We start from the raw sequence: 72,089 nt of genomic DNA, 5'->3' as shown, positions 1-72,089 counted from the left end.
TTCACTGACGTCTCTCTCTCTCTCTCTTCTCCTTCCAGCTGTGCCTCTTTCCATCCATCTCTCAGACGGTTCAAATTCCCCCTTCTTTCAGCTTCTTTCTTTCAAAGCTTTTCTGCTCCATCTCACTGCAGATCTTTCTTTCCATCTCTTCTTCCACACTTGCCAGCTTGTCTTGTTCGTAGCAGATTGTTTCAGATCTTTCAGAATTAAAATCACTAAAGTCGCTCTCTTCTTTCTCTTCTTGTTCCTGTGCTTATGAAATGTTTTTGGAGATGAGTCGGCAAGACATCTGAAGATATCAGTCATCCATTATCTTCATTCTGGAACCTTCTTCTACCTAATCAGCTTTGAAACCCACCTCTGCGTCATCACCATGTTCAGCTATTTCACTCCAGACTGATTCATCACTTATCCACGTTATGTACACTGCCAGATCTTAACCCCATTGAGACTCTATGGGATGTGCTGGATAAGACTTTTCACAGTGCTCCAAATCTTCCATTATCAACACAAGATCTAAGGGGGAAAAAAATATTCAACTCTAGACATAAATAAAAGGTGCGCCACTGATGAATTAAAACCCTGACAACAGTCGACAGTCACCCGCCTTACCCTTTTTTTTACACTTGCGAACTGTGCACCCCCAGGCGTGCGTTCACCCCTGTTCGTTAAAAACACACACACATGCATGATGATTTTACATCCACAATAAACAGAATAAAGAATAAAATAACACTGCTTTTCCCTTAAATGAGCTGCTGGTGTATCTTCACAGCGTGAACACACAGGTTAAAATACAAACGCGCCAAAGTCAGAGCTCACCTGACTCTTAAAGGGAATTACAAGCAAAACACTGATTGGTTTATTTCACATTACGCCCAAAATTAAACACACCCTTTGTTAATTAAGAGAATTAGTACATACAGCACCTTTTGCATGTTTTGAACCAAGGAATATGTATTTTTTTGCCCCCTCACAATACCAAAGAAACACAGACACACCCTAAATCCAGCTGTGCCATGTGTAATTGACAGATGAGCTACAGATCAATGAAATAAGGCCCTTAGGGAGGTTCCCCGTCGGAATTTTTAACATCCCTTCTCATTCTTGGTATAAGTTTACTTACGTAGTTAGAAATTAGAACTTTTTCACACACTGGTTCGTTTTCTAGTTGCGAGATATGAGCTGTACAGGGCTAGAAGAGTACTCTTAGCTGAGGTAACTTAGCGTTAGCATTTGTTTGATTTCCAAAAGACCTTTCTACGTTTCTCTGTGTAGATTTCACTCTCATGTGATCTACTGTGCACGCCATTTAATTACATTTTTGTGACTTGCTGAGGAAGTCAAGAAGCGCCTATATGCCCTATAACAGGGATGTCCAAACTACGGCCGGCGGGCCATTTGCGGCCCGTTTCCTTTTTTGGAGCGGCCCACGAGGTATTTTAGAAATAGAATGAAAGTTGGCCCGCTGTTAAGCAGGTTTTTATAATATGAGATTCAAAGTTTGAATGCTAGGTGTCAGAAATGGGCCAAAGAGTCGGAGAGGGTGCGCATTCCTAGAGCAGAAAAACGGGGCAAAAGAGTCTAAAAGCGGAGAGAGTGCGCAATTCTAGTGCAAAAAAACGGGGCAAAGAGTCTAAAAGCGGAGAGAGTGCGCAATTCTAGTGCAAAAAAACGGGGCAAAAGAGTCTAAAAGCGGAGAGAGTGCGCAATTCTAGTGCAAAAAAACGGGGCAAAGAGTCTAAAAGCGGAGAGAGTGCGCAATTCTAGTGCAAAAAAAAGGGAAAAGAGTTTAAAAGCGGAGAGAGTGCGCATTTTTAGTGCAAAAAAACGGGCCAAAGAGTCTAAAAGCGGAGAGAGTGTACATTCCTAGAGCAGAAAAACGGGGTAAAAGAGTCTAAAAGCGGAGAGAGTGCGCATTTCTAGCGCAGAAAAACTGGCCAAAGAGTCTAAAAGCGGAGAGAGTGCGCATTTCTAGCGCAGAAAAACTGGGTAAAAGAGTCTAAAAGCGGAGAGAGTGCACATTTCTAGTGCAAAAAAACGGGCCAAAGAGTATAAAAGCGGAGAGAGTGTGCATTCCTAGAGCAGAAAAACTGTCCAAAGAGTCTAAAAGTTGCCGTAATTAAGGAGTTTAATATTAAGAAACATCATGAAATTAAACATCAGTTCGAAAAAACTTAGTTTACACAACACTGTCAAAGATAAAGAGAGTTAGTCAAGTAAAATGGTGTGTAAATGAAATAATCAGGAAAAAAAATATTATTTAAAGTGGTATATTTAATTATTTGTTTTATTACAGTGTCTTTGGCCCGTGACTTCAAATATATTTCTCCTTCTGGCCCCCAACAAAAAAAGTTTGGACACCCCTGCCCTAGAATGATTGGATGCAGTGCAGCAGGTCTGGTGTGATGGGATTTAAATATTAAGTGAATGTTTTTTACACTGTAAAACATATCTAGATTAATATAAGCTACTGTAATACCTACATAAGCTACTTGTCCTTTTTCTACTTCTTGTTAGACTATTAGATTCTTCTTATATGGTTTGCCATTACATGTCCGCTTCCTGTGGTTCTGTGGTTTTAAAATAAAAGTCTTCTGCAGAGGTTTGTTACTGAGCTTTAATGACATTTCATTACATTTGATAAAATTCTGACGCTACACAGGCACTGAGTAAAAATCATATAATGTAGTGGAAACACAGCTCTCTAATTATTTATACAAATACTTTAGTAATTATATAAATACATTTAAATATCTATCATTTTGGCTTCTTAGTTAAGAGACAGTTTATTGTTTCCTCTTTTATGTTCCTTTGCTATAAAAACTGATTCCTTTCTCTTTCCCGGCCGACAGACACATGTTTAATAATAATACACGTGCATTTCTGGACGACTAGTCTTAAAGCGTTTAACATTCTGACTCGTTTGAGATAGCAGCTCATCTTCTGTCTGTTTTCTCACTGGATTAATGGTCACATCATCCGGAATGGCCGTCCTAATGCGCTGGTTGTTATTGTGATCGCTTTTATGAGGAGGAAATCATACTTCCTCATGCCGAAAATGCCACCACAGCTTACCAGCTGACGAGGAATTATGGATGGCATTTTAACTGGTGTCATAAAGGAGGTGTTGAGCGGAAGAAGGGATTTTCATATAAACTCATATCTCTCGCTCTCTCTCCCTCTCTCTCTTTCTCCCTCTATCTCTCACTTGTTCCCACTCTCGCTCGATTATTTGTCTTCTCTCTGGTTCCCTTGCTGTACCTCTCTTTTTCTCTCTCTCCCTCTGCCTTTCTCTCTCATCATCCACACTACAGCTGCTATCACTCACTTTCTTTTAATATTGACTCTCTGAGCTGAAGACTGAACTCTCCTTCTCCCTCTCCCAATCTCTCTCTCTCCCAATCTCTCCCTCTCTCTTTCTCTCTCTCCCTCTCTCTCCCTCTCTCTCCCTCTCTCTCCCAATCTCTCCCAATCTCTCTCTCCCAATCTCTCTCCCAATCTCTCCCTCTCTCTCCCTCTCTCTCCCAATCTCTTTCTCTCTCCCAATCTCTCTCTCCCCCAATCTCTCTCTCTCATTCTCTCTCTCTCCCAATCTCTTTCTCTCTCCCAATCTCTCTCTCCCCCAATCTCTCTCTCCCCCAATCTCTCTCTCTCATTCTCTCTCTCTCATTCTCTCTCTCTCTCCCAATCTCTTTCTCTCTCCCAATCTCTCTCTCCCCCAATCTCTCTCTCTCAATCTCTCTCTCAATCTCTCTCTCTCCCAATCTCTCACTCTCTCTCCCAATCTCTCTCTCCCCCAATCTCTCTCTCCCCCAATCTCTCTCTCTCTCCCAATCTCTCACTCTCTCTCCCAATCTCTTTCTCTTTCTCTCTCTCCCAATCTCTCTCTCTCTCAATCTCTCTCTCTCAATCTCTCTCTCTCAATCTCTCACTCTCTCACTCTCTCAATCTCTCAATCTCTCACTCTCTCAATCTCTCAATCTCTCACTCTCTCAATCTCTCACTCTCTCACTCTCTCAATCTCTCACTCTCTCTCTCTCCCAATCTCTCTCTCCCTCTTCCAATCTCTCTCTTCCAATCTCTCGCTTCCAATCTCTCTCTTTTTCTTTAGTAAGGAAGTAAGCTTTATTTATAAAGCACTTTTTACACAGTTTACACTGTCCAAAGTGCTGTACATAAAGTCTAATGACTACACATAAATACATACAACCAAAACATAGATAAAATAAATAACTTAATAAATAACCAATCAAAATAATAGCCCAACATAAAACAGAAATAAAATAAATAAAAAGTGCTAAAAAACAAATAAACAACAAGAAATATAGGATAAATCGACCACTAAATTACCCCAATAACTCACTGTTCAAAACCAAGTTTGTATAGGTACATTTTTATACCTGATTTAAAAACCGAGACAGATATAAAAAGGGTTAATCTACAGCTACAATAGATACAGGAATCACTAAAGTAACCAGAAGGGTAAAAAAATTTTTTTTTCTTCTATTGCTTAATAATATCCTGCATCAGCTTCCTGTAATTGGCCTGTAAAAGTCTGAAACATCTAGAAAAGTGTTTTGGTTGGGGCTGATTCAAACCAAGACTACCTCTTTTGTTTATTTTGGTCCAGACTGAGCTTTTTAAACCAGATGGTGGTTGTTCTATTTCTATCTTTGCGGTGGGAAACACAGGTGCACCACTGACTGATTTAAACCCTGACAACAGTCAACAGTCAGCCGCCCAATCCTATCTTAACCATGGAGGCGTGAGCGCTGCACAATCTCAGCACGTGTAGACCCCAGCTTGTTATACACACACATATGGATGCAAATACAGCTTTTACACCAACAATAAACAGAATAAAGAATTTAATAACATGGCTGTTCCCTTAAATGAACGCCGTATCTTTACAGCATGAACTCACACTTCAGTATACTCGTTTTAAATGTCAGGGCTCTCCGGATTCTAGCAATGAGGTGTGGAGCTACTTTGAGCTGGATAACGGTGGAAAAGGCGATTTATCGGGGCAAATTATGCCCCGTGTCACCCAGTCTGAAGGGTGTTTGGATCTCTGAACGCTGTGGGAGAACGGGGGTGAGCTATTCATCAAAGGTAAGTACTTTTTTATCATGTTTTACTACAGCAAAAGTCCATTTTACACCAGAGTTCTCCTTTAAGACAGAAAGAGTTTCTCATAGAGCTTATTGCACCAAGACTGAGAAAAATGACGGACTAAGATCATTGGTGTGTGGTCCTCAGATCGTTCTCCAGTACATTATAGATCAGAATTAAATCAGAAAAGCGATTCACACCTCTAATCACATTCTCTCTCTCGCTCTTGCTGTCTGATCCATGCTGTCGCAGCTCCTATAGATGGGTGCTGTGAGGGTTGGCTGGGTGCTGTGTGTGTTCTGCATGATAAAAGCTCTACAGATCGGTCACCTTCACTTCTACAGCACACACACACTCAACTAACTCAGCCAAAAGATTGCGTCTACAGACCACCAGTGCACCTGTTGGAATCTGTACTGTATGTTTTTTCATAGCTACTTTCATGCTACTGTTCTAAAATTCTCACCCAAAAAGGGTCTCTTTTTGGGTAGAGTTCCCCTTGGTGAGAGATCGTTGACTGTCAGACATGCCTCTATGATGTACTCAAAGACATTTTGGGCCCAAATATTTACAAGGTCCGTCACAATGCTCATTGCTATCTTATACAGGGGGTGGAAAATGAAACTGAAACACCTGTCATTTTAGTGTGGGAGGTTTCATGGCTAAATTGGAGCAGCCTGGTGGCTGTGAGGGTTCAATTAGCAGGGTAAGAGCACAGTTTTGTTCTAAATATTGCAATGCACACAACATTACGGGGGACATACTAGAGTTCAAAAGAGGACAAATTGTTGGTGCACATCTTGCTGGAGCATCTGTGACCAAGACAGCAAGTCTTTGTGATGTATCAAGAGCCACTATATCCAGGATAATGTCAGCATACCACCAAAAAGGACCAACCACATCCAACAGGATTAACTGTGGATGCTGTAAGAGGAAGCTGTCTGAAAGGGATGTTCGGGTGCTAACCCGGATTGTATCCGAAAAACATAAAACCACGGTTGCCCAAATCACGGCAGAATTCAATGTGCACCTCAACTCTCCTGTTTCCACCAGAACTGTCCATCACCACATTAAATTATTGTGGTCTAAAACCAGGTGTTTCAGTTTCATTGTCCAACCCCTGTACCTCAGGAGCGCCACTGATTGATTTAAATCCTGACAACAGTCAACAGTCAGCCACGCATTTTCCCCCTCATTGCACACACATATAGACACAAATCCAGCTTTTACATCAACAATAAACAGAATAAAGAATAAAATAACATAGATTTTTCCTTAAATAAGCTGCTGGCATACATTTACAGTGTAAATACACAGGTCAGTATCCTCTGCTGAGACTCACAATAGCTCCACGAACGCGCCAAAGTTAAGATACGAATGCGCCAAAGTCAGAGCTCACCTGCCTCTTAAAGGGAATGACAACTGACACACTGATTGGTTTATTTCACGTTACACCCAAATTAATTAAGAGAATTAGTATATGCCTTTTGTGAACCTTTGAGCTGTACAAGGCGTATTTTTTGCACCCTTACAATACAAAAGACACAATGACACGAACTAAACGCAGCTGTGCAATCCGCAGTTGATATTATATATAACGATCTAAATGTAGGTATTGTGATATTAAACACTGAGAGGAGGGGCTATAATCTCTCATTAGAGTAAATATATATTAATAGCACTCTAAATGTAGGTATTGTGATATTAAACACTGAGAAGCAGGAGGAGCTACAGTCTCTCATTAGCGTGAATATATATTAATATTAATAACACCCTAAATGTAGGTATTGCAATATTAAACACTGGGGAGGAGGAGCTACAGCCTCTCATTAGGGTGAATATATATTTCTATTAATAACACTCTAAATGTAGGTATTGTGATATTAAACACTGAGGAGGAGGAGCTACAGTCTCTCATTAGGTTACACACAATTCAAATGACCGGTTCTGCAGCTACAGAAGAACTCATTAGTGGGCGGAGTCTTGCCTTAGAGCATTTTTCATGCGCTGCATTTCTTGCAGAAGGCTTTCAGCTCCATCCTCTTGGCCTCCATTGGTATGGAGAGTGAGTAGGTAGTCCAGGGAACGGGAGGTTGAAGGACAGAGACGGAGAGCAGCAGAACTGGAACAGGTCCTGATCGCACCCGTCGACTTCAGCCCAATTAATATGTAAAGGGCATTTCCCCAGTTTGAATGCACACACATAGGCCTACACACACACGCACACACACACACACACTCCACCCCCCCCCCCCCCCACACACACACACACACTGTGAATCAAAGGCTTTCTTCTCCTTTGGAATGTAAATGCAGGATGTTCTCGTGACAGAACAAAGGTGATGGAATTGCGGCTATTGAACTAATCCAGTCTGTGTCAAGTTGACTTGATTTTTTTTCCCCTCACTTTTTAAAGGGTAAATGAAAAAGACAATTGTGTTGCAGTTCCAGATTGAGAAAGAAAGAGAGAGAGAACGAGAGACAGTGGATATTACATCCCATGCATGACTTAAAAGGTTGAATACTCACTATTCAAAATCGTCCGGGCTAATTACACTGGGAGACCCGTGCATTGTGGTCTTTTTGAGTCCCTGTGTCTCCCCATATTCCAATTACCTTTCGATACTTTAATTAGATAAATCTCTAGTCCATTAAAGAGCACAGAACAACCTCAAAGCGCTCCCCTCCGTAATTCATTTGTTCTGATTCCACACTGCCGTGAGCACCGATGTCACACAGCTCCTTTTTGTACTTGAGGAAACTAAAGACGGAGATCGGAAACAAGGGCAAAAGAGACTAAGTGAAAAAGCTGTGGGTTACGTGGAGCTGACAATGAAGCATGGCTTTGTTTTTCTCTTAACACAATTTGGGTTTATGAATCTCTCGTTCTGCAAAGACAAAATATATCCTTGTGGAGCTGCTGGAGTTTGGCATTAAACTGAAGCTCTGGAAAGCTCTGGAAGGGCCTATGTAGAGATAACTGAAAGGGGTACAAAGCATGATGCAGCAGATTGAGTGCATGAGTTTAAGACCTGGTTTTAGACCACAATAATTTATTGTTCTGACTGACAGTTCTGGTGGAAAAAGGAGAGTTGAGGTGCACATTGAATTCTGCCATGATTTAATCAGCCGTAGTTTTATGTTTTTTGGATACAATCCGGGTTAGCACCCGAACATCTCTTTCAGACAGCTTCCTCTTACAGCATCCACAGTTAATCCTGTTGGATGTGGTTGGTCCTTCTTGGTGGTATGCTGACATTACCCTGGATACCGTGGCTCTTGATGCATCACAAAGACTTGCTGTCTTGGTCACAGATGCTCCAGCAAGATGTGCACCAACAATTTATCCTCTTTTGAACTCTGGTATGTCACCCATAATGTTGTGTGCATTGCAATATTTCGAGCAAAACTGTGCTCTTGCCCTGCTAATTAAACCTTCACACTCTGCTCTTACTGGTGCAATGTGCAATTAATGAAGATTGGCCACCAGGCTGCTCCAATTTATCCATTAAACCTCCCACACTAAAATGACAGGTGTTTCAGTTTCATTGTCCAACCCCTGTATGTCACTATGCTTGTTGCTCCGTCAACAGTACATTTTTACGCCTTGCACCTACACCATTAAAATAGCGCCAGAGTTTATGATTAAATATCTACGCAGATAGGCGTGATAGTTTGGAAGAAAAGTGTGTTCAGATACATTTCTGACACATTTCCATCTTGTTGGCAGGTAATACAGGTGTGCCACTGATTGATTAAAACCCTGACAACAGTCAGCCGCCCAATCTTATCTTAGCCATGCATGAGCACATATACACCACCATTACCCACATTACACAGACATATGGATGCAAAACCAGCTTTTTACGTCAACAACAAACAGAACAAAGAAAAAAAATAATGATTTTCTGTTCTCTTAAATTACCTACTGGTGTGTCTTCAAAGCGGGAACATGAAGGTCACTATCCTCTGCTGAGACACACAAAAGCACCAAGCTGTTAAGATATGAATGTGCCAAAGTCAGAGCTCACCTGCCTCTTAACCCTTGAATGCTAACGCTAACGGGTGATTTTTACCCACACAATTCCCTTTATGTGATTTTTATTGTGTTGCTGCTGTCTGAGTTGAATGGGACTTCCCTCCTCCCATCTAGGTTTTTTCAAGAGGCATGCGTTCAGGTGATTTTCATCCAATATTTTTGATTTTTTTTTGTTAGGACATTACCTGTTAAGAATTACCTGATTTTACAATAGTTTTTTTGCTTTTCATAGGATCATCCATGGCACCTTTTTTATTTTATGTGATGTTGTATGTTGTAAAATTAAAGAAGTGTTCCAAAACGTGCCAACGTTAGTGATGATGTTACTAATTAATTCATTAATAAATTCATTAATAAATGAGTGTTAACAAGTTCCATCCCTTTTTGCTAGACAAAGGGACAATAAATAATCTCTACCATTGGTTGGGACTCCATCAATGGTAGAAATGAAGACATCACTTGTCAGAAAAACAACCAACACAACTCTGAACTGACAGAGAAATCAACTCTCAAACGTTACGAGTGTGGTCGTAATAGTGTGCCCAGCTTCTTCCAAATAAATAAATTCTTTGAGTTATAGTGTTCGTTACGCTTCATTACACTTTACTGAACTGATCCTGAAAGATCCATACACCTCACACTACATCTCAATTCAACAACCCCCCCCCCCCCATAGCTACGCACCTTCTGATATATTCCCCTCTGAGGTGATGCCCTAGATTAGCACACTACAAGCTCCACACTACACAAATCAAAAATGGCTTTATTTTGAACATTTCCCCTCGACATAATCCAGTGGGTAAATGTGTGTGTGATGCAATTCTGTGATTACAGCTCTTATCCACTCCAGACAGGTTGAGCTGCTCTGCAGAGATCTCTCTCTCTCTCTCCGTGGGGAATCTCTGGAGCAGGTGAGGCAATGAAAGACTAAATTAAATTAGGGGAAGACACTAGTTAAAGTGGGGATGGGGAGAGCGGCCCTGTGCTCAGCGGGGGCCGAGCGCCGCTCCGCCATTCATAAATAGCAGTCCCGCAAACGGACCATTAAATTCAGACAGGCCCGAGGGCCATGTCAAATTAAAACATGGCTCCAATCCCCAGGAGCTTCAGGTGTGTCTGCAGACATGCTGCCACATGCCCCCCCTTACCGTTTCAGACTCAAATAAAACCTTACTTTTTAAATCAGCCTCTTTTTAACCATCGTTTTAAAGCATCAGAGGCTTTATAGGCTGCTTTTGTAAAGGAACTGAACCTCCATTCCCGACATTTCGCCTTCAATGATGAAAAACGTTAATTCAATTCCCTCGGATCCCTCCTACTCCGCCCAGTATGATCTACAGTGCCACGCCTCCCCCACACATGTGTTCAACACGGAAATGGCCTGGCACAGGCCCATAAGTTAACATGTCAAAGATCACTTAACCCTGAGTTGTTTATGAGTGCCTCCACAGTCAGGCTCCTGTATGATCTATTACCGAGGTCCGGGTGTGGGTAAGCTGTCAGAAGTGCACTTATTTAGTGAGAGTACAGTGGTTTACTTGGTCACCATGGCAAGATTTGCTATCATGCAGCATTTCTGCTATAAACCATGCTACATGCCCTACTTGCGGGCATTTCTTTACAGCTGACTATTAATAAAAGTGAATTTAACCGCGTTTACACTGCAAAAAATCCATTGGCAAAAACTAGACACAATATATGCAAATCTATGTATATTAAGCCAAAAAATCTGCGAATGGGGTAAGCAAAATTGTCTTAGTAGGATTTCTTACAAAAAACAGTGGTAAAGTCTCAAAATGAGTGAAGTAACACCTAAATCAAGCAAAAATGTCACTGTTTTTGGACACAAGAATCAGAATAACTTGATTGCTCCTTGATTGTGCTTATTTTGAGTTCAAATTACTTAAAATAAGGTACAAATTCTAAGTAAGAATGATTAAGATAATTATCCCTAAAATGAGCAAAATAATCTAACACTTACACAATGCTTAGTGAGACAAAAGGTCTTATCTGAGAAGAAAATAAGATTTATTGCCTTAAATTTAGAAAATTTCGTTTTTTGCAGAGTAGACTACATTAATGTTGATTCCATTAGAACTCATTTCACTTCTCCAACAAATACCATCACACTTCACCAAACACAACCATTTTCCATCAGATACATCACTATCTGCCATACATTATTCTTTACCAAACATCATTATCTATATTCCCCATTAAACACAACCAAACACAACACTTTCCCTCCAAACACCACCAATTCCAACCAAATATATTCTTCTTCACCAAACACCACCAATATCTGCTATTGATTCCATCAGACCTCATTACTCTCTACCACACATCCTTATTTACCAACAAATGCCATAACACTTTACCACACACAACCATTTTCCATCAGATACAATCACCATCTGCCATTCTTCAACATTTTTCACCAAACATCATTACCTATATTCCCCATTAAACACAACCATCCCCACTAATTACCACCATTTTTACTCACCAAACACAAAACATTCCCCCTAAACAACACCATTTCCCCAACAAATACATTATTCTTCACCAAACACCACCAATATCTGCCATTGATTCCAACAGACCTCATTACTCTCTACCACATATCCTTATTTACCAACAAATACCATAGCACTGTACCAAACACAACCATTTTCCATCAGATACAATCACCTTCTGCCATTTTTCACCATTCTTCACCAAACATCATTATCTATATTCCCCATTAAACACAACCATCCCCCACCACAAACTATTGCCCACAAACACCATTTTTACTCACCAAACACAACACCTTCCCTCTAAACACTGCCAATTCCAATATTCTCCACCAAACAAATTCTCAATACACTCAACAACACATCATTCAGTGTCCACATAACATAATGAATCACAGATTCACTCTCAACCACATAGAACCACTATACCACAAATCACACGTCACCATTATGTTATTTTTAACCCAACACATCCATTCTCCACCAAACAGATTCAGTCTCAACCACACATAATGCTCCAAACAATGTTATTCTTCACCAAGAGCCAACATTCTCCTCCAAAACCAGCCTTCTCCACAAAATAAATTAACTTTCAACCACAAATAATCTTCTAACACATAACTTCTCCTCAAACAATATTATTATTTACCAAACACCAGGGGTGCGTTTCCTGTACAACGACGGAGCCTAGCATTGAAGTAACGTGGTACGATGCATCGTTAAACTAACTAACATCTGAAGTACGACCGTTTCCCGAAACCATCGTACTTTGTTGGTACCACAGAAGTCTGAACTATGTTGGTTTGAACCACCGTGGTCTTAACTAAGGTGTTTCCAGATGTGTTCGGCCAGACTTTCCCAGCAGAAAACGTGCAAAACTCACAATCTTTAAAATATTATGCCAAAAATATGTTTCTAATGTATCATTTTGGCTATTTATATTGTAATTATCACCAGAACATAACGGACAACAATACTATTAATAAAATAACAATGAACTGCAAGTAAAATGTAGACAATAATTGCTATATATTCATTATTATTTGTAACAGACAGTGTTACTTAAAAAAAACATACACATATTTGCTATTGCAATATTTTTTTTAAAATAAAATAATCACCATTCTGAAGAAGTCTTATTAAAATGAGACATGAGAAATGTGTTACTCAGTGGTTCAGCAGAGCGCCTACGACGTGCAGCGCGCGGTGTTCTGTCGAATTGTGCAACCCATCGAGATGTGCTTCTCAACACCAGCGCCCATGCGTGGAAACATTTTTTATTTATTTATTGTTTTTTATGGTAATTCTGTTCTTTTTGGTTGCATTAAACAACCAGAAACCCCTTGCCATTATTTCTGAGTATTACAAATGCGTAAATGACAGCTGATGATAATGAAAGTAATAATAAGTTAGCAATAATAAAAAAATAAGGTTTATAATCACCCTAATAACTCTAAACTGTCTCCTGATATTTTGATTCAGGCTTTCCAAATATTCTACCGAAAGCATGTTTAAATATGGGGCTTTTTCTAGCAATTTTATATTTAAAAATTAAATATGCACTAGGATAATACGGTTTGACAGGGTAGCAAAACTCGACAGACACTAGATGGAAGCCTAGTTCGAATCCCAGTCGTGGTTTTATTCTCTTAATGTTTTTTTTTTCATAATGGCAATTAATGTTATTATTTTTTACATATATATTAATGTAGCCTACATATTTCTACGTATTTCCTGTAATATATTATTTAACAAATACTAATTGATAACATTTGTATAGGCCTAGAAACACGTTGTATTGGCTAAATAATAAATTTTCTTTATTCACACTCTGTCTGGCCCTGTTACCTCCGGAGGATAATTAGGTAATTCAAAACACCTGCTTATTGCATATCTTATTCACAGAGTGCATATAGCACAATGGGTTTAAAAAAAATAATTATTAACTATTTCATAAATGTTCACAGCACAAGTTATCTTTACTCAAGAGATGCCTGCTTGAATAATTAACATACATCTTTCCAAGACTGTAAAATACATTTTAGCTAAAGAGCACTTCTCTTTTCACTACACTGAATTCATGTTTGCCAAATAAAGCTAAATGTTAAAGACATACATTAAAAAAAGGACTGAATTTTATTATTTTACCTGGGCGCACATTGGTAAAAGTGAAGTGGCTCAATTAATGTAATTAACACAAACATTAAAAAAAATAGGTACACTTGATATCTTAAATCCTCGTGCAGCAATATTAATGTGATTTATCAGCTTTCTGAATCCTACCGTCCATCGTCTGCACTAACCACCAGGAACTAAGCTCCTAACGACAGGTCTAGAGCTGTAGTTGGAACGAAGCAGCTGAACCACGGTAGTTGCGAACATTCGCTGGAACCACGGTTCTGGGAAACACCTGGGTAGCTTAACTAAGGTTCGCACTATGCAAGTTACTAACGTGGTTACCTCCATAGTTCCAACCACGCTTTTGGGAAACACCTGCGTCGCAGCTGCATCGTCCAGACTATGTAAGTTGCTAACGTAGTTAGCAACTACGCTTTTGGGAAACGTACCCCAGATTTATCCACCTAACACAATCACTCTCCATCAAACACATTCACTCCTGACTGCACTGTAACTCAGAAGTCATATAAAAGCAAAAATATCTTTTGCTAAAACCCAAATTCATCAAACACAAACATTACAAAAATAAAAACTAATATCTACAACTCACTGATTTATAAATACACAAAACAGTCCCCAAAAAATCATTTTCTCCAGTCTTTCCTCAAAAAAGAATATGATAATTCTTACCAGTTCTGGCAGAAATAGTCCTTAGAAGTCCATAGAAATCCTTAGTAATGTAGTCAAACAGTGAAGAAATAATCCAGCTTTGTTTTGGCCATGAAGAAGCTTCAGTGAATTTGTTGTTGATGGTTAAAAGATTTGTCCATAGAAGTCCTTATGAGTAAATTGACAGAGTGCAAATAAATAATCTTAGAACAAAAAAACTTTATGTTCCTCTTCCTCTAAACCTCCATTCTTACCACATGACTTCCATTTTTGTCTGGCTTGTAATCTGGGATAAAAAAAAAGTACTGCCCCCAAAGGTCAGAGTAGGAATTACAACTACAAAACATGTGACTGCTGTTACAACACATCATTCTCTACCACATATCACTCCTCACCAAACAATTTTATTCTTAACCAAACACCATAATTCATTACCAAACACCTTCACTCTCCATCACACATCATTCCTTACCATATAATGTTATGCTCCACCAAACACATTCACTCTCAACCACACATCATCCTCTACCACACATCACTCCTCACCAAACAATGTTATTCTTCACCAAACACTATCATTTACCACCGAACACCATCATCCTCCAACATACACCATCAATCATCACCAAACTCCAACATTCTCCACCAAACATATTCATTCTCAACCACACATCATCCTTCACCAAACAAGGTTAGTCTTCTCCTAGTCTTTGCTCACAACCCCATTTCATTCTTCACCAGATACCATCATTTTCCACCAAACACATTCACTCTCAACCACACATCATTTTCCACCAAACACATCATTCTCCACCAAAAAAAACATTCTCTCTCAACCACACAATGTTCTCCACCAAACACCCTCATTCTCCACCAAACACATTCACTCACAACCCCATTTCATTCTTCACCAAACACCATCATTCTCCACCACATTCACTCACAACCCCATTTAATTCTTTACCAAACACCATCATTCTCCACCAAACACATTCACTCTCAACCACACATCATACTGTACCACACATCATCATTCACCAAACAACGTTAGTCTTCACCAAACACCAACATTTTCCACCAAACACCATCATTCTCTACCAAACACATTCAATCACAACCCCATTTCATTCTTCACCAAACACAACATTCTCCACCAAACACATTCACTCTCAACCACACATCATACTGTACCACACATCATCATTCACCAAACAACGTTAGTCTTCACCAAACACCAACATTTTCCACCAAACACCATCATTCTCTACCAAACACATTCACTCACAACCCCATTTCATTCTTCACCAAACACCATCATTCTCTACCAAACACATTCACTCACAACCCCATTTAATTCTTTACCAAACACCATAATGTTCCACTAAACACAAAATTCTCCACCAAAAACATTCACTCTTAACTACATTTCATTCTATAATAAATACCATGATTCTCTACAAAACACATACGCTCCTAACCACACATCCTTCTTTACCAAACACCATACTTTTCTATTATATATCATTCTCTATCAAACTCATTGCCTACTACACACTGCCATTTTCCCACTAAACACCATCATTCCTCACCAGTAGTCAGACAAATCTTTCTGAAGGTATTTTGCATCACACCACACACGCCACCATTCATCAACTACTCTCATTTAATAGCAAAACTTCATAAAGTTCTACACAGAACAACATCAACAACCAGCGATCAAGCAATGTTTATTTTAACACAGCCTCTAAACAGGCTTTTTAAATGCAGGCGATTTACAGATTAGCATGATATTGATAGAGATGCTGTTGTGATAATTGAGGACATGTAATCAAACGTTAAATCTTCAATAGGGCATCGAACTCAGGTAATGGAGGCCCAGAGCAAAATCAGAGTTTAGCAAATAATCTTGTTAGAAGTGTATAAACAAGCTTTTCCACTCAAGGAGAGATTAGTGATCTGCTGATGAGGAATCTGTGTGTTTAATCAGGGAAAAAACAGCAGGGCATCCTGGGACGCCCGGCTGGAACGTTAGGGAAAGTCACGTGACGGGAGGAGTCTTTAATGGTGTAGAAATTCGTAGATCATGAGGCGTGTAAAGGTCTTTACTGGAATCCTCCGTCAGCAGATATGAGAGGAATTCACCTCCATTGTGAATTCAGGGCAGAAGCTTGTTCTTCTCGTCGAGCACAAACAAGTGAATGTGTACTTTTTTTTTTTTTATCTTGTTTGTTTTTGAAGGAGCTCAGCTGGACACGATGCACATTCTTCCCGGTGTTATTTACAATTATTCCATCGTGCATATTCATTACACGCTTATTTGCACACTCATGCATATTTATGGCGGTGCGGTCCGGCGTTCGTTCGCACACGCAGAGCTTCATGTAGCCTCCTCTGGAGTACGCTGGCTCAGAGCGTGCGAGAGGCGCGCGAGAGGCGTGCAGCTTTCAAGGATTTAGCAGGGCATCGATTTCCAGAGCAAATCAAAAGTCGTATTGGATCGAAAATGCTTTACGTCTAATCAATTGCTCGTTTCGTGGAAACATTCCAGAGACTCGCTCGCTCCCATCTGCTCAAGGACCGCGCTTTGCTTATTATTCATGAAACGACTGAGAAATCAAAATCATCACACCTGTCAGAAACAAAATTAATATACTTTGGTGAAATCCATGTTCCTCAGTTTGGCAGCAGCTGCGCTCTCTTAAATCTAATGGTGCTGCAAGCGGTTCTTTGAGGGAAACCGTAAAGAAACCAGTTTTACCACTTTTGTAAAAGAGAAATGTGTGCGAGGAACATTTTTAAATGTTTAACCCTTTGAGGCATGATGTTCACTGTAAGAATTCTTAGTAACACTTTCTATGAATTAGTCTATGATTAGACTATTAGACTCTATGAACATACTCATAACCAGAGGTGGAAAAAGTACTTAAAAATTGTAATTAAGTAAAAGTACCTTTACTTTGCTAAAATGGGTAAAAGAACCCATCTAAAAATCTACTCGAGTAAAAGTAAAAAAGTACTCAATTTAAAATGTGATTTGAGTAAAAGTTACATAGTTACTTTTATTTATTTGATGTAAAAAAGTACAACAAATCATAAATTAAATAAATATTAAATTAAATAAATTGGACCTTTCATTTTGTATTTGTTCAGACCACCACATAAAACTTTTTCAAGAACAAGTGTTATAGGTTTCTATGATCCATTTTTTTCTTTACTGATAAAAAGTTAAAAAGTTATGGTCATATAGGTGACTATAAACCGTATTTTTATAGTTTTACAGTTTATTATTATTATTTTTTTACTGCTATTTACATGTTTTTTTAACATTCAAGCAGATGTTCCTAATAAAACCTTAAGGAATTATCATTAAAAACATATCGATGGGAAGCACAACTCGACAGAACACCGGTTCCCCCGAGCCCCGCTCACAGACCCCAGGCTACACAGCTGATTCACACAGCGTCTCTCCCGCTAACCGTAATAATAAACACTGCTGGGAAAAGTTAAGCTGCGCTGCCATGGAGAACAAAACTTTCCCCCAGCATTTAATTATTTACTCAGTAATAGGCAATTTTTCAATGTAGTGAAGTAAATTACTTGTGTCAAAATGTACTTGAGTAAAAGTAAAATTACCTAATTTAAAAACTACTTTAAAAATGACAAATTACTCATAAAATCTACTCAATTACAGTAATGTGAGTAAATGTAATTAGTTACTTTCCACCTCTGCTCATAACACATTATAATGTGTTCATAAAGCATTATGAACATGGGAATACATATTAACAAAAATGTATCAGACGTTAGACACTGAAAACAAAGGAAACATGTAACCTGACTGACCTAAACACAAACAACCCTGGACAGGGGAAAGCAGGTACAAGGGGACTACTTATACACATGGACAAGGACAGGAAACGGGAAACACCTGGAACCTTAACAAGGGGGCGGAGCTACAAACGAACAGGTGAGCAGCAGGTGCGGAGAAACGCTATAAACACAGAGCACGAGCAGAGGAGGGTAAATGTATAAAACATGTCATACATTAAAAATAAAATTATAGGAAGTTTATAATGCCTTTTTAATGCATTATAATGTCTCATGACTATGTTTTTTTAGCTTTACAGGCATGACATTTATAGAAAATGTGACCGAATTATCTTCCTTTGACTATCATTTTGACTGATCTGCCTTTTCTCTCTCTCTTTTTCTCTTTCTTTCTTTCTTTCTTTCTTTCTTTTTTTTCTGCCATAATCGGCTCTTCTCATATTGTATTAAATTATTTCTTAATATACTTTAGAAATAATTATACTTATAAAAAAATCTAAAAAAGAGCTAAGAAGCTGAAGAGAAAATGCAAAATTAGAAATTACTCATTCTAATTGTGATTCTGATTATATATGTATACGTATATATATATATATATATATATATATATATATATATATATATATATATATATATATATATTTACATAATAAATCAGACTTAATATTTATTATAGACTTAATATTTATAAGAAATGTTTTTTCTAATGTCTTTCTTTCTTTCTTTCTTTCTTTCTTTCTTTTTTCCTTACTTTTTTCCTCTCTTTTTTCTGCCATAAAAGATTTGTCTTATATTGTATTAAACTATTTCTTAATTTACTTTAGAAATAATTATACTTAGAAAAAAAAGCTGAGAAGCTGAACAGAAAATGCAAAATTCGAAATCACTGATTCTGATTGTGATTCTGACTTTTTAAAGAAGAAATAATTTATATGATTTTTTGACATTAAAAATGGAAGAACAGACAGCATTCTTTATTTTTCTTTCATTCTTTTTCTCTCTTTATTTTTTACTCTTCCTTTCTCTCTCTCTCTCTCTCTCTCTCTCTCTAAAACCCAAACCGCAGACCTTTGTATTTAACACACGCCAAAGCCAAACTGGATTACAGCATCTGACAGATTTTCTCCAGGCCCTCTTAGCCTTTTTCTATTACTCTCATTCCAACTGCCAGGACAAGATTAGATATTGCTTCCTGTTCTGGGGGACGTTAGTCGAATAGGACATGTCCATGTCGTATTATAAAGAAAAAAGGAAAAGGCATGCCTAGCCTTTGCTCCAAGTCACTTTCTCATCTGCCGCTCTGAGTCTCTCAGCGTGTTTTAGCTTTACTTCACATTTTCCTCACATTCCTCACGTCCATTCCAGCTGATTGCGTTCAGTTTGTATTTATCTCGTATGAACTGATGCAGTGCTGCTGTAAAGAGGCTCTTCTGGCCTTGTGTTCAATCATGTCTGAGGAGCAGAAACCTTATCATGGCACATGACCCTTTAAATAAAAAAATGGGAGTAAAAAATAGTATTCTTCACTAAAAGCATTTGATTGTACAGTATATAGAACTATTAAAATGCTTACCTGGTTCTTTTCCTCATTAAATTGCTCTCTAAATCCAAATACTACAGTGCATATAAAAATTATTCCACTCATGTTATGAGTCAACAAACAGTATTACTGTAGCTACTGTACATATGCTACTTAAAATAACGTATTCTCCACTGGAAGCTGTTTGAGGAGAATTTTTAAGCATCTCCTTTATTTAAAAAAAAATGAAAAGCTAAACAGAAAACATGTACATTTAAACATGACAAAAAATTACAGTAAAAACGGAGGGAGTATTTACCCTGTGATTAAATATGTTACTTTTTGAAGAGTTACATAAATAAAAGAAACATTGATTTTTAAAAGATACTGGGACTGTAAAACTAATGTAAAATAAAGAAAAATAAAAGTATACATTTTTATTATTTCATCCTTTCACCCGCAAGCTGTTCTCTGTGCCACTGGCTACACAGCACAACCCTCCAGATTAACAGTTGCATAGGTGCTCTTTTCTGATGAGAGCCAGTTCCATCATAACCTTTTATGTTATTTGAGACTAGACTTTGAGAAAAAAGCACTGAATTTAAGCTTTGTCCAAATTTGACTGGTACTGCATAGATTGTTGTTTTCTAGTTTTCTTATTGTGAGAAGCAGCAGTTGTTTTTTGGAAGTGACAGCTGTGTGTAAATCGAGTAGCCACTCCCATCTCAGTTATTTATACTGAGATTTCATGCCCTGTGTAAATCGATTATAAATGTAACAGATATCCTATAGTAAATACTAAAAAAATACAGTTTTCCGCTTACACTTGTAAAACTAACCTGATACAAAAAGGCTTTAAGGGCGTTTTCACACCTGTAGTTTGTTTCTCTGGTCCGAATGAGTTGATGAGTTCGTTTACTTGGAGCGTTTTCTCCCTCTGTTTAGTCTGGTTTCACTCAGGCGTGTGCATGGTGCGTGCATGGACACAGCGTTTGTTCTTAGCTGTGGTAATTAGCGTTATCTGGCTAATATATCAGTTTAGACTGCGTCTAATCAGCCGTTTAGCTCAAATAAATGGACTACATTTAATAGCTGGGTCGGATCGAGACCGGATCATGTTCTCACCAAAGCGAACCGCTCCAGAGTTCGTTTGGTACCGGACCGAGACCACCTCCACTAGCTGGTCTCGGTCCGGTTCTTTTGATCTGCACTCGAGTGTGATTACTGTTTTCACACCTGCTCAGTCGAACCGCACTAAAGTTACAAACGGACCAGAGTTCCTTTTAACCGGACCAAATAGTGCTGGTGTGAAGACGCCCTAAAACACAAAACCTAAAAACTATTTTAAAAAATACACCAATCTTGTATCAAATGTTCCCTCACTCTTGAACAAGATCCTGAGATACTGGAACTCCTCGACTTAAAACTCATAAAAACTCATTCCCAACCTGGAAAAGGGCACTCCACCCTTTTCCGACTGAGAAAACTAAACTAAACTTACTGAACTATTAATGGATATGTAGTTTTGGGTATGAAACCAGCTGAATACAGAATCAGGTTCAGCATCATTTGAGGTTCAGTCTGCAGACAAATCTCTCATATTTATCTCCTTTATTCAACTAATAAAAGGTCTAGTCTAGTCTCGTCTATTCTTTCCGTGCTCTGGTTGTGCTCTGGTTGTTTGGGTCATTCAGCATTAAAATAGCCTGTAATTTGGGTACTTTCTAAATGTTCACTAATAGTCTCTCTGTTGCTGTGAACCCTATCTCACACTCGCTGCCCGGCTGAGGAACAGCAGCTCATTGTTCATCTGTCAGGTTAATACGCTTAGAGAGAGAACACACAGATCTGTACAGGGCTATTATATCATTATAACAACAAAATAACGCTATTGGTGGATGAGAGGGCAGCCTAGTCAAGGGTGCATCATTATTCTACTTCCCAGCATCAGCATGGGAGGAAATCAAGAGGGTAGGAGATATTCAGGGAGGCAAATAAACTGGTAACATTTTTAATTCACACAGCAAAAACTAGAGAGTTGAAATTTTTAGTTTAGAGTTTTTGATTTTCACTCTCAAAGTGTCATTTTAACTCATTTATATAGATTTAAACGATGTTGAGAGTGAGGGCTCTGTGATAAACTTAAAGATATTAATTTAAATATACCTATAAATATGAAAACAATTGCATATGCATACAGGAAATGGCTTAAATAAAGTGGAAACTCTGAGATCCTGGTCTGGAGATCAATGAATTCTAAGAACTTAAGAACATAAGGATCTCTAATTACTTGATTAAAGTACACGGAACTCTTATAATTCAAGGAATTGTAATTGGAAATATACAAAAGTATATATTTTATAAATACACTACTTATTTATTTTTTATTAAACTCTTTTTTTATGTTTTACAAAGTATGATCAAAGTTTACTTTAAAATATGTGATGAAAGCATAATATTGATGTTGTAACGTGGAAGAGGAGGCAGGATGCACACGCAAGTCACATTTATTTTTCCATAATGAAAATAAACAAAACACGAGAGACAAACTAAAAAGAATAAGGTTACTTTAACAAACTCTATAAAACAGGATAAACTAAAAGACTTAAACAAACAAGCAAAATCATCAAACAAAGAAACAAACTAAAGAAAACAAACCAGAACACTGTAGACAAAAAACACAGCAGGTCTGTGGCTAAACAAAACAGATAAACAAAATCCGGACAGAGTAACAGGACAAGATCAGACAAAAAGCGCGACAAACAACAAAGGAGCACATGGGGTATTTATACACAGGCACACACTAGGGATACCTGTGGAGGTAATGAGGGGGCGGAGTAACAAATGAAACAGGAGGGGTTACATATGACAAGGCGGGGCTAAGGCGGAGACAGGACCAAAACACAACAGTAGCACATGGCTGGGAAACATGACAGGTAAACAAAACAAGAGAACAGAAGACAGGAGCAGGAAGGAACCAAAAAAGGAAAGACACTGGACAGACACAGGCTAAGGTGTAACAGATGTATTTTTAATACAGTAAGTACATAAATCTGTTAGTATATTTACAGAATATTTTTTAATACATTTCTTAATATGTTTTAAGTACAATAAAGTATTTTAATAATGAAGTTTTTCACCAGGGATATATATATGGAAACGTTTAAAGTATGGTTGTGTAAAATTGAATTATGGCTGTTTTGAATGAATGTTTTTTTTTTTTTAGAGAGAAAAATGTAGCGTTCAGAGTTCTAGGAGTACTGATGATTCAGAAAACCTACCATGACATAATTCATCACAGTAATGATAACATGTCGCCATATTGGCCCCTCCCCGACAGTTGTCTTCTGTGCATTAAAATCTCTGTCCTTTTCCATCTACCTTTTGTGACAACTTTGTGAAAAATGCTTTCGCTCTTCATGGTGTCGCGGCTTTGCCTTGAAAATTCAATCATGTCGCAGAACCTTCAATGAACTGCGATCTGTCTCTGCTCTCTTTCCAGCTGGGGGATTTTTAAACCGGCTCCAAACTACGGCAGCAGCTCGTTATTCAGACAACAGACGCCACGTATGGATCTGCATGACAATCAAAACAGACAACAGACGCAGAATTACGATTTAGGATTTATATCAGAGCTAATGAATCTTTCATCCTTCAAACTTTTCAAACTTTCATACACTTTCAATACTGATTAGAGGAGAGGGTATTAGAGGAGTGTGAAGTAGCTGAAAAACATCCTTCAGTAAAAGTATCAATACTTTAGTAAAACAGTGAAACAAGAACAAGTTTAAATACCCAAAATGTACAACATGTACAAAAAGTATTAATAAACGTATTGATAAAAGTATCGATACTTTAGTAAAACTGATACAAGAACAAGTTAAAATACCTAAATATGTACATGTACAAAAAATATTAATAAAAGTATCAATACTTTAGTAGAACTGATACAAGAACAAGTTCAAATACCATAAATGTACAACATGTACAAAAAGTATTAATAAAAGTATCAATACTTTAGTAGAACTGATACAAGAACAAGTTAAAATACCTAAAATGTACAAAAAGTATCAATAAAAGTATTGATAAATGTATCAATACTTTAGTAAAACTGATACAAGAACAAGTGAAAATACCAAAAAGGTACAAAATGTACAAAAAAGTATTAATAAAAGTATTAATAAAAAGTATTAATACTTTAGTAAAACTGATTAAAAAACAAATTCAAATACCTAACATGTACAAAATGTACAAAAGGTATCAATAAAAGTATTAATAAAAGTATCAATACTTTTGTAAAACAGTGATACAAGAACAAGTTTAAATACCTAAAATGTACAAAAAGTATCAATAAAAGTGTCAATACTTTAGTAAAACTGATTAAAAAACAAGTTCAAATACCTAAAATGTCCAAAATGTACAATAAATGTACAATACAATAAAAATATTAATATAAGTAAAAGTAACTTCTTTAAGTAAGTCATTTTAATTCGTTACTGTTTTCTTTCTTCATCTACTAGTTGAATGAAATAAAAAAGAAGACTAAATACAAATCTACAATTTTTATTCACCTGCCCATCACATTCAAAGTAGATTTTTTTTACAAAGCAATTGATATAAAAAAAAAAAAATATATATATATATATATATATATATATATATATATATATATATATATATATATATATATATATATATATATTAACTTGGCGGAAATTATATTAATAATTATGTATTTCTTACTAAAACCAATGTAGTATACAGTACTTGATTAAATAAAATATATAAGCTCTGGAAAATCCTAATTGTAAATATATGTATTGTCACGCGGCCGTGTTCTCCTTCCACGCTACCTGACTCCATTTCCCAAGATCCCATGAACAGTAACGTCAACAACTCACGCTCACCTTCACCCAATCATGTTACGCTCCGACGCTCAGACTCACCTGTGTTCTGAGTTAGTTCCGGTTCATTTCCCTCTAGCTTCCTGTATTTAAGGCGGCCGCTTGTAAACAAACTCCGCGAGGTATTGTTAACTCATGTTACATACTAAGCGTTTCCCTGTGTATTGTTTTTGCCTTCTCGTTACGACCCTATTTTCGGATTATCGGTTTATGTCTTTTGTTTTGCCCTTTCTGGATTTGATGTATGGTTGGACTGTTTCTCGGTTACGAACTCGGACTGTATTTTTGACTACGTCTTCTGTCATCGGTGAGATCTTTGTTTGCCTGGCTATTCTGTTAGCAGTATCTGTTAGCTTTACTGCTAATAAACCTGTTTGTATTTCTAACTCGGCTCGCGTCACTCCTCACTACCTGGCGTCACAGAATACCTCGCCTGAAGTGATGGCCGAGTTTAATGATCTCCAGCAGGCAGTCGGGAACCAGGGGAGGGTTCTCGAACAGCATAGCCAGCTTTTTGAGAGCCTTGCTAACACCGTTACTGCTCTTACTACCCAGCAGTCAGATCAACACTCTCAGCTAGCTCAGATAACTGCTAGCCTTCAGGATATCGCTACTCAGCTTGCCCAGCTGAGAGTGGCCACTCCAGCTAGCCTAGCCTCTGCTAACCAGGCCCCGGTTAGCTCTCCTGCTATCGCTCCCTCGACAGCCGCTTTTCCGGTAAGCAAACCTGACAAATATGATGGTTCTCCAGATTTATGCAGAGGCTTTCTCTTGCAGATGTCACTATTTTTTGCTAATTCAGCAGTTAGTGCCGACGCTGCGCGTATTTCGTTTTTTATATCTCGTCTCACCGGCAAGGCTTTGGATTGGGCTACTGCTATTTGGCCTAGTATTGAAAATAGCCCATACGAGCATTTCCTCAGGGAATTTAAGTTGGTTTTTGATCACCCGCATCACGGACAATCTCAGGGAGAGTTATTGGTTCAGTTACGTCAAGGAAACCGACCCGTGTCTGATTTCGCTCTCGAATTCCGTACTTTGGCTGCTGGTAGTGGTTGGAATGAACCAGCTCTACGCGTGATGTTTCGAAATGGACTCAGGGCTGATGTTTTGGCCGAATTAGCTTGCAAGGATGATGGGCTGCCTTTGGATGAACTTATATCTTTAGCCATCAGACTTGATCAGCTCAAACAGAGCTCAGTACCTGGCCGTAGAGCTGCTGCTACTTCTCCTCGTTTTGCTACGCCACGCGCATCTGGATTTACTCCACGGACCACACTCAGGGATGAGGAACCCATGCAAGTAGACGCTACCCGTTTGTCAAAAGAAGAAAGAAAGCGACGATTTCAAGCTGGATTATGCTTCTATTGTGGCAGTGCAGATCATGTGTTGCGAGATTGTCAGCTTTGCCCCTCCCGAGTTCAACGCCAAGATACTTCAGGCTCGTCCTACGGTGGGCTCTCCCATGGTTATCATGGCAACCCGGACCGTCCATATGAGCCATCTGCTACTAACTCGGGAAAGCGTGTGGAGAGGATTCCACACGCTAAAGGGGTAAGCCGACTTAGTCCTGATATGTTTTCAAGATCTTTTATTATTTCTGTTGTTCTGTTCTGCCAGTCTTCTTCATTTGTGTTTCCAGCCCTGATTGATTCCGGTGCCGAGGGGAACTTTATACACGAGCAGCTGACCAGACAACTCCAGATTCCGTTCGAACAATTGGAAAATCCTATGAGACTGTCTGCGGTGGATGGGACCCCAGTTGGCCGAGGAGCTGTTTCCCACACCACCACACCTGTCAAGCTCAACGTCAGCGCTCTGCACTCAGAAGAGATCAGGTTTTTTGTGATGAAGGACACTAATTATCAAATTATATTAGGACTTCCATGGTTGAAAAAACATAATCCTCTGATTTCTTGGTCTAACTGTGAAATTATTTCTTGGTCTCCATACTGTCATGATCACTGCATTACTGTTCCTAAATTAATGATCCAATCTACTACTGTAGAGAGTCCTGGCCTGGAGTCACTTGCACATATTCCTCCTTATTACTCTGATCTGAATGAAGTTTTTAGCAAGTCACGTGCTACTCAACTTCCCCCACATCGCTCCTATGACTGTGCTATAGAGCTTATAGACAATCAGATACCTCCCAAGTCACGTATATATCCTTTAACTCAAACTGAGGAACGTGCTATGGAGGAGTATGTGCAGGAGGCTCTATCTCAGGGGTTCATTCGTCATTCCACCTCTCCTGTAGCTGCATCCTTTTTCTTTGTCAAAAAAAAGGATGGAGGTCTGCGCCCATGTATCGACTATCGACAACTAAATGCAGTTACCAAAACTTATCCCTATCCTCTCCCTTTAGTACCTGTAGCGCTTGAACAACTACGCGGAGCTTCCATCTTCACTAAATTAGATCTCCGCAGTGCTTATAACTTGGTGAGAATTAGAGAGGGTGATGAGTGGAAGACTGCCTTTTTCACCACTAGGGGGCACTATGAATACTTAGTTATGCCGTTTGGTCTCAAGAACGCCCCGTCCGTATTCCAATCTTTCATAAACGATGTACTCCGTGACATGCTAGGAAAATTTGTCATAGCTTTTATAGACGACATTCTAATTTATTCATCTGACTTGACTACACACATTTCCCATGTTCGTGCGGTATTGACCCGTCTTCTCCAAAACCAGCTTTTCGTTAAAGCGGAAAAATGTGAATTTAATCTGTCTACCATTTCCTTTTTGGGTTATGTTATTAGTGCCAGAGGCATTACTATGGATGATAGGAAGATTCAGGCTGTAGTTAACTGGCCTACCCCTAGATCAGTAAAGGAACTACAAAGATTTCTTGGTTTCGCAAACTTTTATAGAAGATTTATTCGTAATTATAGTTCTGTAGCTGCTCCACTGACCAATCTATTGAAACGGAATGCTAGAAAGTTGATCTGGTCTGAAGAAGCATCAAATGCTTTCTCTTCTCTCAAAGAGGTGTTTACTTCAGCTCCCTTGTTAAAACATCCAGATCCTAAGGAGCCCTTTGTTGTTGAGGTAGATGCATCCAGTGTTGGAGTAGGTGCTGTCCTCTCCCAAAATATTGGATCTCCCAGTAAGATGCACCCTGTAGCCTACTTCTCCCACAAACTCTCCCCTGCTGAACGGAACTATGGTATTGGTGATCGTGAACTATTGGCCATTAAATTAGCTTTAGAAGAATGGAGACACTGGTTAGAGGGAGCACTACATCCTTTCGTGGTAATAACTGATCACAGAAATTTAGAATTCTTGAGATCTATGAAAAGTATGAATTCACGTCAAGCACGTTGGTCTGTCTTCTTTGCTCGTTTCAATTTTGTAATCACTTATCGACCTGGCTCCAGAAACACCAAGGCAGATGCCCTCTCACGAATTTATGAGGAAGATAATGTAGAAACCTCAGAACCCTCTACAATTCTAAAACCAGGTATAGTTCTAGCTCCTATCAGATGGGACATCTCGGAGGAGATTAATCTAATTAACTCTACATCCCCTCCTCCTTTGCAGTGCCCCCCAGACAAATCTTATGTACCAGACCAGTGCAGAGATAGACTCATTACTTGGGCACACACTTCTCCTACTTCAGGACATCCTGGCGAGACTCGCACTTTTCAATTATTAGAGAGTCGTTTCTGGTGGGAAAATATGCGATCTGACATCCACAATTTTGTAGCCTCCTGTACTGTGTGTGCTCAGAGTAAAACTCCCCGTACTCTACCTGCCGGTAAATTAGTACCTCTGCCTGTTCCTGCTCGGCCTTGGTCTCACTTAGCTGTCGATTTTGTTTCTGATCTTCCTGAATCTATGGGTCACACAGTTATCATGACAGTTATAGACCGTTTCTCTCGCGGAGTTAGGTTCATTCCTTTTAGTAAAATGCCTACGGCCCTAGAAACTGCTGAAGCCATTTTTATTCATGTTTTTCGTGTTTTTGGTATCCCTGAAGATATTGTCTCTGATCGTGGTCCCCAATTTATTTCTCAAGTTTGGTCTGCCTTTATGAGTAGTTTGGGTATATCTGTTAGTTTATCTTCTGGCTATCACCCTCAAAGCAATGGACAATGTGAGAGAATGAATCAGGAGCTAGGAAAGTTTTTGAGAATCTATTGTTCTAACAATGTCCATGATTGGGCCAAATTTCTCCCTTGGGCGGAACTAGCTCAGAACTCACTGATCAGTTCCACTACTAAAATGACACCTTTTCAATGCTTTTTAGGATATCAACCACCCATCATGCCCTGGTCAGCCGAACCTTCTAATATTCCTGCGGTAGACGATTGGATGCGTCGGAGCGAGGAAGTGTGGGAGGAGACTCACAGACGCATTGAGGCTGTTTTACAACGGCAGAAACAACAGGCTGATCGCCTACGCCGTGAGACCCCCCTTTACTCTCCTGGTGATCGGGTTTGGCTATCTACCAGGGATTTCCGGCAACCAGATGCTAATAAGAAACTTTCAGTTAAGTATATTGGCCCTTTCAAAGTCATTAAGAGAATTAATGAAGTTACCTACCGTCTCGATCTACCCTCTCACTACCGTGTATGCCCTTCTTTTCATGTGTCTTTATTAAAGCCGGTTATCCCTGGTCCGTTGGATGAGACATCGCTTGGGGCGTCTCCTCCTCCTCCGGTGGCTATGGACGGTGGCCCGGTTTATGCGGTAGAACGACTTTTGGACTCCAGGAGGAGAAGGGGAGCCCTGGAGTATCTGGTGGACTGGAAGGGCTACGGACCTGAGGAAAGAAGTTGGGTTCCGGCAACTGATGTCCTGGATCCTTTAATGGTGGATGACTTTCACCGGTCTCATCCATCCCGTCCTGCACCACGCCCCAGAGGTCGCCCTAGGAGAAGGTCTCCAGGTCCAAGAAGGGGTAGACGCGGTGGTTCTGTCTCTGTCCGGTCCCTCAGTTCGGTCCGCAGTCCCAGGAGGGGTCGTCCCAGGTCCAGGGCTTCCATCCATTCCGTTCCCGTTTCTGGGCCACCTGTTCAGGACTCCGCTGAGGTTGGGGGGGCTGTCTCCTTGTGTCGTCCTCATCCTTCGGATTATTCGGACTCTTTGGAGGGGGGTACTGTCACGCGGCCGTGTTCTCCTTCCACGCTACCTGACTCCATTTCCCAAGATCCCATGAACAGTAACGTCAACAACTCACGCTCACCTTCACCCAATCATGTTACGCTCCGACGCTCAGACTCACCTGTGTTCTGAGTTAGTTCCGGTTCATTTCCCTCTAGCTTCCTGTATTTAAGGCGGCCGCTTGTAAACAAACTCCGCGAGGTATTGTTAACTCATGTTACATACTAAGCGTTTCCCTGTGTATTGTTTTTGCCTTCTCGTTACGACCCTATTTTCGGATTATCGGTTTATGTCTTTTGTTTTGCCCTTTCTGGATTTGATGTATGGTTGGACTGTTTCTCGGTTACGAACTCGGACTGTATTTTTGACTACGTCTTCTGTCATCGGTGAGATCTTTGTTTGCCTGGCTATTCTGTTAGCAGTATCTGTTAGCTTTACTGCTAATAAACCTGTTTGTATTTCTAACTCGGCTCGCGTCACTCCTCACTACCTGGCGTCACATGTATGTGTATTTGATAAGTTCACTGTACTTATTAATGTACTAAATAAATTATATACATGAATTTAAAATGTATTAGGTGAGTTTAGTGAACTAATTCGGTTTTACAGTGTGTCTTTTTTTTCACCAAATAACACCAGAAGAGCTTTCTTTATGAATAAAGGAATTCTGTTGTCCTTGCCTCTTTCCTTCTTTTTTCTGTCCCTTTCTCTTTATTTCTGCTGTAAAGATTAATATTGTAAAGCATCCTTGAGATTATAAAAGGCTCTACAGTATATAAATAAGCAACAATCGTTCTGTTATTCAGGGAAGTGAGTGAATGGAGCTGGTTTACTAGTTTATCTCTGGCTGTGGTCATTAGGGGCGGGGTCACTGGAGTTGGTTAAAGCTCTCACTCTCCTCCTCAGGCAGGAATCAATAAATGTACTTGCCCTCACGATTGTCCAAATGACTTCACGGATAAAAGGCTGACTCAGACCCTCCACACCGCCTACGGCGGACGACATTACTGCACTCAGAGTGTGTATCTGATCTCCCCACAGGCCAGCACACACACACCTTTATGTTCAGTGATAGGAACTGAATTGGTTTTTTACCCATTTAAAAGTTCCCCATATCCTTAACCCTCCTATTATCTTTGGGGTCAATTTGATCCCATTCAACGTTTAAAGTCTCTGAAAAAATGATTGATATTAGTTTGTTATTTAAGCAATAGAACATGAGAGGGAGTGTGTTATCACTACCTTTTACCTTTTTGAGGCACAACTACCCTGTAAGCAAGGTGCAACATTGTACATATAACTCTGTGAATGAGTCTTCAACTTTTTGCGTTCCAAATGTTTTATTAGGAGCAAGGTACAAAACAAATTAATCAAAAAATAAACAAAGCAAAACAAAATCTATTCACAAAAAAAAACACCCTAAATCAACGAATTAATTTCCCTTGACCTAATCAACCATACCATACTTCTGACACAATTGGAAATTAAGTCCTAAATCAGCCAACACTGGTCTACCCAACCCAGCCGAAACCATGTATTTTCCTCTGCAGGGGAATAAACTCATAAACTACAAACAAATCATAGTAATAATCAAAATAATTACTGTACACACCATAGGCAAAAACCCTATTTAGTAAACATAAGAAAATATAATAAAAGAATATTTTAAAATATTTTAAACCCTAAAGTACTCCCCTCTAAATGGTCTGTCCCAAAGTGGGTCCTACTGAGCATGCCTCATTTTGCTCAGGCACTTTTAATTATTTTAATTATTATAAGACAGAAAAGAAGGCATTTAAAAGCTGGGACACATTTAAAATCCGCTGATGTTTGGTGAATCGTCATGTGATCTGTGTGTAGCTCTGAGGGTAGAGTCGACTCGTTGAGTGAATCTATTTACAAATCAATGATCAATGATACAAAACATACAATACATTTACAAGCCCATGCATTGATATCACGCTCAGACCTCGTGTATAAACATCCGCAGAGAAACTCAGAGATACACACTGGGTTATATGTCAGAATGTGAGTTTGTGACTAAAAACAGACAAATAAAGCAATAAACCAGTTACAGAAAGTTGCTCTTAAAGAAACTTTGAAGCAGTAGACAAATACTGTATTTGCTTTATTCTGATGTGCTGAGGCATTCTAGGGTTATTAAGCTGTAAAAAGTCAATGTGTGATTTTAGTGTCCAGTTCTCTAGTCATTCTTTGGTGCGGGTTATACAGTGTTGGCTAGGCAACTCCAGAAAAGTATTCAAATAAATAAAGTCATGCTGTTTTCTTTAGAAGCAACAGTTTTTAAACACATCTTACAGTGAGGACTTGCTTGGTCTGTGTCCGTCACCGCAAAAGTAATTCACACAAGGTTCGGTATGGCGTCACATCAATGTCAAAAGTTGGGGACCCAAAAATAGCAGGTGAAAAATGTAAGCAGCGTGTTTTATCTTTTTTTGTGTTTGTAAATTAACTAAATCGTGTGCGCGCTGAACAAAATATAGCTCTTAACCTTCATTTTTCTTGCTCTTGAGTGTTTTTTTCCCTCTCGAATTCACAGTTCTCCTCGATTGCTATAAGAATAAACTTTGGCTGCTGTTTTTGTTTGAGTGTAGAAAGGGGTGATTTTAACCGTTTGGGGGCGGGGTCAGAGTCACCTCCCTCAGCGAATGCTACACTCTACACTCGAGCACAAAAAAGACACTTGAGCAAAAACAGCTGCTGCAGGTAATTCGCATAGCACGCGAGGAGAACTGTGAATTTAAGAGGGAAAATGATGGTCAAGAGCAATATTTTGTTCAGCATGCACACAATTCCCTTTTTTAATTTAATTAAAAGTTTAAACACGCTGGTTATTGTTTTTTACCTGGTATTTTTGCACCCCCGACTTTTGACATTGATGTGACGCCATAGTCTGGCTTTCCCCATGTCACTGTGGTGTTGTTTGTGTGTATGTGTGTGTGTGTGTGTGTGTGTGAGGAGGGTCACTCTGAACTATGGGAGCCCAAAGAGAGAGTAGGTAGCAGAAGTCTAAACTGAGAGAAAACTGATGTTCATAATAACATGCCGCCCTTAACTGTAAATTTGACTTAATTGATAAAATCAATTTATCGCCCAGCTCTACTTTTGTGTTTTATGTAATTTGGGCTGTGGTTATTTTTAAATACTAATTTTTACTCATTTTTATTATAGTAAGACAGACACCATATTCTGCTATGTCTAATTGAGCTTTTTACACATATGTAATTACATAACCTGTGCAACTTTAATTAATCTGTAACAGTATGTACTTCACTAGTAGTTGCACTGTTAACATATGTATTGTAAATGTGTAATTACACAGTTATTACAGACACTTATCATACTTATCATAAAGTTGGACCATTTTAAAATTATTTTTTTGTCTTGACTACTCCTCATAATGAGTGTATGCATTACCTCTCCTCTGTAGAGCACCTACATGGATGGACAGATGGAGGAACACTCAGAGTACCTGCATATTTTCGCTGTGCCCACATGTGAGAAATTGTCACTTTCACTTCCTAATATCATGCATCTCTCTCTCGGTAAACAGCTTGTGCTGTTCGGTGGCCAATTTAAAGCAGAATGCAGCCTCTGTAGAAAATGCTTGAGAAATGCTTGTTACCTTTTTTAATGACGAAATAATGAACTGAGGAAGTGTCTGAAAGAACAGTTTAACTAATCAGAAGCTTATTTTGCATTTATATGAATATTATTAAACCCTATTGACACTAGATCATGTACATCTATCATCCCACAATTCCTTTAATCATTCCTGTATCAGCGATGTCATCATTTCCTTGTCATAAAAGGGCTATGAATATTTTCAGGTGGAACAAATTGCCTTTAAGGATGCTTCAATTTAGATCACGGCTAAAAATGCTTAGTCGCCATTTAAAGCAGCTATTTAGCATCGTTGGCTTTGGAACGTGATGGTTTATGTGCTGTTCTGGGCAGGGGAAGGTAGTCAGCTAAGTGAGAGGACGAGAACATCTGTCATTTACTGCTTATATCATTACTGATGCTGTCCGTGATGACTGGATTATAATGTAGAATCAGCTTCCCAGACATCAAACCAGAACATTGTAGTTTGGCTCTAATGACTTATAATGACTCAAATAAAGAACCTGAGCAACAACACACAATTACCAATAAGAGCCAGGCATAGGTAGAGGGGCATAATGGATGTTCATTGCTATCTTACACCCTCTCAACAGTCTATATAGTCTCTTTAACAGTCTTAATAGCAACTATGAGGTGTGTTCAGGTACATTTCTGGTGTATTGTTTCTGTATCTTGGCAACAGAAAACACAGGTGCACCACTGACTGAGTACAACCTAGACAAACATCAACAGTCAGACGTTTATTGCTATCTTGGATTTGAAATGTTAACACAGACACATGTCCAACGTGTGTCCACCTCCACTTATTACTCACACATGGACAGAATACAAAATAAAAGAACATCAAACACATCTTAATTGCATGAATGACCAGGTTAGTTTCCTCTGCCCAAAAGTGCTAGACACATCCAGGTACCTGCGCCATTAAAATAGCAATCCGTCAAAGTCAGAACTTATCTGGTTCTTAAAGGGTGACATGTAAGTGACATGCTGATGGGTTTATTGCATGTAATGCCCCAAACACACCCATGATTAATTAAGAGTTTTAGTACATGCCTTTTGCACATTTGGAGCTACACAAGGTTGACAACTCGCCTAAAGATCTCTAAAACAGGACCCTATTCGTTTTCAAGTCTACTACAGTAAGTTTAGGTTTGAGATGCAGATTGATACATTTTAACTAATTCTTTTATAGTATTATTTGTTCAAACTGTTTGGTTTTTGCTTTTCTAGGTTATCTTGCTAATTTGTGAATATCGAATATCGCTGTCCAATAAAAAACATGTATCTCCAAAACAGCATTTTTACAGGAGAGAGAGAAAGCCTTTATTGCTTTTAATGGAAGTCAATGTAAAAAAATAGTTTATTTTAAATTATTTAGGAGAATTTCTGTTGGTCTGTTGATCAAGAAATGTTAAGACAGTTTGTACTGTATGTACTGTATGTAGTAAATTAAAAATTGGCAAAAATGGAGAAACTTCGTTTTTCATTGGACATCGACAATATTCACTAGAGTTGTTCTATATTGTAGCATCACTAGATGTGGAGTAATGAGGCCAGGCCATTGTACTGTAGATGGATGGATGGAGCTGAATACAGTACCATTCTGAAATAAAACCTGTTGGAGTCTTCAAAAGACCTGTGAAGAGACTGGGATGGAGATTTATTTTCCAACAAGACAATGATCCAAAATCTGCAATTGAAAGGTTCACAAATAAACGTATCCAGGTGTTAGAATGAAGTCCAGTCAAAGCCCAGACCTGAGTCCAATCCAGAATCTGTGGAAAGAGCTGAAAACTGCTGTTCACAAACCAACACTGCCTCACTGAGCTCTAGCTGTTTTGGAAGGAAGAATGGGCAAAAATGTCAGTCTCTTAATGTGCAAAACTGATAGAGACATACATACCCCAAGCGACTTGCACCTGTAATCACAGCAAAAAGTGGCGCTACAAAGTATTAATGCAAGGGGGCTGAATAATAGTGCACGCTCCACTTTTCAGGCTTTTATTTATAAAAAAAGGTTTAAAATATCCAATAAATTTTGTTCCACTTCACAATTGTGTCCCACTTGTTGTTACAGTAATTCTTCACAAAAAAATTACAATTTCATATCTTTATGTTTGAAGCCTGAAATGTGGCAAAAGGTTGAAAAGTTCAAATGGGCCGAATACTTTTGCAAGGCACTGCATGTTGTAAAATTGTAAAAAGAAGGGTTCCAAAACTTCATACAGTCATACAGTGTATACCCAATGTTAGTGATGGTGTTACTTTTTTACTTTTAACGTTAGTGTTGTAGGGTTTTAATGGTTGTAGGGTTTTCTTTATAATTGTCATCCTTCATTTAGAAGACTAAAAACAGCTAAAACTTGCTTGGAAAAAAGAATTTTAAAAAGCATTTCTCATTATTATTAGTCTCAGTTGTTTTATGTTGTGTTCTGAGCCAATCGGCCAATCAGAACAAATCTGTGGGTTGCGAATGTTCTCCAGTGTTGACTCTAATCAATCAACTTAACTCGTGGAAATGATCTGAGAAGAACATTTGGAAGAAAACTTTTCATCCTCTTCCCAGACATCTGACTGAGATTGATCGTCTCTCCACAACAGCTCTTCACTAACAATCTGAACCGTTTCAGCGCCGCTTAGATTTTGATGCCTCTTGACTCGTCGCCACGGCGGTGTTGGATTGAATAAAGGCTGCCAAAGAATGAATTTGATTTGTACTCGTGTACGGCAGTGAATATAATTATTGCTAATTATCGGCTGCTGTTAGCGAGGTTAGCTCGGACAGATGGCGGAGCCGGCTCACGCGGGATCAGGACGGGCTGCACACTCACATACATAATCTCAGAGACCTCATTTCGCTTTCATCTAACCATCAACATATACAGCTGTGCTTCAATATGGTCTGAATATCAGCAGCGTCTCGGGGCGCCGCACAAAGGTGGAGAACATTTGTGGCCGAAGGGGAGCGTTTATGTTATCCGAAGTCTAATAATAATGATGATAATAGCAGACTGGCTTTATAATCTGCACTCAGTCACAGCAGAGTGAGCTTTCTAATCGTTCTAATCTTCTAAAACTGTTGTGTTATGCTCTTGTCCTTTGTTTTAAGCACTGGAATTTGTTTATCAACTAGTTTTCTTTGTTTTAAAAGTCTTTCCAAAAACAAACCTACATCTACAGGGGTTAGACAATGAAACTGAAACACCTGTCCTCATTTTAGTGTGGGAGGTTTCATGGCTAAATTGGAGCAGCCTGGTGGTCAATCTTCATTAATTGCACATTTCACCAGTAAGAGCAGAGTGTGAAGGTTCAATTAACAGGGTAAGAGCACAGTTCTGCTCTAAATATTGCAATGCACACAACATTATGGGTGACATACCAGAGTTCAAAAGAGGACAAATTGTTGGTGCACGTCTTGCTGGATCATCTGTGACCAAGACAGCAAGTCTTTCTGATGCATCAAGAGCCACGGTATCCAGGGTAATGTCAGCATACCACCAAGAAGGATTAACTGTGGACGCTGTAAGAGGAAGCTGTCTGAAAGGGATGTTCAGGTGCTAACCCGGATTGTATCCAAAAAACATAAAACCACGGCTGATCAAATCACGGCAGAATTCAATGTGCACCTCAACTCTCCTGTTTCCACCAGAACTGTACATCAGGAAAATAAATTATTGTGGTCTAAAACCAGTTTCAGTTTCATTGTCCAACTTCTGTAGGTTGCCTATTTCTTAGTTGAGATGCAATTTTGTTCTATTCCAAATCCAGTTAAGAGACAATAGAAGGTGTTTTTGTTAGGTGAAAAGTAAAAAAAATATAAAATATAAAATATAAAAGTATATTCTTGCCTTGGAGACAACAAGGCAAGAATTTAGACAACTAATGTCTAAAATTTGCTGTAATATAATGATTGAACCTGTGAATCACCTGATTATTATTTGTTATGAATGAATCTGTACAGCGTAATGTACTCTTGAGAGGGGTATCTGGTTAGTTTTCTGGCCCAGAACTCGCCGTTCTGGACCAAGTGTAGAATTTTTAGTGTGTATCCGGTTTGTGATGTTAAAAGTTTTGACGCCTTCATGTTCAATGACTCTCTCACAGAGCTGCTGTAATCATTAACTCTTAAATATTTGATCAGCTCTCATAATTGGCTAATTAAGGGATGTCAGCTAATTGTTGATGCCATATTTTGACTGAAAATCATGAAAAAAGTGTATTAGAGTTTCCGGAGGGACGGTGATTTTTTCAGAACATAGCTTATTTGCAGTTGAGGTGCTAAATATTTCATTCCACATACAGGTAAGACGCTACTGAAGATGTTTTGTTTGCTGTAAAATCATACGACTTGGTATGTTCTTGCCTTGTAAATGAATGAACCTATGAACCCCCTATTTATGATCTGTTAAATCCAATTAATTCATAATGCATTTTATGGCATTCCTTTATTCCATATTCTACATAAGACCTACATAGGAGTTCCATAACGCAGTATAATTTGTGTATATAAGAACAATATCACCACTGTGCTAACACATCTTGAGGCTATAGACTCCACTCCTACATATTGCACAGTACTGAATATTTTGCTACAACTACAAAACACTATATATAGCAATTTAAATCTAAAAACACTGTATTTTTAAACATTATACTGTAGTGTCACCATGTAGAAGTAACAAGGCCATGTCAAGGTTCCATTGAACAACTTTATTTTCTACAGGATTGAGATTGAAAGACCATCAACAAGCAATAGTCCTCTGATAACATGATGGTTGCACTGGTGGAGACCCTTATTCACATTCCAACCCAACACTAAGAGGGTGGATACGCCCCACCCGTGAAAACATCACCAATACACTAAATGCATGCAAACACACACACATACAAAACACACAAATGCACAAAAAAAACAAATTTCCTCAACAAACAGAAAAGGCCGGCCGTTATTCATGATGGGAGCTTCTAGTTTTTAGTGTTTTTGCTGCTCTAATACACCTGATTCAACCATATTAGGTTCGCTAAAAGAAATGCACCAACTTTAAAACCTGCCTCAATTTATCACATCCAAAACTTTAAAGCCCAATAGAGATTAATCCCTCGCAATGTGCACTTTGAGCAGTCATCTTGATGTAGCTGATTAAATGTTTATTTCTTCTGCTAGATGTTTCTGTGGGTTCTGGAGAGTTTTAAACTTCTCTTACAGCACGTCTTCATGCTGGATGATCCAGAAAAAAAGGAAAAAAGAACTTTCTTGGCATTGTTGGAGTTGATGCCTCCTAATTTGCTTGGCTTCTTTTGTTGCTGACCATGGAATTCTGCACTTTTCTCCGCTTACAAAAAGTTTACAACCATCTTCTCTGGACTTTATTCTTTGCCATGGGTTATTATATATTTTTTTTGTGCAACGATTTAATCATTTTATGACTGAAATAGATTGTACTATGATTGGTTGACAGTTGATACCAATGGAGGATAGGGATGGATGTCACATTAATTTGTGATGAACTCTTGAGAGGAGTATCTGGTTAGAGTTTTAATAATCACTGTACTGTACTGAGTGACAGACTTTAAAGAGGGGTATCCAATTAGTATTCTGACACTCACTGTACTGGGCTGAGTCATGGACTCTTGAGAGGGGGATCTGGTTACAGTTCTGATACTTACTGTACTGTACTGAGTGAAAGACTCTAGAGAGGGGTATCCAATTACTGTTCTGACACTCACTGCACTGGCCTGAGTCATGGACTCTTGAGAGGGGTATTTGGTCAGTGTTCCAATACTCACTGTACTGTACTGAATAATAGCCTTTTGAGAGTGATATCTGGTCAGTGTTCCAATACTCAATCTACTGTACTGAGTAATGAACTCTTGAGAGGGTTATCTGGTTAGTGTTTTGATTCTCACTGTTCTGGGCCAAGTAATGGACTATGATCGTGCAATCTAATTTGTGGTCTTCCTCCATGAGATGTTTTTGTTTTGAAGCCTTCAAGTTCAATGACTCTCACACAGAACTCCTGTAATCCTGAACAACTCCTTAATTACTTATTAAGGAAATATGAGCTAATTGCTTAGGCCAAAGTGTGACTAAAAATCATCTGAGACCAACAGATATCCAGTTAATATACTGCCATCTGTAGACAAAGTTATACAAACTGGCTTTACATAGGTTTTTGCAAGTTTTACCAGTGAAGGAAATTAGCTAGGAACCCCCAATGGTTCTGAGGAGTCTCTTAGGGTTTCTAGAGGGACAGATCATAAATAATTTTCTGAACATCATACTCAAAAGGCCTCAAGCTTGTACATATTTAAAGCGACCAGCTTCTGCAACCCCCCCCCCCCCCCCCCCCCCGTTGTACTTTCAGGGTTACTGGTTGTAAGAGGTGCATCTTGGTCTTGATGGATATGCCCCGATTTCATCCAGAAGCAAGACCTGATTGAGTTGAAGGCCACAGTGTCCTGAAGGAAGCTGTGTAAATCCTGGCTGTGGGTGCCACTTTCTTCTCTATCACTAACCCCAGACATCTGAACTCCTTGACCTGTTCGATTTTAACGTCATCAAGGTGATTGAGGTAGTCGCAATTTCGGCAGTTTCTCAGAACCTTGGTCTTGAATCTATTGATTTCCAAGCCATGTTGTTGAAGGTATTCTGTGGAATCTTTAGGATTGGTCTTGGTGAACATGGGCCAACCTCAGAGCAACATTAACCTTTTTTTTTGGTCAGAGGTTTTTAACAATTAAATTCGTGAGTGATGAGTAGAACAATGGCAAAGTGGAGTTCCGTAATTTAACAAGACCAGGGCAACCAAAACAGACATGGACTGGACTGAGACATAAAACCAAGCAAAAAGCCAAAAAGGAAAATGACAAACAGGCAGAGATCATTTACACATAGCTCAGACATGGAAGATAATGTTCAGTACTAGGGGTATGACGCAGAGGCATGCTAAAGCATCACCAACTCTGCCCTTTATCAACCAAAGTACCCTTTTGAAACTTCGTTTTTTATATTATTATTATTATTCAAATTTTACTGAGGCCGGTTTGAAATTATCTTTTGAAAACCTGAGCGATTAAAAACGAGTGAAAACAGAATGCCCTGAAATCAGCCGACCTCTCTCCTCCTCTGTCACGTGACCCCGCGCGGTCACGCGCAAGGCACTATAGATGCGCTGCAGCAGCAGTTCAGTTCAGCGAGTCTTCAGCACAGTACACACGGCAACAGACAGGCTTCTTCTCCCCTCGTGTCCCACCAGCCAGGTAGCATACACATCAAGTAAAATCCTACCGTTTGCCCTCTAAGCCCAACGTGAAATCAGTTTGTTGTGCAGTAAAATGTCTCATACAGCACCAAACTACTAAGCATCTTTAGCCGACTGGTCACCTGATAAACTAGCCGCTCTAGCCCAAATCAATGATAGATAACGTTTTTTTTATAATGAAGCGTTCCATGTGCGCTAAAAAGTGCCCTTTTTCCCCCCTGAGCACTTGCCCCCCAAAATGTCTGTGCACGCCACTGGTATGACACTACGTGTATTCTATAAGAACCATCATGGTTCGGTACGCACCAACGTAAGCAGAATACACGGTACACAGGTAGTATGTAGGAGGCTTGTGGAACCAATAAATGTAACCCGGAACGTGTAGCTGTAGCACTGTTGCTATTAGCAACTCGCTACTGAAGTTTAGCTCTGACTGGAAGCTAGAGAACACAAGCAGAGAGTGCCACAGAAATGCAGATCATTCAAACTGTCCACAACCACAGCTGTGCCGCCATAGGAAACTAATGGTCGCCTGTCGCTTTCCAGTGTGAACGCAGTGTTAGGCGCTCGTACTGTCTCTCTCTCTTTCGCTCTTTCTGTCGTTTGCTCTCTCTCTTTCGCTCATGCCATCTGTCTGTCTCTCTCTCTCTGTTTCGCTCATGCCGTCTGTCTGTCTCTCTGTCTCTCTCTCTCTCTCTTTTTTGCTCATGCCATCTGTCTGATTGTCCCTCTCTTTCGCGCTTTCTCTTTCGCTCGTGCTGCCTGTCTGTCTCACCCTCTTTCTCTTTTGCTCACACCGTCTGTCTGTCTGTCTTGCTCAATCTTTCTCTCTCTCTCTCTCTCTTTCGCTCACACCATCTGTCTGTCTGTCTTTCTCACTCGCTCTATCTCTTTCACTCACTCTTTGTCTGTCTCTCTCTCACTCGCTCTCTCTTTTTCGCTCACGCCATCTGTCTGTCTCTCTCTCTCTCTCTCTCTCTCTCTTAATTTTAACAAACTAATATGTTTAGGATAAAATATAGTAGTAATGTAGTTTAAGCAGTTAAAGTAATGCTTTATATATTTTTTGCTTAATAAAGCGCCACAATCAGGCTCACTGTTTGTTCCAACAAGATCCAAAAGATAGAGACTCTCATGAAGACAGTAGGAGGGAAGTGCTACGATTAATAAAAGTGCTCATGTTTATATAACATGACTACAATTAAGTTTCATTGTTATTATGAAATGAATAAATGTGAGGCTATACAGAATGCCCAGCCATACCGAGGTGTGAACCGAACTGTACATTTTCTGTACTGTTACACAAAAAAAAAAATGGTTGGCAATACTTCGCAAAGAATACAGGCAAACAGTCAGTTGTAAAACTCCGAACACACACTCAGACTAGATTACTCAGGTGAATAAGACAAACTAAGAAAAATTTTCATGATTGAAGGCAGCCAATCATTTCTCAGAAGGGTCTGAGAAAGATGAATGATGGGGAATGTAGTCACTATTAGTGTTTGTGAAGGCAGAGAGGAGGCCAAAGAGTGTGACAGTTTAATTGCGTCAGTTTTTCTTATGAACACTTTTGTTTTACTTTTGTTTTGTGTTTGTTAAAGCTGAGGTGGAGAAAATGTCCAAATGTCCAATTCTTATGTTCAGCATTTTAAGAAAGTAATAATATAAAAGAAATCCCACGAAAAATGGTTTCAAAAGCAATTTCTAAACAATAGGAGTTGGTGGTCTGCTGCTGGCATGCCAGCAGGGAAATAACAATTATTTTGACACCATAACACTGAGTTATGCAGACAGAATAAAAGAAAAAATATGTTAATTGATCGGTTGATGGATTTGTATGACATCATACTGCTGAGTGAAGTGCAGCCACAATAGAGGAGCCATATTTTTCAGATTGTAATGATTTATGATTACAGTATAAGGCTGAGTGCGGCGCACTGAGAGCTGAAGTGAGTAGATGTATTGTTGAGTGTTCTGTTCATCATCAGAAACTTCAGTCAGATTTATCAGATTCTGACAATTTATTATGATGTCATACTGCTGTCACTCAGAACAGAGAAGCTACTCAAAGTAACTAGATGATGACTCATTGTGATATTATGAGGCTGAGTGTTGTGTGCATTATTCATTGTGGTTTGCTGGAACAATTGTCTTGACGTTCAAAATGCTTCTGTATTATACTAGTGCATCTCAAAAATTAGAATATTTAAAAGTTATTTTATTTCAGTAATTCACTTCAAAATGTGAAACTCATATATTATATAGATGTATTAAACACAGAGTGATCTATTGTAAGCATTTATTTCTTTTATTGTTGATGATTATGGCTTACAGCCAATGAAAACCCAAAAATTAGTGTCTTAAAAAAATTAGAATATTATATAAGACCAATTGGTACTTTAGGCAGTGTGGGCAGTGTGCCAAGTCCTGCTGGAAACTGAAATTCGCATCTCCATAAAAGTTGTCAGCAGAGGGAAGCATGAAGTGCTGTAAGATTTTCTGGAAAAACACTGCACTGACTTTAGACTTTAAAATATAACACAGTGGATCAACACCAGCAGATGACATGTCTCTCCAAACCATCACTGATCATCAGTAAATTTTGCATTTCATTTGTAAATCAAGGGAGCAGAGTCTTGAGGAAGAGTGGAGAGACACACAGTCCAAACTGCTTGAGGTCTAGTGTGAAGTTTCCACCAATCAGTGATGGTTTGGAGAGACATGTCTCAACATCTGCTGGTGTTGATCCACTGTGTAAAGGTCCAGTGTTTTCCCACAGAATCTTACAGCACTTCATGCTTCCCTCTGCTGACGTGCGGATTTCATTTTCCAGCAGGATTTGGCACACTGCCAGAATTACCATTTGGTCTTATATAATATTAATTTTTTTTTCTGAGACACTGATTTTTGGGTTTTTATTGGCTGTAAGCCAAAATCATCAACAATAAAATAAACAAACGCTTAAAATAGATCACTCTGTGTTTAATACATCTATATAATCAGATGATTTCCACATTTTCAAATGAATTACTGAAAAAAGTAACCTTTTAATATTTTTTTTTGAGATGCACTAGTACACTGTAAAATGTGATAAGTTGATCTTACTTAAAAAAAAATGAGGAAACCGGTTGCCTTGAAAAAGTTAAGCAATTATAACTGTTATTTTCAAGATATGTTCACTTTACGCTTGCTATCGAAGTGTACTCAAATCATAGTTAAATCTACACAGTTTACTTGAGTTGTTTCTACTTTAAATAGCCTGTAAATGCAAGTTGTTTTTTTAAGTGTGTAAAACCTGATAAAGTTGACTAATTTCAAAACTTTTGTTGTAACCGATTACCTAATAAATTTTTAGTTAATGTAATATAATTTTTAAGTACAGTGAACTTAACAAATACATATACATATATTTAAAATTAATATTTTCCTGAACTTCTTTTTAGTCTTCTTTCTGGTTTCATTCAACTATTTTTTAAAATACTCATAGAAAAGTAGATGAAAGAAAATAGTAACGAATTAAAAGAACTGAGAGCACAGAGAGAACACAGAGTCACTGCAGCTCAGTAAAAGATGCTTGTTCTACAGCTACAACACAGAGATCAAGCATTTTATTATAATAGGTGATCTACAAGTTTACCTAAGGTAGCCCAGGGGGAATCACTACACACTGATGGTGAGTGCTACAAACTGGGGGACACACCCAGTATGCAAATCGATTGTGACAGAAGCCAATGGAAAAGAGGCTGCCAATGGCAACAGACTAAACTCAGTTATTATAAGTTGGTTCAACTCAAAGATCTCAGTTTGAATAGTACAGTATTTGTGCCCACAAATGTTCAACTAACTCAAAATAGTTGAGTAATGTTTAGAAATTTTCAATTTTATGTAAAACAGACTAAATTTATTTGAGTTCAAACAACTTCTGGGTTTACAGTGTATAATTTGATTTTCTTCCAAATTAAAACTCAATATACACAACCAACAAGTCTGTGCGTATAAGCATAGAAAATGTGTGGGATTTACTAAGGCATGAACGGACCGTCCTAAGACTTTAAGTAAATTCTACAGTGACCAGAACCCCATTGGGCTGATTTATGTTGTTTTAAGTTTGTTTGGGTGTGGTGGAGGTCATTTTAAGCAAAATAAAGGCACAAATTTGAGTTCATTTACTCCCCGTGTCTGTGTATCTCTGTACTTCCTACTACTGCGTCATTTTGGCCACGCCCCTAACCCCCGGGGCCAGTCACATTGTACTATACTATATGAACTTCTGTAACAGCTTCTGGTTATTAATAGGTTACAGATTAATGAAACAGACTGATACATATATTGAATTTAGTGCCATTATTCTAGCCATTTGCGTAATTTTTTTCAGTATTTTTCTATAGATTATCTAAATGAAACCCAGCTATTATGCAATTATGTTGCTGATTTTATTTATATTTATTTATTTATCTACATGTACTGTATATACATACATTCTTCCTTTCTTTCTGTATTCAAGGTTGATTTCTTTAGAAGTGTTCAAAGTAAAACGTCCACAGAGAGCAGGGGGGGGGGGGGGGGAGTGAGAGACAGTCAATAAGAGCAACCACGGTTAACAAGCTGTTTCTCCATTAGGAAATCACTCCCTGGCAACTTTTTATTTATTTATTTTTTCGTTATTGTTCTCCGTTAGGGTCCCAGAAGGGAAACCCTCCTCCTGTCTCTGTGCTCTAACACTTTGTCTTGCTTCTCTTCATCATCTGACTCTCATCTGTGCTGCACTAATGACTGCGAGGGGTCTTTGTTTCAGTAGGATAAACCCCCCCCCCCCTCGTTCCTGCAGTCGCCCTGAAACAAAGCGGAGACGGAGTTCGCAGAGTGAAGAAGACTGGAGGTGAATTCTGTCAGAGTTTGAGTGAAGGATGTGTGATTGACATGACGCCTCTGGCAGAGTAAGAAAAAAAAACCTTTTACCTTTGCATACAGACACGTCTACAACCGGCAACGTCTCATCTTTCCTTTTCTCTCTCTTCATCTCTCTTCCTGAGAATAGAGACTTCTCTATCTACTCACCCACATCCACTCTTTATGCTCTCTGTGTGGCACTCGTGATGGATTACGCAACGATCCACGTTATTTTCTGTGTATGTTAACTAGGAACATGTCTTTTTATCAAAATGTGAATCAATTGCACAATTGTACAATTACATGTATGCCATTTACATATTCATTACGATTACTTTTCTTCTGTTGAAGCCATTCAGTTTTCCATTTTGATTTACTTCTATGTTTTGGGTCGTTGTCCTGTTGCATCATCCATCCTCTGTTGAGCTTGATGCCCCCTCCACCATATTTCACAGTTGGGATGAGGTTTCACGCTTCACGTTATTTTCAATGTATTTCAACTAGAAACACGTCTTTTCAAAATATGAATCAATTGTATAGTTGTACCATTCCATATATGCCATTTACATATTCATATACATTGTTATTGCAGTCTTTTTAACTCAATTTAGCTTTGCCAATTAATCCACCCACTCACTAGGACCCCAATTACTTTTCTTCTGTTGAAGCTATTCGGTTTTCCATTTCAGTTGAGTTACTTCTATGTTTTGGGTCGTTGTCCTGTTGCATCACCCATTCTCTGTTAAGCTTCAGTTAGCGAACAGATGGTCTTAAGTTTTCCTGCAAAACATCTTGGTAAACTTGGGAATTAATTTTTCCGTTGAAGACGGCGATCCGTCCAGGCACTGAGGCAGCAAGGCAGCCCCAAACCATGATGCCCCCTCCACCATGTTTCACAGCTGGGATATGGTTTCACAGACACGTCTACAACCAGCAACGTCTCATCTTTCCTTTTCTCTCTCTCTTTTTTTCTTACTAAATATAGAGACTTCTCTATCTACTCACCCACACCTTCACATCGACTCTTCACGTTCCCTGTGTGGCACTCGTGATGGATTACGCAGTGGTTAACGTTTTTTTCTATGTATTTCAACTAGAAATACATCTTTTCAAAATATGAATAAATTGTACAGTTGTACAATTCCATATATGCCATTTACATATTCATATACACTGTTATTGCAGTCTTTTTAACTCAATTTAACTTTGCCAATTAATCCACCCACTCACCAGGACCCCAATTACTTTTCTTCTGTTGAAGCCATTGAGTTTTCCATTTTGCTTGATTTACTTCTATGTTTTGGGTCGTTGTCCTGTTGCATCATCCATCCTCTGTTGAGCTTCAGCTGGCAGACAGATGCTTTTTCTGCAAAACGTCTTGGTAAACTTCATGTCTTCATGTTTCCATTGATGATGGCCATCCGTCCAGGCCCTGAGGCAGCAAAGCAGCCCCAAACCATGATGCACCCTCCACCATGTTTCATAGTTGGGATGAGTTTTCATGGTTTACGTTATTTTTATGTATTTTAACTAGGAACACATCTTTTTTTTCAAATGTAAATCAAGATAGATAGATAGATAGATAGATAGATAGATAGATAGATGACAAAATAACTTTGTTTTTCGGGTATTTTATTCTGATTTAAATTGAAATAGTACTCAAAACAATAAAAATAAAAATGAATACACTGTAAAAAACCTAGCTCAGAACACAGCACAGTATTTGGTAGTGGCACTAATTACAGAAAATAGATAAATAACATTAATACCACATTAACACCATTAACAGAGCTCTTTTAATATTTGTTTTTAAGCTCACCTTGATTTACTCAGCTTTACTCAACAAGATTTGAGCATTTCTTTAAGAGAACTTGGATAAACAGCTTCTGTAACCCAGAAAAATACAAGGCTTGAACACGAGGAGCACACTACCCCACAGAAACAATGCCATCTGCCTGCATCTGGTTGTGATTCATCCAAAATACATGTTTAGAAAGGCAATATAGGCATCTACTACTGTTATAGGCCAACTAAACCTTATATTGTTCAGTATTTCCTGATTTTTACCTCTTATTTCATTAGGATGGCTCTGGATGAATCCTAAAATTGAGCACCACCATTCACTGCAGCTTGAGCCTCCTTCTCTACCATGCTCTTAGCTCCTCCCTTTCCTCTCTCAGGGTGACAACACTTCTGATTGTGTTTCTTAAAGTTACAGACACACATTTTAAAGGTGTATACTCAATTCACCACCTGGCTACAGACAGACAGACAGACAGACAGACAGACAGATAGATAGATAGATAGATAGATAGATAGATAGATAGATACTTTATTGATCCCCGAGGGGAAATTCTAGAAATTCAATTGCACAGTTAATAAATAAAAATGCTATGAAAAAAAAAACAAAGGAAAGTCAAACATTTATTTTGAACCAGGCTTCAACAGAATTATAAAAAAAAAAAACTCATGAAACAGGCCTGGACAGAAATGATGGTACCCTTAACTGTATATTTTGTTGCACAATTTTTTTTTGCTTTTGTGGCAATCACTGCAATCAAACTTTCTAGATTCATGTAACTGTCAATGAGACTTCTGCACCTCTCAGCAGGTATTTTGGCCCACTTCTCATGATCAAACTGCTTCAGTTGTCTCAGGTTTGAAGGGTGCCTTTTCCAGACGGCATGGATCGAATATATAATTCCATTAGTCCCTTTTTTCAGTGAGTAACTGCTTTTTGCTGTTGTTTTTCTATTTTACTCAGATAAAACCCTCATACAGTGAGGAACAGCAGCAGGAGCTCCTCAGATAAAGTGCTGTTCTCATGATTCTCCCGGTAGGTCGGAGCGAGACAAGCGTTTGACTCCACAGAGCTGAGCTACCATTATTGCAGTGTATAAGCTTGTTAAGCTAACTGGCTTGCATTAGTTAGCGAGCTGTATCTGCTTCTTTGGTGGTGCTGTTCTACAAAGAGCTCCGCAGCGCCTCTAGAGGTATGGCGGTATGTGAAAAATGCTGCCCAGCACTAACGCCAATGCAGACATGAAGTGTACGGAAGTGACTGGTTTATTTACAGGCAGTAAACCAAATACAATAACCAGAATAGCCAGGAAAAGAAAACTCTCACCAGATACAGGAATTGTAGTGGAATAAAGAGTCTGGGATCTTGATCAAAAGACAGTCTGATAATGCAGTAAATCCGAAAAGGAGGCAATACAAAAAACTATATACAGAAATATAAGGCAAATCATTAACTCATTAGAATTTGAACGTTAATAAATTGCTACTAAATACAAATTTTAAACTAGTTCATGCAGTTCATGTTGCCAGTTATTAGTATTTACAAATGTGATAGCAACTTTTTAGTTTCTTAAAATGTGACAAATAACAGTTAGCAATCATTAGTTAATGGTATATTAATGAAAGTTAGTATAAAGTGTTACTGTTTTTTCGGTACCACTTTAAAATAAGACTACCTTTATAAAGGGTTTATAAATGGTTTCGCTTATTAATGGTTACTAATTAGGTTGTAAATGCCTTAAAATCATTAATAATCAGTTATAACACATACGCACAAATGTATGTAGACCTGCTGTTTGCCAAATAGTGAAACCACAGCCACATAACTGATTATTAATGATTTTTAAGGCATTTACAACCTAATTAGTAACCATTAATAAACTAATTGTAAACCATTTATTAACCCTTTATAAAGGTAGTCTTATTTTAAAGTGGTACCGTTTCTTCAATATCTGCCAATGGCATAATTCTTGCTAAACCATTAGCACTATTGAATTTGTACAGATGGAAAAACTATGCACAATGTTATTTGCAATAAATGAGATATAAATGTGCCAGAGAAACACATGCAACACCATGTCCATCAAAATTGGCAGGTCTTTACTGTTCCCAATTTTATAATTATAATTTTTTTTTGTTTTGCCACTGGCTTGCAAGACTAAGCAGAGAGACTGAGAGCGACCAATCAGAAACAACATGGACCACAGTGGCCATGCCAAGTCTCCGTCCTTGCCCTTGCCTCTGTGTGTGTTTTGTTGGCCGTGGTCGGCCCCGGTCTCGTCTGAGCTCTGCTCTCTGAAGGGCATGATGCAGATTAAGGGTGGATTAGCCGCTGGGGCTGCACATGCTGTGTTGAGTTGTGGTGTAATTGCGAGGCTGGTGGTGGCCAGGCCCAGACAAACGGCTCTGCTTGTTCAACAGGGCTCGATGTCCCCCGAGACTAGGAAGCTTAACCACCTCACAAATTAACACGGGCTCTGCTGCAGCTCTGAGAGATCGGGCTTTGTTTAGGGACCAGGAAGTAGCAATATCGCTCCAACAAGCTGATACTCTTCTCATAGAAAGTCCAGTGGTAAATTGTAACGCCAGAGTGAATGTAGTGATGCTAGCTGAGTAAAAGGTAATGACTGGCTTATTTACAGACAGTAAACCAAATACAATAACCATAATAGCCAAGCAAACAAAACTTTCACCAAATACAGGAATGGTAGTAGAATAAACGGTAACACTTTACTTGGATGGTCCGTTTGACGGCCTCATTGATACTCAACTAACATTGAACAAACATTCAACTGAATGTCTATTAACTGCAACTTAACCATATGTTGAATGTAAATGATTCAAAATAGAACCTAACCCTACACCTAACCCTAACCTTAAACATTAATCAACTCTAAAATCTAACTCTACACCTAACCCTAACCTTAACCCTTAATCAACCCTAAAATCAGTCCCTACACCTAACCCTAACCTTAACCCTTAATCAACCCTAAAATCTAACCCTACACCTAACCCTAACCTTAACCCTTAATCAACTCAAAAAATCGAACCCTACACCTAACCCTAACCTTAACCCTTAATCAACCCTAAAATCTAACCCTACACCTAACCCTAACCTTAACCCTTAATCAACCCTAAAATCTAACCCTACACCTAACCCTAACCTTGACCCTTAATCACCCTAAAATCTAACCCTACACTTAACCCTGACCTTAACCCTAACCCTTAATCAACCCTAAAATCTAACCCTACACCTAACCCTAACCTTACCCTTAATCAACCCTAAAATCGAACCCTACACTTAACCCTAACCTTAACCCTAACCCTAACCTTAACCCTAAATCAACCCTAAAATCGAACCCTACACCTAACCCTAACCTTAACCCTTAATCAACCCTAAAATCGAACCCTACACCTAACCCTAACCTTAACCCTTAATCAACCCTAAAATCTAACCCTACACCTAACCCTAACCTTAACCCTTAACCCTAAAATCTAACCCTACACCTAACCTTAACCCTTAATCAACCCTAAAATCTAACCCTACACCTAACCCTAACCCTAACCCTTAATCAACCCTAAAATCGAACCCTACACCTAATCCTAACCTTAACCCTTAATCAACCCTAAAATCTAACCCTACACCTAACCTTAACCCTTAATCAACCCTAAAATCTAACCCTACACCTAACCCTAACCTTAACCCTTAATCAACCCTAAAATCTAACCCTACACCTAACCCTAACCTTAACCCTAACCTTAACCCTTAATCAACCCTAAAATCTAACCCTACACCTAACCCTAACCTTAACCCTTAATCAACCCTAAAATCTAACCTTACACCTAACCCTAACCTTAACCCTAACCTTAACCCTTAATCAACCCTAAAATCTAACCCTACACCTAACCCTAACCTTAACCCTTAATCAACCCTAAAATCTAACCCTACACCTAACCCTAACCTTAACCCTAACCTTAACTCTTAATCAACCCTAAAATCGAAACCTACCCCTAACCCTAACCTTAACCCTTAATCAACCCTAAAATCGAACCCTACACCTAACCCTAACCTTAACCCTTAATCAACCCTAAAATCTAAACCTATACCTAACCTTAACCCTAAAATCTAACCCTACACCTAACCCTACACCTAACACTAACCTTAACCCTTAATCAACCCTAAAATCTAACCCTACACCTAACCCTAACCTTAACCATAACCTTAACCCTTAATCAACCCTAAAATCTAACCCTACACCTAACCCTAACCTTCAACCAAGTAAAGTGTCACCGAATAAACAGTCCGTAATCTTGATCAAAAGAAAGTCCGATAATGCATCAAATCCAAAGACAAAATCGATATACAGAAATATGAGGTCGTAACGAGAGGTCAATCAGAAAATACAGAATAATAACGTTCAGTACGCAATGGAAAGTCGACAAAACCTCACAAAGTCTGTTTACAAACTGAAGCCTTTTATACAGGAAGTTAGATGAGAGTGAACTGGAACTTCCTCAGAACACAGGTGACCCTAAGCGTCAGAGCGTGACGTGATTGGGCGAAGGTGAACAGGTGAAGGTGACGTCATTGCCTGTTGGATTTTGGGAAATGGAGTCCAGGAGTGTGAAAGGAGAGCATGGCGGCGTGACATAAATAACTATGATTATGCATAATTCTGCCAAAGTAAATGTTAGTCTTATATTGCTGTAAAAAAAAGGATTTTCTTTCTTTTAGTTTTTTGTAACACTTACATCTTTCAGATAATCAAACAAACACTTCATCGAAGAATTTTCTTTTAAAGAACTACTGCTTTTACTTGCACTGTTATACCCATTTTAATTCCCTTTACAACTGTGAACTTTTAAGAATTCTATGCATTTTTCCCACTTTTTCACTTTTACCAGCCTTAAGATTTAATAACACTACATTTGCACTACTGTTTATACGGGTTCTGTTTGTACTGGTACTGTCATTCCATCTTTAATCCCCCCTTCATACAATCATGTCTATATCTGTGACCTCGTTGTATTGTACGTTTAGTATCTCTTATTCTTTAATTATTCATAATTTATTTATAATTTAGCCTACTATCACTTTGTTTTATTACACTGATCATCAGTAAATTTTGCATTTCATTTGTAAAGAGACCAGAGTCTGGAGGAAGAGTGGAGAGACACACAGTCCAAACTGCTTGAGGTCTAGTGTGAAGTTTCCACCAATCAGTGATGGTTTGACATGCCATCTGCTGGTGTTGATCCACTATGTTATATCAAGTCCAAAGTCAGGGACAACTTTTATGGAGATGCAGATTTCATTTTTAGTGACAAAAGGATCAATTGGTCTTATATAATATTCTTTTTTTTATTTTTTATTATGGAGCTTAGAGAGTTTACGTCAGGCTACTGGAGTAAATCACTGATTTGAAGTTTTGAAGTTCATAGATCTGGAAGATGAGTTGAGTAGAGTAAAGTAGAGTTTAAAACACTTGTTATTGTCTGAACTGTGCTATAATGACTCAACTTCCCAGCATGCACCCACACCAGACTTCCTTGACTCCACTGATCACATGATGCTACAGAGTTCCTGCTCTCCAGAGTACTAATTGGCTCCACCTGTCCTCCCTAGTATATAGTGTATACCCCTTGGTTTGCTCAGTCCTTTGCTTAGTATTGAATCTAGTTTTCCTAGATATTCTATGACGAGTTTTATTGTTTTCCTACCTTGTTACTGACCTTTTTTTGTATCTCTGTTTATTATCTTTTGCCTTGCCCATTCTATTGACTACTGTACCTGTTGCTGACCGTTTTGTATTTTTTGGACCTCTCTTTTGCTTCACTCTTGTTTTGTCTTCGCTTTGTCAATTTTATCTGCGAGTGTCTGTTCCTGGTCTGGCCTGCATGTGAATTATGTTGTTATAAGTTATAAGTTCTTCACCCTGTTGTCTTCTGTTGATGTATTGGTGCCTGAATTTATACAGTATTCAAAATCTTCAGAAATGCAACATACATATAGATGTTTCAACCTACCATCACTTCAGTATCTCAAATCCACTCATTCAGCAAGAGCAGCTCTGGGCTCTGTTAGAAAAGCCTCATTACTCATGGAAAACATAAACTCAGCAGTTTTTATCAGTGCAAAGCGAACTGGTGCCCCTCCCTGATTATTTAAAACAACACGGAGAAGAGGAGTCTCATTCAGGCTGGTAATTACCCTGCGAGGCTGAGAGAGAGGATTAGAAAGCGCTGCAGTCCAGGAGACACTCTCCCGCTGTTTACCCACAAACTGTCGCCAAAGAGGCTTAGCGCCGAAAATTGGGCAATTTCTGCCCCTAAATGAATTACGTGCTCTATTTGAGAAGTTAAATCAAATTGTAAAATACAGACGAGACCCGGGACGTTAAAGTGTATCAAAGTTTTCTAATTGTTCTTTTGTTTTTTGGTCCAAACTGTAAAGCAGGAAATTAGATTAGAGCTCAGACAAATGAAGGCCTCTTTTTTTTTTTAACACTCATAAGATATTCTCCTTAAGGGCCTCCTCGCTTCTGTACGCAGCAGATGGTTTGGGGAGCCTGAGAGGAGAGATCAATCCAAGCAAGTTAACATCAGCATTATGCATGTGGAATGAATACAGATTGCTGGAGTTTTGGAGCGCTGTAATCTTCTGTACCGCCAAACACATGCTGTTCTTATGTGAAGTACAGTGAAGTACAGTGGCGCTTCAAAGTTTTAGAGCCCTTTGGAACTTTTGGTAACACTTCTTGTGCCATAAGCTTGTATAATAATTTTCAATAACACTTTCTATGAATGCCATCTCTATTAGACTCTATAAACACACTTATAACACATTATAATGCATTTATAATGCATTATAAAGATGGCTATACATACCTATAACAATGTATAACACATCATAGACATGCTTATTATTCATTAGAATTGTGATTATAATGTATCATAAGCTGTCATTTTACTTACTGTCCAACAACACATTATAATACATTATAAACTAATAAAAGCAACTTTTGGTAACACTCTCTATGAATGTCATCTCTATTAGAATCTATACACATATCTATAACACATTATAATGCATTATTGACATGGTTATACATATTTATAACAGAGTATAACATATTATTGACACGCTTATTACTCATAATGAATTGCTATTATAATGTCTGTCACTTTACTTAGGGTGTACAACAATACATAAACTAATAAAAGCAATTATTGGTAAAACTCTCTATGAATGTCATCTCTATTAGAATCTTTACACATATTTATAACACATTATAATGCCTTATTGACATGGTTATACATATTTATAACAGTGTATAACATATAATTGACATGCTTATTGTTCATCTTGAATTGCTATTATAATGTATCATAAGCTGTGCTTGTAATATACATTAAAATATCATATTTCTGTCACTATTAATAATATATTCCCATGATGGACATCTGTCACTTTACTTAGAGTGTCCAACAACACATTATAATACATTATAACTAATAACTATTAAAAGCAATTATTGGTGACACTCTCCATGAATGTCATCTCTATTAGAATCTATACACATATTTATAACACATTACAATACATTATTGGCATGGTTGTACATATTTATAACAGTATATAACATATTATTGACATGCTTATTATTCATCATGAATTGCTATGCAGGAATTATAATGCATCACAAGCTGTGCTTGTAAAATACATTACACTTCTGGGTTAAAATATCCTATTTCTGTCGTTAGTAATTATATATTCCTATAATTGGCATCTGTCACTTTACTTAGAGTGTACAACAACACATTATAATAAATTATGAACTAATAAAAGCAATTATAGGTAACACTTTAACACTTTAAGACTCGATAAACATACCATAACACATTATAATGCATTCATAAAGAATTAGAAACATGATTCTACATATTTATAAAAATGTATAACCCTACATTTCTCCCTGTCTCTCTGTCGTGCTCGGCTTGACTTTAGTTTCCACCTTTTCTTGTTTTTCCGCACAATCTTAGGCTCCTATCGTCTTATAAGGGCGTTTTTTTTCCGCTGGCCTTGTACCAAATCACTAGTCAGGGCAGCGGTAGTGTATTAGACCGTGACCCTGATGACACGGGTTCGATCCTGGGTTTCCCTGCTTTGAGATCAACTGTTCTGCAATTGGGTTCAACAACCCTCTGGGCTGGAGAGCTACTAGTCTGTAGCACTCAATCCTATTGCACTTAATTGCCATCCCCTGCCTTAGGGTAAACTTTTAAATACTTGTATATACAGTAGTTCGGTTAATAAAACTCATATTATTTCATATCTGCACTTGTCTCTTTTCCTGTCTTCTGTTCCTCTGTCCCTGTAACCAGCTAAACAGTTAACCACTTTTGAATGCAGTTTGCTCAATGCTATTTTCCACTATGCCTCGTGTGGCCTCTAGGTGTATCCACAAAAGAGTAACTACTCAATACTTTTAGAATAAAGTCAAAGTGAAGATCAGAAAAGAAAGTACAAACACAGAGCACATTGAGGGAGTTCTCCACCTTTAATTAACTCCCTCTCCATCTCACTCACTCTTTCTCTCTTTCTCTTTCTCTGTCCTTCACATCCGTTTCAGGTCTATTCATCTTTTTATAATTCTCAGCCTTGCCCCACTTCTCCTGTTCCTCTTTCTTCTCCCTCCCAGCGCTGTCTCCCCCAGAGCTGGAGGCTGAAGGACGTCTTTAACTGGCCGTGTCCGGCGGTATCAGGAGGAATCAACAGACGTCCCCGCTCCCCGACGTCAGCCGAGTTACCTCTCGTCCCTTGGCTGGATGATACACTTCTGACACTTTCATTAATGATGGTGTTCGTTCTTTTGGCAGCTGCCGTGGCGTTCCTGTTTTAGCTCTTCTCCTCTTCCTCCTCGTGATGTAGGTCAGGAGAAGGGGACGGATGAACTAATCCCGATGGAAGATGTGCTGACGGAGCGGTTTTCGCTGGCACGGCCTGCATCCTGCTGCCGATTGGGAGATATTGGAACGCGCTCATGGATGTAAACATAACTGCCTAATAATGTTGTGACCATGTGTTAGTTAGAGAGCAGCATGCTTTGTGGTTTACGTCTTGTTTGGGAGGAAGTTACAGTCAGTAGAGACTCAGTATGTCTGAAGAGATACTAAGAAATACTAATGTGAATGTTTAGTGTCAATAAATATAAATATAGCAGTTTATATTTAGAAGGGTTAGGAGTGTGTTTATGGGAATTTATACCATTGTTCCAGATGCACAAGGTCAGACAGTGAAGTTTGAAGAGAAGGCCTGGTTTACAGTTGATGTTCTAATTTATCTCAGACCATAATCCCCCCTCATCCAAACTTTACAACTGGAACAGTACAGTCAGGCAAGTTCTGTTCTACTGGCAACTGCTTGGATGGACTGATGGAGCTGCTTCTCCATGGAAACCCATTCCATTAAGCTCTCTACACTCTATTGTTTTTGAACTAATCTAAAGTAGCTCCAGGTCCTGAATGCCTAATTGTTCTGCCTACTGTGTTATCCTTTATTGTGATGGGTGAACTGTGAGTGATCCCCAGCCCAATAAATGGTCTCCGTTACCCTGCACGGTCTCCTGTGTGTTTCCCTATGGAGGACAGGGCAAGTAGCTATCCAGCCATTAGTAGTAGACAGTAGAAATGAATGGGCAAATTAAAATATTTGGCAAACCACAGGCCACTGATGTTCTTTTTTATGCATATGTTTGAGTTCAGCTTGTTAATGCATTTATAAACCATTTATAGATAGATAGATAGATAGATAGATAGATAGATAGATAGATAGATAGATAGATAGATAGATAGATAGATAGATAGATAGATAGATAGATAGATACTTTATTCATCCTGAAGGAAATTTAGACATATAGGCTTTATATAGGTAGTCTCATTTTTATTTAAGTGGTACCAGAATTGTTTTGTGCTTGTTTGTGAATGAAAAACTCTCCAGTTCCATGGTCTTCCTTGGTAAACCCAGCTAGCAAAATGCAAAGACTGGTTTGTAATAATCTGTAGTTTACCAGTTGAAGAGAACAGTCCGAATCCCGTGTAAAAGACTGCGAGTGTATCATGATGTCCTGCAGACGGCGAGGTGGGTTAAAAACGGGGGGACAGGGGCTCATGGCCTGGGCTGAGTTGGCTTGTCAGCAGAGAGGGATGAACATGGCCAATATCGTTCACCTGTGCTGTAGTGGAGATCGGTCAGGGGTGAAATGAGTTCTGCTGGTTTTGCTGGGTGGAGGAGATGAGAGCTCCAGCCGTATCAGTGCTGCTCACGGCCTCCTGAAATCAATACAGCTCTACCCAGCCTGCAGATACACAGCGGAGAGACCGGGGGGAGGAGAGATGGAGAGGTGGGTTTATTTATGTAGTACACAATTCTACACACAATGCAAAGATAATTATGCTAACATCTCCTTTTAATTCTGTATTCATAACGCATTAGCAATAGATTTATATTGCATAATATTGCACATATAACATCCTTCATAAGTCATAAGCTTATATATTAACTTATATGTACTTAAGGAAAGAAGGTCAGTCAATACTGTACAAAGTCTCAAGTACTGTAGTACTGTATCCTCAAGAGCAGTCGCAAAGACCTTTATTAAAGACATTATTATGAAACTGGCTGCCATTGGAAAGGAAGAACAAGAGTTTCCTCTGTTGCACAGGATAAGTTCATCAGAGTTACCAGCCTCAGAAACCACAATTTAACAGATAAGAGCATATAAATGCTTCACAGAGTATTTTGGTTTGTTTATTACTTAATACTTAAAGCAGCACTAGGTAGGATTTCCTTGATTTTTGATCTTTTTAAAGAAGTAAAATTACAGCTTGAAACTCACTGCAGCGCTGCATTGAGGTGTAATAGGAGGAATAGCGGTGCTCTCGTGTCTGTGCCGGAGCTCCTCTGAGCTCAAACCGGACTCTGTAAGTTTTCCGAGGCGGCTGCGACCAACGCTCGCGAGAACTGCGACCTGCTTTCCGACCTTTAGTTCTAACAGTTCTACAAGGACTCCTGGTTCATTCTTTACAAACTAACATACAGAGACTCTGGCAGAAGCTGGAAAGAGACCGAATATGTCTGTGAAAGCCAGAAAACGAGAAAGAGAAACTAATCCGGCTGAAACATTTATTACTCTCTGCAACTGTAGGGGGAGCCCACGAGCACAAAATCTCAATCCTACCTAGTGGAGCTTTAAATTACTGCATGATAATGACAATTAATGTCTATTTTTAGCAATTTATTGGATATTTTACTAACACCTTTCCAAGTATAAATCAGTAATGATCAATTTATTTTAAATTCATTCGTAAAAACTATTTTTTTTATTATTCCACTGCCTGTTCCTAATTCTGGACATGTGTTATTCCTAAGTAGTAGAAAAATAAATAAATTTTAGTTTTATATTATTGAAAAGTTCTAGTAGGTAAAGATACTCTACCAGTCAAAAGTTTGAACACACTTTCTCATTCAGTGTCTGCTTATCCTGTGCAACAGATATAACTGTTAGTGTTTCATTTTTTGGGCAGTCCTGATGAGAGCCAATTTTATCATAACATTTTTCAATGTCTTTGTGACTGCATTCATTGATACTTTTGAAGTTGTGTTTCTTGCCATAATCTGGATTTGAACATTACTCAAATATTCACTATTTACTGTATACCTGTAATTCTACCTCTTCACTACTTTACTTTAACTGATGCTCTCAAACACTTTATTAAGAGACAAGAAATTCAAGTAATTAACTCTTGACGAGTTCAGCACAGCTGTTAACTGAAAGCCTGAAATACGGGTGACGCCTCATACCTCATAAATCTGACTGAGAAATGCAAAACTGTCATCTATCCAAGAAAGAGGTGCAACTTCATTGTCCAACCCCTGTATATGGATTCAGTCCCTCCTTTATCTTGTACATTTAGATGAAGTGTATTCTGTGAATCTTGTGCTTTAAATATTGTCTGTTTTTGTATTTGTGATTATTTAAAAAAATGTGTTTAAAAAAAAAGGAAATTAATCAAGGGGAGCAACAGAGTGTGTGTTAATTTGTTGGACTGAGGAAATGTAGTTTTGAGTGTGTGTGTGTGTGCGTGTGTGTGTGTGTCATGCATGTGTTTCATTCAGAGTGACGGGTTAAGCACGCTCCCTAACTGTATCATGTACAGCTCTGTTCATCTGTCTATCAGAGAGAGACAGAGAGATAGAGAGTGAAAGAGAGAGAGAAAGAGAGAGAGACACTTATGTAGAGCAGTCATGTGCAGATCCATGAGCGTTCAGTATCGATTCTCTCCACAGCTGTGGACGTAATTCATCCTCCAACACACACACACACAAACACACACAGACACACACACACCGGCCAGCACATGGCTCTATACACAGCTGTCACACACACACTTTGCACTCTGCGTGATGGAGAGCCAGTGCGCTTATCTGCATCTGTAACTACACACCACACACACACACACACACGCACACTTTCTCTCTGGCTTCTATTCTCTGCTGTGACCAATAGGATCTGCTCCAGCAGGCCGTTGCTAAAGTGAACAGTGCAGCATGACACACACATGTCCAGTTTATTGTGAGCTGGGGCTTAAAGTGTGCAAATTAAAGCGATAGATCAGGAAAAACCAAATGCACACAAATGCTTTCTACTGATTTACACTGGAGCTGCAATGCTAACGTGGCTAACAAGCAATGAAACCGAATGCACACCTGTTAGCATGATGCTAACTGCATAAATCTCCTCAAAACATGTGGAGACTCATGTTGGTTTCTGGCTTTTTATGACTCTTGCTTATACCTTAGTTGCCCATACTCCCTGTATTACTCTGTACTATTTTATATTATCTATACTAACATATACTGTATATTTTAGTCTATACTACCCTATATTCACTATAATAGTTCCTATACTTCCTATAATACGCTAAACTCCACTATAATTAATATACTACCCAATACTTTCTTTAGTAGTATATTCGGTAACACTTTCTATGAATGTCATCTCTATAAAACTCTATAAACATACACATAACATATTATAATGCATTCATAAGGCATGATACACACAGCTATACATATTTATAAAAAAATTTGAGTTCATCATAGCCATGTTTATTATGCATCATGAACTGTGATTATAATGCATTAATAGCTGTGTTTATAACATGGTATACATCAATACCAAGGAACTCAGTCCCAGCTTACAGACTGTATTATGACTAAAAAAGCTTCCATCTTATAAACACAGCCTCAATAAGCCTATACATATATTGGTAACACTTTCTATGAATGTCATCTCTATAAAACTCTATAAACATACACACAACATATTATAATGCATTCATAAGGCATGATACACATGGCTATACATATTTATAAAAATGTATAGTTCATCACAGCCATGTTTATTATGCATCATGAACTATGATTATAATGCATTAATAGCTGTGCTTATAACATGTTATACATCAATACCAAAGAACTCAGTCCCAGCTTACAGACTGTATTATGGCTAAAAAAGCTTCCAAAATATAAACACAGCCTCAATAAGCCTAAACATATATTTTTAAACACTCAAATTATTCTTATCTTGAATATAATATTAATTATAGTCAATTATAATGTATTATAACAGGTCTAAAGTAACAGACTTTCATTGTGGGACTAGATTATTAATAATAGATATATACTATTTTAATATATATATATATATATATATATATATATATATATATATATATATATATATATATATATATATATATATATATATATATATATATTATAAGCACAGCTTATAATGTATTACGATCACAAGTCATAATGCTTAATAAACATGGCTATAATGGGTTCTGCATTTTTATAAATATGTATAGCCATGTTTATAATGCTATATGAATGCATTATAATATGATATGAATGTAGTTATAGAGTCTAATAGAGATGACATTCATAGAAAGTGTTACCGTATATTCTCACATATACTATCCTGTATTACTCTATACTACCAAATACTGTACATTTTATACCACTCTGTACTATCCTATAGTATCCTATAGTAGCATATATTTTACATACTGCTCTAAATTACTACCCTGTACTTAATATAACAGCCCATACAAAGGTACTGTACTGTCATAGCAGTCATAGCACTGCTCTATACTACCCTATACCACAATATACTCCATATAGTAACATATATGTTCTATACCGACCTAGGGTAATACTACCCTATACTTATATCTTTACTCTGTCTAAATATTTCCCTTTATTTCCTATACTATTACATACCCCTTATATCACTCCATACTCTGTGTATTAGCCTATAATACCCTATGAAATACCCTATAATACTACCTATAATTTCCCATACTCTCCTATACTATATATACTTACCCTAGTCCTCCCTATAGTACCATATACATTCTATAACACCCAAGGCTAATACTATCCATTACATATTTCAATAACCCCAACTAAGCTATACACCCTGCCTTACTCTGTAATGCCTATGCTTAAGCTCTATATATTTCCCTTTACTTCCTATACTACCATATACTCTTCATACCACTATACTCTATTATTAGCCCATACTATCCTATTTTCACCATAATAGTATACATTTACCATAATACCCTATTTTCTTCTATACCTCCTATACTACCCTATACTCCTTATACCACTATACGAGTTCTATATCACCCAATAATACTACCATATACTTTATTTAATAGACCCTACTATGCTATACTCCCTCTCTACTGCTCTGCTCTCTACTCTCTATACTTTTCTATACACCCTATTACTCTCTACACTACCCCATCCTTCACATAATACAATATTAAATATCATATTTACATCTATACTCTCTACACTACCCCATACTTCACATAATACAATATTAAATATCATATTTACATCTTTACTCTCTACACTACCACATACTTCATATAATACAATATTAAATATTATATTTATATCTATACTCTCTACACTACCCTATACTTCATATAATACAATATTAAATATTATATTTACATCTATACTCTCTACACTACCCTATACTTCATATAATACAATATTAAATATTATATTTACATCTTTACTCTCTACACTACCACATACTTCATATAATACAATATTAAATATTATATTTACATCTATACTCTCTACACTACCCTATACTTCATATAATACAATATTAAATATTATATTTACATCTATACTCTCTACACTACCCTATACTTCATATAATACAATATTAAATATTATATTTATATCTATACTCTCTACACTACCCTATACTTCATATAATGCAATATTAAATATTATATTTACATCTATACTCTCTACACTACCCTATACTTCATATAATACAATATTAAATATTATATTTACATCTATACTCTCTACACTACCCTATACTTCATATAATGCAATATTAAATATTATATTTACATCTATACTCTCTACACTACCACATACTTCATATAATACAATATTAAATATTATATTTACATCTATACTCTCTACACTACCCTATACTTCATATAATACAATATTAAATATTATATTTACATCTATACTCTCTACACTACCCTATACTTCATATAATACAATATTAAATATTATATTTACATCTTTACTCTCTACACTACCACATACTTCATATAATACAATATTAAATATTATATTTACATCTTTACTCTCTACACTACCACATACTTCATATAATACAATATTAAATATTATATTTACATCTATACTCTCTACACTACCCTATACTTCATATAATACAATATTAAATATTATATTTACATCTATACTCTCTACACTACCCTATACTTCATATAATGCAATATTAAATATTATATTTACATCTATACTCTCTACACTACCCTATACTTCATATAATACAATACTAAATATTATATTTACATCTATACTCTCTACACTACCCTATACTTCATATAATACAATATTAAATATATTTACATCTATACTCTCTACACTACCACATACTTCATATAATACCATATTAAATATTATATTTACATCTTTACTCTCTACACTACCCTATACTTCATATAATACAATATTAAATATTATATTTACATCTATACTCTCTACACTACCACATACTTCATATAATACAATATTAAATATATTTACATCTATACTCTCTACACTACCCTATACTTCATATAATACAATATTAAATATTATATTTACATCTATACTCTCTACACTACCACATACTTCATATAATACAATATTAAATATATTTACATCTATACTCTCTACACTACCCTATACTTCATATAATACAATATTAAATATTATATTTACATCTATACTCTCTACACTACCACATACTTCATATAATACAATATTAAATATATTTACATCTATACTCTTTACACTACCCTATACTTCATATAATGCAATATTAAATATTATATTTACATCTATACTCTCTACACTACCACATACTTCATATAATACAATATTAAATATATTTACATCTATACTCTCTACACTACCCTATACTTCATATAATACAATATTAAATATTATATTTACATCTATACTCTCTACACTACCCTATACTTCATATAATACAATATTAAATATTATATTTACATCTATACTCTCTACACTACCACATACTTCATATAATACAATATTAAATATTATATTTACATCTATACTCTCTACACTACCCTATACTTCATATAATACAATATTAAATATTATATTTATATCTATACTCTCTACACTACCCTATACTTCATATAATACAATATTAAATATTATATTTACATCTATACTCTCTACACTACCCTATACTTCATATAATACAATATTAAATATTATATTTACATCTATACTCTCTACACTACCCTATACTTCATATAATACAATATTAAATATTATATTTACATCTATACTCTCTACACTACCACATACTTCATATAATACAATATTAAATATTATATTTACATCTATACTCTCTACACTACCCTATACTTCATATAATACAATATTAAATATTATATTTATATCTATACTCTCTACACTACCCTATACTTCATATAATACAATATTAAATATTATATTTACATCTATACTCTCTACACTACCACATACTTCATATAATACAATATTAAATATATTTACATCTATACTCTCTACACTACCCTATACTTCATATAATACAATATTAAATATTATATTTATATCTATACTCTCTACACTACCCTATACTTCATATAATACAATATTAAATATTATATTTACATATACGAGAATTGGCATTCTCGTATATGTAAATACTCTCTACACTACCCTATACTTCATATAATACCATATATTCCCTTTACTTCCTTTCCTAGCATATACTACCCTATACTTGCCTCTGCTCAAGTGTCCTACCCATTTACAGCAATGCCAATTCTCGTGCTGATTCTCAACAGGTTTTTGCCAATGATTGGGAATTACTCAGTTACTTGTCAGATCCTGACAAAAAGCTTTTTAAGGGTTGATTTTGGCTGTGTGTGATGACTGTTGAATGTGACGTGTGGGTGTTGCACTATAAAATTATGACTTAGTAATATTAATAATATATTGCTAATGCATTGGGATGGGGAGGGTTTACTAGTTCGTTTCTGTTCTTACGGATTTCTTTCAATTTTTTAGGGTTGAACCTTCAGTTTTGACAATTGTTTAACTAATTGGCAAAAAAATAAAAAAATATAAAAACTTGATCATAATCATAATTGCATATGTTCTAATGGTGCCAGATACCCAGGGACACCTTAAGAAATTTTGTGGACTCCATGCTTTGATGAGTCAGGGCTTTTTTACTGGCAAAACTGGCCATCCCTGTTTTCCAGTAATTGGGAATTACTCAGTTAATTGTCAGATCCTGACATAAAGCTTTTTAAGGGTTGCTTTAGATAATATGAGATGCCAAATCCAAAAGTCATGTGAAAGATGGCTCTGTGGCGCTCTCTCTCAAAACTGTCTGGTGTGTTTGTGCTCCCAGATATTTAGCAGACTTTGTTGGGGGGAATAAAAAATGTAGCACTTATACTAGTCATACACAAATGAATACAAATGTCTATAAATATGTCAGATTTCTATATTCTCCATATCATGGTATTCTACTTCATCAATGCTTCTTTACATAACTGTAGTGGATGGAAAAGCAAATTCTTTCCCATAGTTTTCTGCCAAAATTAAGCATAACTACAATAAAATAGGGGATAGGATGGGAACTTAGCTATTCTTTCTCTCTCTCTCTCTCTCTCTCTCTCTCTCTCTCTCTCTCTCTCTCCCTCTCTCTCTCTTGCTGCCTGAATGAATAAGATGGATGGTTGCAGTCTCTTCACAGTACACTCTGCCAGAGTCTCTGAACCTGATGATTCCACTCCTCATCGCCCAGACTACACCTTTCAGAGAGAGAGAGAGATAAAACAATGTGTTTGATGCATGCTAGACGTTGTTCTTTTGCTCTTTTCTTAAACAGCAATGGCTGTTAAGCAACAACTCAAGACACACTAGATATTGCCGGGTCTGAAACTGGTGTGTGATGATTAATGCACAATGCTAACTGTATGCTAAATGGAAGTGTAATCAGACTCCCATTATTGAAAAGGATTGATGAACGCTTCCATGATGCTTCTCAGTTTTAGTAGCAGCCTCCACAGAGTGTCCAGTTACAACACAGGCCAAGTTATGCTGTTTAGAAGTTCATATATTTCACTGAACCCAATGATAAAAAATAACATGATTTTAGTTATAAAAAACATTAAAATAAAGAAGGGACATTTAATCATTTGGATTATGAGATGAAAACCAGTAAGTTTTTGGGTTAAAGTAATGAAAATAAGACTCTTCCTCTTCAGATGAGCTAAATTATGAACTCTTTCCTTTTTAATGGACGAAACTCCAAATTAATAGTCTTTTATAGGGATACATTTTAACGGTTTCTAGACCTAGCAGAATATTTTGTCTGTCTTCCCATGATAACATCTGAATAGTGATTTTGGAGAACTTTATACTTGACTTATACTCAACTAAAATGGCTATTTAAGTAGTCAACAAACAGATATAACATGCGACATAAACTTGGGTAAAATTTTATTATTATATAATCATTTTCAAACATAAAAGATGTTAGTAAATTTGAAGGTACCTTATCCATGAGATACAAATCACACCATAGAGAAAAACATACACGAACAAAGAAACTCAATAAACTCTACAGCTTTTACTCAAATTTACCAAAATTACCTACTTTAAATAAATTAACAAACGCAAAAAATAAATTACTGCCTGTAATTCCAGTTAGTTTTAGTTGGTTTTATACACAATCAATACAGTTTTAGTTAGTTACCATTATTTTCCTTTAATTACCATTTTTATTCATTTCAGTTAATGAAAATGTTTTTTTTTCAATTTCAGTTTTCATTATTTTGTTCATTTTCATTAATGATAATACCCTTGGTAGCAGGTTGCTGTGTCACGACTACAAATCGTGCCCTCTTATAGGAAATAAATGGTTTCCAGCGTGAACACAGGGTTAGTGCCCAATGCAGTCCTCCTGGTTGTTTGTGCTGGTGTGGGTGATGTGAGAGTGTCGCACTATAAATTTATGAATTAGTAATTATATAGTAATAATATATTGCTAATATATTGGAATGGGGAGGGTTTACTAGTTTGTTTCTGTTGTTACGGATTTCTTTTCTTTTTTTTAAGGTTGAACTTTTAGTTTTGGCAAGTGTTAAACTAATTGGCAAAAAATAAAATAAATAAATAAAAACTTGATCATAATCATAATTGCCTATTTTCTAATGATGCCAGATACACTAGGACACCCTAAGAAATTTTGTGGACTCCATACTATAATGAGTCCGGCCTCATAATACAGTATTTTAGACAGTTTTTAATGTTTAATGTATTTGCAGTAAACTGTATAAACTCCAATTACTCCAAATTATCACTTTAATGAATGTCTGATTTACAGTTTGATTCACAGAATCACAATCTCTGATCTCTGGCAGCCTGACCTACGTGTTCAACGCTCTTGGTGGGCTTTATCTATCTAATTTAAGAAGATGAATCATTTACAGCTGTGATGAAGCTTCAGCGGAGAGAATGAAGCAAGAAAGGGAGATGGAGGGATGGAGGGAAGAAAGTGAGGAGAAGATAACCCACCTAAGAGGACACTAATGGTTTTATAACCTGGAAGAAAAGCAAGCAGGAAGCATATAAGGAACATTAGTCCAGGTGCCATCGCTTTATTGAACCCCCTCCTGGTGGTCCATCACTGGGGATGCTAAGAGCTAATGAATGTGACAGTGAGCGGATTATTCCGGCTGGGTGAGTACAGTTCGGATTCAGCACTGAATAAACAACTCGATCACGCCTAAAGCCCATCACTCACTGCAGGAATATTACAGGCGGAGCTGCTGGTGATGGATGCGGTTAGTTATTCTGCTCTGTACAGGTCTGAAATCAGTGTTGGACTAACACCTGCTACTACTGTCAGAGAGAGAGGTAAAAAGGTCAGGAAGAGAAAAAGAGAGAGAAAAATTAGAGTAATAAAACACAGCCAACACAAAAAATTCCATTGACAAACAATAGATAAAATATACAGCTCTAGACTGCTTAAAAATTAGAAGTTTAATTGATTTTACCAAATTAAAAACCTCTGCAATATAATCAAGAGGAATATTGATGATCACAAGCCATGCATCAAACCAAACTGAACTGCCTGAATTTTTGCAACAGGAGTAAAGCAGCATAAAATTATCCAAAAGCAGTGTGTAAGACTGGTGGAGAAGAACATGATGCCAAGATGCATGAAAAAACCGTGATTAAAAACCAGGGTTATTTCATCAAATATTGATTTCTGAACTCTTAAAACTTTATGAATATGAACTTGTTTTCTTTGTTTTATTTGATATGTCAGACATGTCTCATTTTCTGCAGATAAATGCTCTAAATGACAATATTTTTATTCCTAATTTGAGAGAAATGCTGTCTGTAGTTTATAGAATAAAACAGCAATGTTCATTTTACTCAAACATAAACCTATAAATAGTAAAATCAGAGAAACTGATTCAGAAACTGAAGTGGTCTCTTAATTTTCAAAATCTGCCAATTGGGTGAGCAAATCTTTCTTAGTTAGATTTCTTAAAATAAGCAAATCTCAAATTCACAAGAATCAGAATAACTTGACTGGTGACGATTTTTTTTTTATTTAGATTTTTGCACGTCTAATCAAGTACATGCACTGACTTTGGACTTGATAGTAAAACACAGTGGATCAACACCAGCAGATGACATGTCTCGCCAAACCATCACTGATCATCAGTAAATTTTACATTTCATTTGTAAATCAAGGGAGCAGAGTCTGGAGGAAGAGTGGAGAGACACACAGTCCAAACTGCTCGAGGTCTAGTGTGAAGTTTCCACCAATCAGTGATGGTTTGCAGAGACATGTCATCTGCTGGTGTTGATTCAGAGTTCATCACTACACACATCCAAACTAATAAAACAATGCAAGCTGATAAAATAATATGAACGTTCTACTGTGCATTGTGTGTGCATTGTGTGCATTGTGTGTGTATTGTGTGTGTATTGTGTGTATTGGAGTGAGTGAAGGCTGCGTGTGATGAGTGTGGCAGCAGAATGGAAGCGGAGGTGGAGGAGGGGGTGGAGGTTAAAAAGGGGTTTGATCCCTTCATCTGTTTTAATGAGTTTTGGGAGGAAACAGTCTACAGAGACAATCGCAGCGCTCAACACTGACTAACAGCTCAGCTAGTAATTGCCACTGAGTCCTGATTTATCTCTCACATTTCACTTCTCTCCTGCTCCCTCGCTCTCTCCCTCCATCCCTCCATTCCTCCACCACAAAGCTGTCACTCTATTTATATCTCTCTCTCTCTCGCTCTCTCCTGCTTCAGCTCTCGTCTCTGCTCTCTTTGTATCTCAATTCACTTCAGTTCAATTTAAGATCTCTGTATGGGTCTGAGAGCGTGAAGAGTGTAAAATGTTACCAAAGCTTGTCTTACAGTGTGGCTGTTCTTTCAGTGATATCAATAACATATCAATATCACAGGTGGAGAATAAGTAGAAGAAGAAAAGCAAGAAGAGATGGAAACAACATTTAAATCTCAAATTAATTGATGTCCCAAAAATGGGAAGGAAAATGTATAAGAAAACTCCAGGAACTGCTCTTTTCACTTTCCATACTTTTTCCATACTTTTTTGTCTGTAAAAGAGACTGTAAAAGAGATTTTTTATCTTTAGTTAATAAAGTATTATATATAATATAATAATAATGTCTCATTTATTTATTTTGGTAATCCTCATATACTTAAAAAAAAAAATAAAGGGTTCACAAACAAACTTTTAAGCAGAGCTGTAATTATTGCAATGCAATGCAATTTCATGTGGTTGTATTTTAGTAGTATTGCATATGAAAGATGTACAAATGCACCCTGCATAAGGTGTGTCGCAATGCTTGTTGCTATCTTACACCCCTTCAACAGTCAACAGTATTTTTCTGCCTTGTGCCTGCACTGTTAAAATAGCATCAGAGTTTAGGAATAAATCTACACTGATGGGTGTGGTGGTCTGGAAGTGAGGTGTGTTCAGGTAAATCTTTCTCTGTAAACGTTTCTATTTTGGCAGTGGAAAACAAAGAAGCTCCACTGACTGATTAAAACCCTGACAGCAGTCAATACTCACCCGTCCACCCGCTGTGCGCACTGCACACCCTCAAATCCAGCTTTTAACTCAACAATACACATCATAAAAAATAAAATAACATTGCTGTTCCCATAAAATGAGCTGCTGCTGTATCTTCACAGTGTGAACGCAGATATTCAGCTCTCTTTATCAATCTGCACTTATCCAACATCTCTGCATGCTTCACATACAATTTTTCATACCTTTGAAATTTAAAAGTTGTGCAAAAATCCTGTACTTTTTTTTAGGAAGCTTTAGGTTTTAGCTAGAATGCACACACTTCCAGACACACACACACTTCCAAATACACACACACACAAACACTATCTCATCCACTCTTCATAAACCAATCAATCGATCAAACACAGCAGCGTTTTATTTGGCGTTTGGCCTGAGTGTTGTTTCCGCACCGTGGGCACTCTCTGAAATGAAGAGGCCTAAACAGTGAACTGAACCAGCAAAGCCAATTTACACAGATCCTCCCAGATTTATAGCTTTAATTACAATGGAGCTTTACCTACACACTGCTTCCTGTTTTCTTCTATACATCCTGCAGGACACTCTCTGCACCTGCTTCCTGTTCATATTTCGCTTACTATCTGGACACTTTATTGGAAATTGCTCCTTGGGGGTGTTACTCACAGCATTAAAAGGCAGTCTGGTCATGTTGATTTCCAAATAACGCTGGGCTCTCTTACAGGGGGCACAGGAAATCTCAAGCTGCACTATACTGCTCTTTTTTCTTTAGGTCTAATGAGATTTTTGGAGGGTTTTAACCCCCTACTTCTTGACCTCCAATGGCTAGAAGTTGCTGCTTACATTAAATTCAAAGCTCCTCTTACAATTGCCTACAACAGGGGTCGGCAATAGGCGGACCGTGGGCCAGATGTGGCCCACAAGCATGAAACATCTGGCCCTTGAGGCTGTTTGAACTATAATGAATGATAATGAAAAAAAAATAAATAAATAAAATGCTTCTCTGGTGAGCTTTTGTTTACATTACTCTCCTGTGACTTCAGTTTCCACCTGTTTTCGTTTTTCCGCCCGTTTTTGGGCACCCTATCACCTTATAAGGGCGTTTTTTTTTTTTTTTTTTGGCCATGTCCCAATTCACCAGCCTGGGCAGCTATAATGTATTGGACCGCAACCCTGATGACACGGGTTCAATCCCGTGTGAGAAACGCTGTGGTTATTTATTTATTTTTTCCTTTCTTCTTGGGTTTACTTGCTTTGAGATCAAATGTTCTGCAAAATGGGTTCAACAACCCTCTGGGCTGGAGAGCTACTAGTCTGTAGCACTCCATCCCAGTACACTTAATTTTACTAAACAGATATTTTACTTAACTTTACTTAAACTTATTTGCTGACTACTGGTATACAAGGTGATGACAGATTAGCTCCCTAGACTGTTCTCATACAGAGTTCCTCCCCAATGGTGGAACAACCGTTCTTTCCACTACCAGATCAGGAGCATCCCCCACTATCTTTAATAAACTCCTGAAGACAGAGCTCTTCAAAGAGCACCTACTCTCCTAACACCTCTAACACACTACAGTAACTACTTCTAACATAATTTCCTTCTTCCTCTCCTTTCCTCCTCTATCCCACTATTTCCCTCTAAAAATATTTTTCCTTGAACTTCTACAGGGGTTGGACAATGAAACTGAAACACCTGTCATTTTAGTGTGGGAGGTTTCATGGCTAAATTGGAGCAGCCTGGTGGCCAATCTTCATTAATTGCACACTGCACCAGTAAGAGCAGAGTGTGAAGGTTCAATTAGCAGGGTAAGAGCACAGTTCTGCTCAAAATATTGCAATGCACACAACATTATGGGTGACATACCAGAGTT

General features: G+C 37.8%; 1 protein-coding gene across 1 annotated transcript; it reads left to right on the top strand.

Moving 5' to 3' along the window:
- Positions 1 to 24,631: 24,631 nt before the first annotated feature.
- On the top strand, positions 24,632 to 45,668 carry LOC125804612 (uncharacterized). The gene is made up of 4 exons (XM_049483683.1): positions 24,632 to 27,963; positions 29,317 to 29,745; positions 33,269 to 33,335; positions 45,556 to 45,668. The coding sequence occupies exons 1-4, from the start codon at positions 24,844 to 24,846 to the stop codon at positions 45,666 to 45,668; spliced, it is 3,729 nt and encodes a 1,242-aa protein (XP_049339640.1). The 5' UTR covers positions 24,632 to 24,843.
- Positions 45,669 to 72,089: the final 26,421 nt, after the last annotated feature.

The sequence above is a fragment of the Astyanax mexicanus genome, chromosome 9 (genome assembly GCF_023375975.1).
Source record: "Astyanax mexicanus isolate ESR-SI-001 chromosome 9, AstMex3_surface, whole genome shotgun sequence".
Taxonomy (NCBI): Eukaryota; Metazoa; Chordata; class Actinopteri; order Characiformes; family Acestrorhamphidae; genus Astyanax; species Astyanax mexicanus.
The sequence above is the reverse complement of the archived record's forward strand: the minus strand, read 5'-3'. Positions and strand labels throughout refer to the sequence as shown.

Excerpts from the sequence above, each read along its gene's own strand:
- LOC125804612 (XM_049483683.1), top strand. The coding sequence starts at position 24,844 with ATGTTACATACTAAGCGTTTCCCTGTGTATTGTTTTTGCCTTCTCGTT. Across the intron at positions 29,746-33,268 it reads CTGTTCAGGACTCCGCTGAG|AGCACCTACATGGATGGACA; the intron begins GTTGGGGGGGCT and ends TCTCCTCTGTAG. Across the intron at positions 33,336-45,555 it reads TATTTTCGCTGTGCCCACAT|TCGCCCTGAAACAAAGCGGA; the intron begins GTGAGAAATTGT and ends TCGTTCCTGCAG.